General features: G+C 45.6%; 1 long non-coding RNA gene and 1 pseudogene across 1 annotated transcript, besides 2 other annotated features; one reads left to right on the forward strand and one right to left on the reverse strand.

Moving 5' to 3' along the window:
* Positions 1–2,558: 2,558 nt before the first annotated feature.
* LINC02613 (long intergenic non-protein coding RNA 2613) lies at positions 2,559–59,662 on the reverse strand. The gene is made up of 5 exons (NR_110259.1): positions 59,369–59,662; positions 40,197–40,400; positions 26,881–27,078; positions 13,166–13,363; positions 2,559–2,797 (listed from the first exon to the last, which is right to left on the reverse strand). It is a non-coding gene; the product is annotated as a long intergenic non-protein coding RNA 2613 (long non-coding RNA).
* Positions 20,415–20,916: an enhancer, noted in NCBI's record as "H3K4me1 hESC enhancer chr2:38703635-38704136 (GRCh37/hg19 assembly coordinates)". NCBI's record gives its function as "activates a minimal SCP1, AML or CMV promoter by ChIP-STARR-seq in naive H9 embryonic stem cells {active_cell/tissue: H9 hESC(naive)}" and the evidence as "EXISTENCE:reporter gene assay evidence [ECO:0000049][PMID:30033119]".
* RPLP0P6 (ribosomal protein lateral stalk subunit P0 pseudogene 6) lies at positions 25,697–26,797 on the forward strand (annotated as a pseudogene).
* Positions 29,780–29,949: a silencer, noted in NCBI's record as "silent region_11373". NCBI's record gives its function as "represses an Ori minimal core promoter by ATAC-STARR-seq in GM12878 lymphoblastoid cells {active_cell/tissue: GM12878}" and the evidence as "EXISTENCE:reporter gene assay evidence [ECO:0000049][PMID:35858748]".
* Positions 59,663–60,948: the final 1,286 nt, after the last annotated feature.

A 60,948-nucleotide genomic window follows, 5' to 3' on the forward strand; every position in this document is an offset into this window, starting at 1 on the left:
GCTGGAGGAAAGCCTGACCTTCTAGGCATGGGTGTGTAATGCACATGTTCCTCAGTGCTCCAGTGCTGGTGCCTGTATGCTTCACCCTTAGAAGACGTGGGCCTTCTCCCCACATATCCGTGAGTTCCAGCAGCTATTCTTTTCTGTCCTTACTTCTTGTATTAGTCCATATATTCACACTGCTATAAAGAAAACCTGAGACTGGGTAATTTAAAATGGAAAGAGGTTTAATGGACTCACCGTTCTGCATGGCTGGGAAGGCCTCAGGAAACTTACAATCCTGGTGGAAGGCAAAGGGAAAGCAAGGCACCTCTTCTCATAGTGGCAGGAGAGAGAAAGAGAGAGCAAAGTGGGAAACTGCTAAACACTTTTAAAGCATCGATCTTGTGAGCACTCACTATCACTAGAACAACATGGGGGAAATCTGCCCCCATGATCCAATCACCTCCCACCAGGTTCCTCCCCGGACACATGAGGATTACAATTCCAGATGAGATTTGGGTAGGGACACAGAGCCAAACCATATCACTTCTCTCCTCTGGGATTCCATCACCCCTGATTCCCTGACCACCTTGGCACCTCAGACCAACTGATTCCCACCCTACTGTCGCCTGCTTCACTCCACCCCTGTCCACCCTCTGGCCTCATACTTCACCCTTAGCTCTCCTAAGAGCTCTTCTCAAATAATATTGGCTCTAGGTGGATAAAGTTCCCTTCACCCCTAGAAAGAGGTGGTAGTTGCACAGTGTTACCAATGCACTCAATGTCAAAGAACTGTATACTTTAAAACGGTTATTTGTGGCCGGGTGCGGAGGCTCACGCCTGTAATCCCAGCACTTTGGGAGGCCAAGGCGGGTGGATCACTTGAGGTCAGGAGTTGGAGACCAGCCTGGCCAACATGGTGAAACCCCGTCTCTACTAAAAATACAAAAATCAGCCAGGCATGGTGGTGGGTGCCTGTAATCCCAGCTACTCAGGAGGCTGAGGCAGGAGAATCACTTGAACCCTGGAGGCAGAGGTTGCAGTGAGCCAAGATCATGCCATTGCACTCCAGCCTGGGCAACAGAGTGAGACTCCATCTCAAGAAAAAAATAGTAAAATAAAATAAAATAGCAACTTGTTCCTGGAGAGCTTCACAAATCTCCCTCTCTCCATAGCCGCCCCAGACCACCAAGGCCACATCTCATTGCTGACTCCTCCAATCCCCGGCAAGCAGTTCAGTGTCTCCATTCTGTTCACCCCCTGTGGCCCTGCTCAAATCCTTGTCAGCTACCCATGCCATGGGCAGCCCCTTGCTCCAATGTCTAGACTCATGTGTGCCTCACTCTTGTCCCTTGTCTTAGGCAAATGTCTGATCTGGGGTCTCTCTCTGCCTCTCATTCTCTAGTTTTTGCTCCCAGGCTAAAGAGATGGCCATAGAAAACCACAGAACCTAACTACATACGCATTCTTGCTTTGAATGATTACTTCGTTCTGCTCACAATGCCGTTTGCCTCTGCTGTTGGACTGGAGACTGCTGCCCAAGACATTTCATCTCCTGCAGCTTCCTGGAGCCCCTTCCTCGCCTTTTCCTGACCTCCTATCCTCAGCCTCCCTTCCAACTTTGTCAGGAAAGTCAAAGCCATTAGGCACACTCCAGGTTTTCCCTCTGCCCTGCTTTCCTCTTCCACACATCACTCGCCTTTCAAGCAATTCCCCTTTGCTTCTTGCTCTGAGGAGCAGAGTCTGCCCAGCGTCCAGGCCACATCATTCTCCACGACTCCTGATGCCTCAGCTCCTGCTCGCATCCCGGCCGGTGATCCTCAAGGGCTCTCCAGTGTCTCCAGCCTCTCACATTTTCCTCATTCTCTCCCCTTTGCCCAGAAACATACACAGATGTCCAACATAAAAATTCTTCACTGGACCTTGCTGCTCACATATTCTATTTACTTTTCACCTTGACAGAGAAACTTCTCAGAAAAGCACCTTCACTTTCTCAATCCACAGTCCCTCCTCAACCATCTGCTATGTGGCTGCCACTCTTGGCATTCTACAAAAATAGCTTTTCCAAAGGCCTCCAGTGACTTTGTAATTGCCACACCCCAAGGCCTTTCCTCAGTTTTGGGAACCTCCTGTCCCATGTTTTCTTCTCTTAACATGTCTGCCCCTGCTCTGTCATGGCCCATCCTGGCTTGTCTCTTGACTTTCTGAGAGACCCAGCTTTGACTCTTACTTGCTCCCCATCCTTCTCTCTACAAAGTTGCCCTTAGTGACCATCCCCTCTCAGCACACACAGTTTCCAAATCTATATCTCCAGCTTCTGTGTGACCATGGGCAAATGATCTCACTGAGACTCAGTTTCATCATTTATAAGTCAACCATTTGACACCCCCTGAGGTATTCAATGGCCACCTCAGAATTATTACATTTCACCCTGGATCATCCTTTTTTCCCCCAAAACAACTCTTCGTCCTGTTGCTGTTGCTGTTTCTTCTTCTTCTCCTGTTGCTGTTTCTTCTCAAGACACCTGTATTGGATAGTTAGGCTAAATTCATCTGCTGTGACAAAGAAGCCCCAAGTTTCAGTGGTTTGTAATAACAAAGGTTTATTTATCTTACATATGCCATGTAGATCAGCTCTCTTCATTCTGGAAGCCAGGCTAACAGAACAGCCCCAGTCTGGGACATTGCTTATGTCAGAGGGATAAGAAACAAGGTGATGGACCAGTCTGTGGTTCTTCAAACTTCTACTCACGTCCCCTTGGTCAAAGCAATCTTGTGGTGAAGCCTGATTTCATGAGGTGGGATATATCACCTTCCTAAGGGACCCATAGAGAAGGGGAGAAGATTTTTGAAACAAACTGTTTAAGCATGTGTTGTTGTTGCTGCGGTTCGACGGAGTCTCGCTCTGTCACCTGGGCTGGAGTGCAGTGGCATGATCTCGGCTCACTGAAACCTCTGCCTCCTGGGTTCAAGCAATTCCCTTGTCTCAGCCTCTGCAGTAGCTGGGACTACAGGTGCGTGCCACTATCACTGGCTAATTTTTGTATTTTTAGTAGACATGGTGTTTCGCTATGTTGGCCGGGCTTGTCTTGAACTCCTGACCTCAGGTGATGCACCCGCCTCAGCCTCCCAAAGCGCTGGGACTATAGGCATAAGCCACCACACTCAGCCTAAGCATGTTTTTTAAACAATGATAAAATCTTCTAGAATTAATCTCCCAATCACTGGGCTTCATACGCATCTCTGATCTCTACCTCTCCCTGATTCCACATCACTCACTTGCAAGGTATTATTATTATTATTATTATTATTATTATTGTTGTTGTTGCTGTTGTTGTTGTTGTTGTTATTGAGACAAGGATCTTTCTATGTGGCCCAGGCTGGCCTCGAACTCCTGGGCTCAACAAATCCTCCCTCCTCAGCCTCCCAAGTCACTGTGACTACAGGTGTGCACCACCACATGCAGGTGCCAGCTATTGTTAATTCTTTTCTCACAATGTCTCTTGAATTCAATACTTAATACATGGTATAATTTTAATCATGGTTCTTATTTTATTTTATTTCATTTCATTTTATGTTTTGAGACAGGGTCTCATTCTGTTGCCCAGGCTGGAGTGCAATGGCACAATCTCGGCTCACTGAAACCTCTGCCTCCTAGGTTCAAGCGATTCTCCTACCTCAGCCTCCCAAGTAGCTGGGATTACAAGTGCCCACCACCACGCCCAGCTAATTTTTGTATTTTTAGTACAGACAGCATTTCACCATGTTGGCCAGGCTGGTCTCGAACTCCTGACTTCAAGTGATCCACCTGCCTCAGCCTCTCAAAGTACTGGGATTACAGGAATAAGCCACTGTGCCCGGCCTATTTATTTTTTTGAGACAGGGTCTCACTCTGTCATCCAGGCTGGAGTGCAGTGGCATGATTGCAGCTCGCTGCAGCCTTGACCCCTGGGCTCAAGCGATCCTCCCATCTCATCCTCCGAAGTAGCTGAAACTACAAGTGCATGCCACCACACCTGGCTAATGTTCGTTTTTTCTGTAGAGACAGGGTTTTGCCATGTTGCCCAGGCTCATCTCGAACTGTCTGCCTTAGCCTGCCAAAGTATTGAGATTACAGATGTGAGCCACTTGATCATAGTTATAATTTTTATTGCTGATTTCCCCAACTCCAGTCTCTGTCATATTAGTTAGTGCTCAATATACTTGTGATTATGTTATTTTGCTACTCAGAAACTTTCAATAGTTCTTCATTGCCTTCGGAGCAAAACACAAATTCATGAGCCTGGTGTTCAAAGTATCTTCACGGTAGAGGTCCTATATATCTAGAATTATCTGTATGAACTCTCCACTGTGGTCAACTTAATCTACTTGCCACTCCCCAAACACACCTCTGCCACTCTCTCTCTCTGGAATTCTTCCCACCTTGTCAAAATGCTACCCATCTTATAAAGCCTATGTCAAATATTTGTGTATATTTTATGGTCTCTATTGGATTGTGTGTTCCCTGAAGACAAACAGAGTATCTTTCACATTTGTGTGTTCCATGGGCACCTTGCCCATGGTAGGGGAAGGGGAAAAATTAGCATTTACTGAACACCTCCCGTGTGCCAGAGATAGTGGAAATTGCTTTACATATGCTATCTCATTAAACCCTGAGAGCAACTCTATTCAATAGGGATTATTATTCTAATTCATTGATCATAAAACTGAGGTTCAATGGCGTGATTTTTCCAAGGTCACAAAGCTAGTTATTGCTAGAGTCAAAATTTGAAACTGAGAGCTATCTAACAATAAATACATTTGAGGAAGGAAGAAGCAAATAATTATGCTCACAAAGGATAAATCACAAAAGAAATACAAATGGCTAAAAAACACATTGAAAAATTCAGCCTCACTCATCAGCTTTCAAACAGTAATGTTTTTTACCAATCAAAAGTTATTAAATATACTGGCCAGGCATGGTGGCTCACACCCTGTAATCACGCCTCAGATGGATGGATCATTTGAGGTCAGGAGTTCAAGACCAGCTTGGCCAACATGGCGAGACCCTGTCTCAACTAAAAATACAAAAATTAGCCAGGCATGGTGAAGTGCACCTGTAATCCCAGCTACTTGGGGGTCTGAGGTAGGAGAATCGCTTGAACTGGTAGGCGGAGGTTGCAGTGAGCTGAGATCAAGCCACTGCACTCTAGCCTAGGTGACAGAGTGAGACTCCCTCTTATTAATATGCAATAATATGTTGGCAAGTGTTGGGGAACAGGGACATTTTGCACTATTGGTAGAAGCAAAAATTGGATCATCTCTGGAAGGCAATATGACCTTTAAAAATGTGCAGAGCCTTTGACCTAATTAACTCCACTTCTAGAAATGTAACCTGAGGAAGCAGCAAGAGATGCATAAAAGCATTTATAATTAATTTATAATTAAGGATGTTTATCTTGGCATGGAAAACCAGAAACAAGCTAAATATCCAACAAGCGGTGTTTACTAAATACACTGTGCTCACACTTATCATAGAACCCAGTATAGCAATAAAAAAATTATAAAAAGATACTTCATGACATGGGAATGTGCTCATAATGTATTAAGTAAAAACATAAACCAGGTGGCAAAGCAGCATTGCAACATGATGCAATATATTTAGAAAATTATGAATATAAAATGACTCAAAGGATATATTCTAAAATGTCTAATAGTGTTTATTTCTAGAGGTGGGTTTTATTTGCATTTTGCTTATTGATATTTTCAAACTTTCCACACTGAGTGTATATTACTTTTTAAAAATTGGGGCCTGGAGCAGTGGCTCATACCTATAATCCCAGCACTTTGGGAGGCTGACAAAAATTAGCCAGGCATGGTGGTGCGTGCCTGTAGTCCCAGCTACTCAGGAGGCTGAGGCAGGAGAATCGCTTGAACCTAGGAGGCAGAGGTTGCAGTGAGCCGAGATTGCACCACTGCACTCCAGCCTGGTGACAGAGTGAGACTCTGTCTCAAAAATAAAAAAAAAAAAAAAAAAAAAAAAATTGGAGCCAGGGCATGGCCAGGGGGAGGGGGAAGAATGTGTTGATATTAACTATGCTTCCTAGGATCAGAACAATCAAAACACATCAGATATGAGGCCTTCCGAAGGGAGTGTCATCCACTGCCCAGCACCTGCCACACCACACCCTTGGGCTGGGCAAACTTCTGGAACAGTGGGAAGTGCGGGGGCGAGAGCGCCTCACCTCAGTCTCCAGTTCTGTTGCTTGTCAGAAAAGCACCCAAGGGCCCGTTAGGAGGCATCATGGTGGTGCCTAGCTGATGGCCAAGGCCCCAAGAGAGGCTTCAGTGTAGGAAGCCATTGTAACTTAAAGCTGAGGAAGAAACACAGGTGCAGATTCCAGAGGAGTTCACATATTCACCTCCTAGAATGCTATATGGTTTGTGGTCAACCTCACCGCCTGAGGAGCAGAGCAGGCTTGAGGCCAAGTGAGAACACAGCCTGGGAGTGAGTCATGGGAGATGGGAAAAAAAGCGTAGCAACCAACAGAGACTTAAGCTGAAACCAAGTGTAGGAGTTGACAGAAATGAGGGTGGAGATACAGACTTGCAAGGACTGACTTTGAAAAAGAACCTGTTTTTCCAACCAGGGACCTGGATGTTTTTAAGGTCAGATTGCCTTCTAGAGTAGATCTAATTTTTGCTTTTACCAAAAGCAGGAATTTTTTAGGTCTTATGTAGCCCCTAGCTCACACAAAACCATTGGTGGTTGTTTTTTTAAAAACAAACAAATTTTGATTATAAAGAAAATGCTCAAATGAACAATATGCATATGATTCAGCCCTCATGGAAACTTTTTAATACCTGCAAAGCCCCTGACTTCATTCTTCACATCTGTCTTTCAAGGTAGACTAGCAATGGCATGGTCTCCATCTGGCAGATTAAAAACAAAAACAAAAACAAACAAACAAAAAACCTGAGAAATTAAAATCACGTTTCCATAGCTTGACCATGTTGAAAGGTGATACCACAAGAGTCTACCTCACTGGTTGATTTATTGCTCAAAAGCAGTTCTCAATCCCCAATTCTTTTTTTTTTTTTTTTTTTTTTTTGAGACGGAGTCTGGCTCTGTTGCCCAGGCTGGAGTGCAGTGGCGTGATCTCAGCTTACTCCAACCTCCGCCTCATGGGTTCAAGCAATTCTCCTGCCTCAGCCTCCCAAGTACCTGGGATTACAGGTGCACACCCCCACGCCTGGCTAAATTTTGTATTTTTAGTAGAGACGGGATTTCACCATGTTGGCCAGGCTGGTCTCGAACTCCTGACCTCAAGAGATTCACCTGCCTCGGCCTCCCAAAGTGCTGGGATTACAGGCATGAGTCACCACGCCCGGCCCCCAATTCTGTGAAATTCCATATGACAATATTTTTTTCTGGGAAGGCCAAAGCTGTGATTTGGTAGAAGGAGTGGAGGACTCGCAGCTGGAAGAGCTGCCAACCACTTCACTTTCCAAAGTATTGCAAACCATGAAAGTGTGAGTTCTAACTCCACATTTCAGAGAGCTGATTAACCTCCTGAGCTGTGGTCTCCTTGTATGTAAAGTGCAGTTCACACCTCCAACAAATATCTGCTGAGCACCTACTGTATGTCGGACATTGTGCTAGGCACTAGCAACACAACTATGAGCCCTTCCTGACCCTCAGGGATTGGTAAACTACGGCCAGGGACTGTCTCTGCACCCAACAAGTTAAAAATGTTTTTCATATTTTTGGATTTGTGAAAAAAATCAAAAAGAATGTTTTGTAATTTGTGAAAATGTATATAAAATTCCAGTGTCAGAGTCCATAAATCATCTGTTATTTGAATACAGTCACATTCGTTAGTCTATGCATTGTCAATGGCTGCTTCCAGACCACAGTGGCAGAGCTGAGCAGTTGTAACAGAGACCATATGGCCCCCAAGGCCAAAAGTACTTACTATCTGGCTCTTTACAGAAAAAAAAATTTTTAAAATTGGCTGACCCTTGGACCAAAGGAAAAAAAACAAGGTAATTGCAGATTCAGAAAAGTTCTATGACATTTAAAAGGTAGGGACCGGGTGCGGTGGTTCATGCCTGTAATCCTAGCACTTTGGGAGGCCGGGATGGGCGGATCACTTAAGGCCAGGAGTTCGAGACCAGCCCGGACAACATGGTGAAACTCCGTCTCTACTAAAAATATAAAAATTAGCCAGGCATGGTGGCACGTGCCTGTAGTCCCAGCTACTTGGGAGGCTGAGACAGGTGAATCGCTTGGACCCGGGAAGTGGAGGCTGCAGTGAGCTGAGATTGCACCACTGCACTTCAGCCTGGGCAACAGAGTGAGACTCCGTTTCAAAAGACAAAAAAGAAAAGAAAAGAAATTTAAAAGGTTGGGGGGCGGGTGGAATTTTTCAAGGCTGTTATGAAGGTGGCAATTAAAGCGCCTAGAGAGGACACTCTGTTAACTTCCACAACTGGAGTATTTGCAGGTCCTACTGGCCCAACCTGGTACCAACCAGTTGAAAATAATGGGTGTGTCCAGAACGTCACTGGTTCCTGACCTCCGATCCCACTCAAGTCCTGCGGATGCTCTGCGCTGCGCTCTCAGGCTGCCCTCTGGGGATACACCTGTGTGCACGCCAAGGGTGCTGCTTCCACTACACCAGTGGTGTAGGTGCCAACATGGAGTTACACCTCTGCTGCCCTCACACTCACAGAGATGCTTTGCTGCACAGCGGGGTGAGGACAATGACCCTCTCCTCCACTCAGTATCCCTGAAGTTACTTTGGAACCTAAGCAGATAGCTGTGGCCTCTGTCTCCCTGACGCCCTGCGGAAATGGCTCCTTTAGTCCTTCCCTGCTGCCACCTGCCACTGGACTGGAAGACAAGGTCAGGGATTGGCACTGCATTTTTTCTATGCAAAATTCTTCCCCCGCTTCCTCTCTTCCTATGTTGTCTTCCCCCTCTCCTTCTCCCATGTAAATGCCCCATGTAAATAGATGCCTGTATGGACTAACGAAGCAGTGTCCTCTGGCTGTGTAATCTGCTGTATAATTCATATGATATGACATTATCAGCATTTCCTAATCTCCCTCTTAGTTGGCCACCCAGCCCCTTATCTTTATCCTACCCCAACTCCCTCACCCAGAGATACACAGTCCAGTATTTGTTGATTTGAATTGACGGAACTTGGGGCCCGGCAGTTCAGGCAGTCAGTCCCAGTCTCCTTGGCCCCTTCGAGTCATCAGACGGGACCCAGGCAGATCTGTGAGTGCATCAGTCCTGGACCAGTCTCTAGGTGCTCAGCGTGCTGCGGGAGATCTGGGTGTCTGGGGAGGGACCACACAGCAGGATCAGAACCTTGAAGGAGGCTCCTGCCCCTGGTGGCCTGCAGGGCATGCTGGCCTGCCCTGAGCTTCTGCTTGTGGCCCCGACATCCTGCCACTTCTTGCCTGTCTCTCTGCATAGGCTCTGACTGGGGTATCATGCTGTGAAGGGTCCACCAGGCCCTGTGCCACCAACTAGGCCTTCTCACAACCATTACTTAAGCTTACCTGAACTTCACATGCCCCCTGGACCTTGCACCTGTGTGTCCAGGCTGGGTCAGCACCTTGCATTGTTCTCTCCTCACCCCTGCTTGAGCTTCCTACCCCTAACTTAAAAAAAAAAAAATCTTCAGCTACCTTCTTTAGCCCAGAAACTCTCCTCAGCTTGCATGAGAGAGGGGTTAGGCACAGAACAACCCTGTTGTTCTGATGGGTTAACTTCAGTCTTTCCCAGGCCAGCTTCCTCCCCTTACTCTGAGGGGCCTGTGCCACCAAGGTCCCAGCGTGGCTCAAGGCTCAAGCTCACTTAACCACCATAGCAGCTGGTATCACCGCTTGGCTCCCTCTACTGGAGCAGAACAAAAGTTAGGGAGACAGGTGGAAGGGGCAACTATTAACACACATTGCACTATCTCTCGGTGGGCTCAGAAACTGGGGTAGGCCCAAACTAATGGGACAAGGCATCCAGTTACCATTAGGTGGAAAGACAGGCGGTGGCAGTGGGAGGATGACAGGCCAGTCCAGCGCCCTTCAGCAGGGCAATGTCTATATTCTTCATTTATATACCATTTGTTCTTTTTTTGTTTTGTTTTGTTTTTGTTTGTTGTTTGTTTGTTTGTTTGTTTTTGAGACCAAGTCTCACTCTGTTGCCCAGGCTGGAGTGCAGTGGTGCGATCTCAGCTCACTGCAACCTCCACCTCCCAGGTTCAAGTGATTCTCCTGCCTCAGTCTCCTGAGTAGCTGGGATTACAGGCGCCCACCACCACGCCTGGCTAATTTTTGTATTTTTAGTAGAGACGGAGTTTCACCATGTTGGTCAGGCTGGCCTCGAACTCCTGGCCTCGTGATCCGCCCACCTCGGCCTCCCAAAATGCTGGGATTACAGGTGTGAGCCACCGCACCTGGCCATCTCTGTTCTTTTAAGGAGGCAAGAAAGTAAGAACAAAGGGACAGAAGAAAATGTACACACAGGACTGCCAAGCAATCCTTCTCTGCTTCTCCTTCCAAGCATGTGATGTGTCCAACTCCCTCATCTCTCTGTCCCTGCTAACCAGGATAGGATTATTTTAAGTAGGTGAAAAATGTCTTTGACCATGTAAGGCCTCCTGAAACTCTAAAACCTGTTTTGTAAGAGTCTGTGCTCATTTTAATTTAATTAGCAAACTTGGAATTGCTCACACTGCTTTCTGATTCTGCAAGATTCATGAAAATGTATGCAAAATGTTATGGGGAATTGGTAAACTATGGTACTCTGTGTCTGTACAGCAATGCCCTTAAAAAGCAAGCTATCTGAGGCTGGTGATCAGGCAAGCTTCAGAACAATTCTCCCACTGGGTGGGAAGTTGGATGGGTGGCTTCCAAGGTTGCTTCTAACTCCAAGATGTTACGACACTAAGGTTAATGGACACTGAAATGCAGGCCAAGAAAAACCATCTAACGTGAGGGGTTAAAAAAAGACTTGACAATGTTTTTTACCCAGAACACGGTGAGCTGAAACATTTCCAGCTAGGGCTGTCAACAAAGAATGTGTTTGCAAAACATTCAGAAATTAAAGTAAACTTCAGCAGGCAAATGATAAACCTTCCCTAAAAAGGTAATCACATGGTGAGTGACCAGATTTTGGATGTGGTCCAAAATGCTTTCACATTTTTAACTCCAAATGGGCTGGGGCACTTGCTTTGAGGGTCAAAAACATGAGAAGTTAGGATAATTGCCTCCTACTCAGCAGGCAGCCGTGGGAAAGCTGTGAGAAATAAAGTACCTGGTGGCGACTCCGAAAAGCCAGCCAACCCCTGAGGATTGTGGTGCAGGAAGAAAGGGGCATAGAGTGGGCACACAGCGGTCCCAGAGCCATAGGAAAAGGAGGTCCCGGGGATACCAGGGCACCCCTCAGTCCAGCTGCCGATGCCCTGGCCAGGGGGCAGTGTGGGTTGCTTTGCCATCCTCCTTTCTCCCGGATGCTATTCCAGCCAGTACAGCACCACATCTGGAAAAGTCCTCATTCCATTGAGGCTCAGACTCTTCAACCACATCAAACTCTACCTTTTATTGGGGTGTGGAGGAGCTTTGGTTTTGGCTATATCTGCTTTACAATTTTTTTTCATTGTGAAATAGATCATATTACAAAAGAATGTGCATAACGTATATGTCCAGCTTAAAGAATAATAATAAAAACCAGATACACATATCCACACCACCCAGCTTAAGGAATTGAACATTGCCAATACCATGAAGCTCACTCCATGCCCACCCTTCCCAATTGTCTTGCTCTCCCTTCCCAAACCCTGGGGCAAGCCACTGACCTGACACAGGTGTTACTCATTCCCTGGCTTTCCTTTATAGTTTTAATCCATTTGTTGTGGATCCCTAACCAATATACTGCTTAGTGGTGCCTTTTGTGAATTTCATGTGACAAAGCCATGCTAATTGTAACCTTCTTAACATGCTGTCTTTGCTCAACAGTATTTTTGAAATTTGTTCATGTTGATGAGTGTAGCTGTAGTTTATTTGGTTTCTTTGCTATATGGGATTTCATTATGCCAAAATTTCTTCGTTATTCTGTTACTTATGAATATCTGGGTTGTTTCCTTTTTTAGCTATTATAGACAATGCTACTATGCACATTCTTGTACACATCTCCCATAGAGTATGTGCAAGAATTCCCCTCGGGCACAGCTACTCACAGTGTAGCTGGCAGACTCACTGCTGGTGCCCAAACTTTTATTGTTTTACAACAAGGTCAGGAGCTTGAGCCAGGATGTAAAGCAGCTACATCATTCAATTCACCATTTAGTTCAACTGCTACTTTTTTTCATAGCAGGACTTCCTTTCAAAGGAGCAATTGGGCCGGGCCCGGTAGCTCACGCCTAAAATCCCAGCACTTTGGGAGGCCGAGGTGGGCTGATTACTTGAGTTCAGGAGTTCAAGATCAGCCTGGACAACATGGTGAAACCCCATCTCTACTAAAAATACAAAAATCAGCCAGGCATGGTGGTACGTGCCTGTAATACCAACTCCTCAGGAGGCTGAGGCAGGAAGACCACTTGAGCCAGGAGCCAAAGGTTGGTCACCAGTGAGCCGAGATCAACCACTGCACTCCAGCCTGGAGAACAGAGAAATACCCTGTCTCAAAAAATAAAAAATAAAAAAGTGCAACTGATTTCATTCCGGAAGAAGCTCCTCAATTCCTCCTACTTCTGCTGCTTGGCAGGGCCCTTGGTGTCCTCTACCTTTTCTCTTCACCTTCATCTGCCAATCTCTGGGCACCCTCTCCCTCATCAGTGAAGACTTTGGTCTCTCACTCAGCCTCTCAGTTTTGCTCAATAAAAATGTGCTGCATGAGCGAGCTGAGATCGCGCCACTGCACTCCAGCCTGGGTGACAGAGTGAAACTCCGTCAAAAAAAAAAAAAAGTGCCACATGAATGAATGAATGCTGTGTTCTTTCCAACCCAAACATCTGCCTCAGGAGCTGCCATGTTCTTCCATGAATTCCACCTCCCCAGTTGATTTTTCCAGGGGATGGGTAAGAGTCAAAGTCCTCCCCAGACTTTTTCATCCTGGAACCAAGAAAGGCGGTCAGTGTATCTCCAGTGTAAAAGCTAAGATGTCATTCACCAGGGCTGGCAGCAGCCCTACTTACCACCTTGGGAGGAAGCTGCCTGCAGTGACAGAGGACAGAGTTGAGGCACAGAGAAGACAGCAGCAACACGAGTCGGAGCAAGCATCTGGTAGCACCTGGTCCCTGACTCCTGGGTCCCTGGGCCTGCCTGCATTGGTTTCTCAGCCCCATCTTGGCTTCTCTCTTTTGTCCAAGCTGGTTGAAATGGTTGTTTCACATCTGGAAAGAAAATGAATAATACACCCAATTTTAGGCTTAGTGAGCTGCAGAAAGCTGGAATCAAGGCTGCCCTTTGGACTGCAAAGCTGGTTATTACGAACATTTTTGAAGAATGTTGCTAATTCTTCAGATTGGTGTTACTGCAAATACCAAACTGAAACCAAAATCAAACCAAACAAAAACTCGCAAGCAAATAGGAGATCTGAGGTTGCCATATTGTAGGGCATTGCCATCTTTCCTGCCGCAGCTCAGGTATCAGCTGGACAGTTCTGCTTGGCGTGCACCACACGACCACCCGTGCCTGAACTCTGATCTCGGCTCGGGTCTTCCCAGGTCCTCTTTCCAGGGGTTCCCACTGTGGTCCATCACTCCATGTCACTTTACACCACTGGGAAGGCTATTTCACCACATCCACATGTAAGGACGGGAAAACAGCCAAACGGCACACAACTCCATGAAGAATTGTTAACACCAGCAGGGACAGCTAGGGATCTAACTCATACAGGAAAAAGGAGTACATGAGAAGCTCTGAGAAACAGCAGGACTCTCCCAAGGAATACTTAGTCCAGAAATAATTCTTTAAAACTGGGTGGAGCTTTAAAACCATTTTGCCACAGAAATCAAAAGCCCTTTATGGGCATTTCATCTGTCCCAGTCCCACCTAAAGTGGACATAAAGCACAATTCCAGTCCCTATCATCACGCCTATATAGGACAGAACAGATCAGCAGTTCCTCCTCTTCCCCATCCCTAGAAGAAAACAGCAATTATTCTTGGGTCACCTGATCACAGAGTGTACAGGAGAGGGGCACCTGGATATGTCATTCATTCCCATGTTTGAAGGTAGCTAAGGCTCAGAGAGGTTAAGTGAATTATCCAAAGTCACACAGCCATATAGTAACAGAACCCAGACTAGAAGTCAAAACTCTTGTCTAGTGCTCTTTTCTCTTCACTGTGCTGCTTAGGAGCACTTCTCAGGCAATACCGAAGACATTTCAAAGAGTGTGAATCAGAACGTGAAACCAATAAAGTAACTACAATGTCCTCAGATATCCACATGACAGCCCTGGGATGTCTTGGGCATTTTTTACCCCCAGCAGACATGCAAAGAGGTCCATGAGGGGCAGATGGACTCCTGTGGAACTGTAGGGCTGTGCTTTTCAAACCCTGGATCATGAAATCAACTTGTGGACTGAATAGCTTTTCTGAATAGAATATAAAATATCAACACTGTATCATATGGTAAAGTTAAATATTATTTCACAAACCTTTGATACCATGTGTGTGTGTGTGTGTGATGTAAAAAGTTTGCTTTTTTTTTTTTTTAACGGCGATCACTGTCAAAATGTTTCGAAAACTCTGCTTTAAGGAATAACTTCTGGAGAAACCCCCAGCTGTTACAGTTCAATGCTTTTATATTCCCTGCAGGTAGAAATTAATGCAAAAATGCTTTTATTTTTTTAATGTAGTAAACAAGATTTAGAAGCTATTTTAGTAAGGATCCAATTAACCAGAACTCTCAGGGAATTTAACGTCCTGGTTAATGGAATCTCTTCATTAATGAGGACAAATTGAAAACCCTTGTCAAGATACAGAGTCATAGAACATTATGGGTGGAAGAGACCTTGGAAATTGGTTTTCACCAACTCCCTCACTATCTTGCTGGCAGAAGGTGAGGCTCAGAAGGGGAAAGTGGCTTGCCCTAGGCCCTAAGGCTAATTGAGGGTTCAAGCCAAGACCTCAGCCCATAAATCACCTGCCCAACTCTCTTGTGAGACTGGGTTGAATCTTAGTGAAATCACACATAATAACCCTTGGGCTTGCTTCTTAATATAAAAGCACAGCATTTAGCTTGTCTATTGCCATTTGCTTTTTCTTATAGCTCAGTAAATTTGGTTTTACAGAATTTAGAACAAACACCAAAGATCTACTGGTAGCATCAAAAGGTTGGTGTGGTGTGGTTGAGCATCTTTCTCTCTGTCTCTCTCTCCGTCTCTCCTCTTCTTTTTTTTTTTTTTCTTTGAGACAGTCTCACACTGTTGCCTAGGCTGGAGTGCAGTGGAGTGATCTCAGCTCACTGCAAGCTCCCAGGTTCACACCATTCTCCTGCCTTAGCCTCCCGAGTAGCTAGGACTACAGGTGCCTGCCGCCACACCCAGCTAATTTTTTTTTTTTTTTTTGTATTTTTAGTAGAGACGGGGTTTCACTGTGTTAGCCAGGATGGTCTCCATCTCCTGACCTCATGATCTAACCACCTTGGCCTCCCAAAGCGCTGGGATTACAGGTGTGAGCCACCACACCCAGCCCCTCTCCTTTTCTTTTTCTTTGTTTGCTCTGATCTTTTTTCTTCATGTACATTATTGGTTTTTCGAGACAGGGTGATAACCTTTTTTTAAAATATATTTTTTATATTGCTTGAGGCTGAGAGAAGCTATTTTCATTCTTGGAACTCCCTAAACCATTCCTGTGACCGGTTTCTGCCTATAAGCGACTACTTAATGAGTTTTATCATATGGAGAATAAACCCTGGGAAACCAAAATGCATAGTCTTGTCCTTTGGTGGCATGCACTGTTCTCTGGGCACATTTGTTCGTTGAACACATACACATAATGTATCAGGCACTAAGGATGCAGCAGGGAACAAAACAGAAAAATCCCTGCCCTTAGGGAGCTTATACTCTAATAGTAACAAATAAGCAGACAGTAAACAAATAAGCAAATAAGCACATAGTAGGTCAGATGGCAATAAAGTCGAAGGAGTGGGGAAAGGCAGGCTAGAGGAAAATAGGGATTGCTGAGGATGGGTGGTTACTATTTCATATGGAGTAGTCAAAGAAGGCTTGTGAATCAAGAAACAGACGTCTGAAGCAAGTAAGGGCATGAGGCAGCTCACAGTCTGGGAGAAGAGAGCTCCTGGCTGGGGAGAAACAGCATTGTGTCAGGCTACAAATAACTTCCACCAAGTACCAGTGATTTCTGACTCGTCAACTCCACCTTGCCGATGACACTGTCCTAGAGGTTAGTTTTTTTCGTTTGTTGTTTGTTTGTTTGTTTTAATTTTGAGATGGAGTTTCACTCTAGTTGCCCAGGCTGGAGTGCAATGGCATGATATCAGCTCACTACAACCTCTGCCTCCTGGGTTCAAGCAATTCTCCTGCCTCAACCTCCTGAGTAGCTGGGATTACAGGCACCTGCCACAATGCCCGGCTAATTTTTTGTATTTTTAGTAGAGATGGGGCTTCACCATGTTGGCCAAGCTGGTCTCTAACTCCTGACCTTAGGTGATCCACCTGCCTCGGCCTCCGAAAGTGTTGGGATTACAGGCATGAGCCACCGCGCCTGGCCCCTAGACGTTATCAGACACTGATTTAGGGAGAAGACATTGCGCTGTTTCGTTCCATGAGCAAGCACATGTGCTAAGGATTCTGTGCTGAAAGACACAGATGATCCCTGCCCACCTGATATTAGTGACAAATCAAAAAATGACTGTCCACGCTGGTCAGGCTACGATTGCAGTAAGAATGCTGCAAAGAAGGGAGGTACAACATGCAAGTCTTCCGGAATAGGAAGAAGGATAATTTCAGGCAGAGGAAATAGCAGGCATAAAGGCACAGAGGTAGAGAGGATGGTGCATTCAGGGATCCTCTAGCTGTTTGGTCTGGTTGGGAGGTGAGTGTCAAGAAATGAGGATAGAAGCAAGCAAAAAGTAGAAGTAGAAGGTTGGGCATAGTTGCTCATGCCCATAATCCCAGCATTTTGGGAGGCCGAGGCGGGCAGATCACTTGAGGCCAGGAGTTCAAGACCAGCCTGGCCAATATGGTAAAACCCTGTCTCTACTAAGAGTATGAAAATTAGCCGGACGAGGTGGCATAGGCCTGTAATCCCAGCTACCTGGGAGGCTGAGGCACGAGAATTGTTTGAACCCAGGAGGTAGAGGTTGCAATGAGACTGCACTCCAGCCTGGGCAACAGAGTAAGACACTGTCTCAAAAAAGAAAAAAGAAAGAAATGATGATAGAATTGGGCAGAAATGTGGGTGTCACTGTACTGTCTGTACATTATGAAAATGCTCTCTGTAGCACTATTAAAATCCTTCCTAGTTGAAATGAAAGAAGTGGGCTGGGGTGTGGTACTGTCATGGGGAGGCTCTAGAGAGGAAGACAGGAGCACACATAAAATCATAAATTTTAATTTACAGCAGAAAAATAAACTGATCAGACTCGCCTTTTATAAAGATTTCCTTGATACACAAGGGATGAAAAGAGGGAGAGCGTGGAAACAGGTGAATCAGTGAAGAGGCTGACAGATCCATGGTAATCCAGCTGAGAAATTCCCTGGGCCCACCCAGAGGGACTGACAGAAGACAGGAAAGAGTGGGTTGAAACTGACGGCTATTGTGAAGACAGGATTGACACCAGCCGAGGGGGGTTAGATATTGGGCACAAGAAACAAGAGTAGGGGAAAGGGAGTTGTTCTCTCATAGAAGACAGATGTTGGCTTTAACACAGTAGTTGTAGAACTGGCCAATGAATTTGGGTTAGTAGATTCCAACTACAGAATATCACAAAATACAAGATAAGATATGAAATGTCATTAATTCTTCAAAAAAAAAAATGCCAGGATTTACATATTTCAATATCCCTTCCTTGAAGGCTAAGCATTTCCTCCTACAGTGACGTCACTTCTAAGAATTACTCAGGGCTTCTGAAGGGGACTTCCCTTCGTAACCGTATCCCAAGAGCTAGAAAATTCTCATCCTTTTAGGAAAAGTTTGATTTTCAGAAGAGATGCAATGTCATTTGCAGCAAGCAGATATGTGGTTGCCTGGGACAGGGAGGTGGGGTCATGGAGCAGGAGGGATGGAATACAGAAGGGTCACAAGAAAGCTTTGAAAGGTGTTGGACATGTTTCTTATCTTGATTGTGGTGATGGTTGCATGAATGAATACATGTGTCAAAACTCATCAAACTGTACACTTACATATGTGCAGTTCATTGTAGGTCAATTCTACCTTGAGAAAGCTATTTTTAAAAAGTTATTTGCTGCAAAAAGTAGTGACTAAGGTCCATCACCAAGCTGAGGAATCCCCCTTCCTTTATTTTTTAGTGAAAATGTAAGAGAATACTTTTCTCCTGTGTCTTCCAAGTTGACTTGGAGCCAATTCTCAATTGTAGGTGGTTGTTTTTTTGTTAAAAAAAATTTTTTTATAGAATCACTGAAACAAGTGATCTTTCTCCACTATAGGACAGTCCTCGTGTGGGCATGTAAGTTCTAGAACATATGTTTTTAAGCTTTACAGGCATGTTCTGTCATCTAAATTGGAATCCAGTGACTTGGCATCTTTTGGTTCTTCTACTCAGGCTCCATGAGGGACAGCTCTCCAGGTCTCAGATTTCCTCATCTGGAAATGTATTTTTCCCTTTGCTTAGCTCATTCGGATAAAGGTTTGGATGAGAAGTGTCATTGCTTCCCCTAGCTAGGATTTGGGTTTCAGACATCCAGGGCCAGCCTCACAGAGCTGGAATCCCAGAAAGCTTTCTTTGCACATGCACGAACATACACACATGCACACCCAACCCCCTGCCAAGAAAAAATTGTCCTCTGACCAGTTTGCCAATGTCTGGCATTACAGCATTTCTTCCTCCTTCCTTTTAGGATAAACATTTCATTCTCTCAGAATCCTGTTTGAAAATAGAATCCTGGAGGTCAGGCCTGGATGCTGTGCCAACGGGGAGAGCTAAAGGTATCCAGCGGCACCATGAGGACACTGGTGTCCAAGAGAAGAGGCCACCAGAGGAGGGCAGGGAATGCAGAGGGGCAAAGTACCACTGGGGGCCTGAACTATAGCTACTTCACCATTGTCTTATTCATTTATTTATTTATTCAAAAGGCATTTATGTTGCATCAACATACCCACCTTAATTCAACATCTGGGCTTAGTACAGAGTACAGTTATACAAAACAACAAGTTTAGCGAAGTTGATTAGCAAGCTAAAACTGCACTTTGACACCTATCAATAGCAAGAGAGTTGGCCGATGAGTCAGCAGTTGGTCCCACAATAACTCAGAGGGCAGACCACATGTTCATATCAACCTTTAACAGCAGTTTGGAATTAAATGAGACAGAATATTGATAAATGGAAATTTCAGGGAAGTAGTAAAATATGAATGCAAAACAGGTGGGGACAATATTTAAATCGTTCATCTAAAAATAGTCTAATTCCATGCAGTAGCCAAACCCTATTAGGTTTCAAGTTCATTTGGGTTCACGGTTTGTCTGCCGCCTTCTTTGACTTTACCAGGCCAAGATTGGGAGGAAAGAGGGTCCCCTTCACCATCTTTTGTTTGTATTTTTTGTGAGACAGGGTCTCTCTGTGTTGCCCAGGCTGGTCTCAAATTCCTGGGCTCAAGTGATCTGCCTCAGCTTCCCAAGGTGCTGGGATTACAGATGTGAGCCACCATGCCCAGCCCCCTCCACCATCTTTATACTCATCCATGCACTGGCATCATCTGAGGCCGAGGTCAAGAACTTAGGGTTTCAGGAACCAGGAAGAAATGTTGAACAGGAGCTGCTGAGAGTTGGAAAGGACTTGGGAGTGAATTACAAGGAAAATTCATCTCTTAAATCTCCCTTTGGATTTGACTCCTTTCGGACAAACAAAAGTAGAACCATAGTGGGGTCAGGCATAAAATTTCCAAACACTTGGCTGGGCATGGTGGCTCCCACCTGTAATCCCAGCACTTTGGGAGGCCAAGGTGGGCAGATCACTTGAAGTCAGGAGTTCGAGACCAGCCTGGCCAACATTGCAAAACCCTATCTCTACTAAAAATACAAAACTTAGCCCCGCATGGTGGTGGGTGCCTGCAACCCCAGCTACTTGGGAGACTGAGTCAGGAGAATCACTTGAACCCAGGAGGTGGAGGTTGCAGTGAGCCGACATCGCGCAACTGCACTCTAGCCGGGGCGACAGAGTGAGACTCCGTCTCAAAAAAAAAAAAAAAAATTCCTGAACACTTACTTGGCATCTCCTGTGTGCTAGGTGCTTGCTAGGCCCAGGAGACATACAGGAGAGGGAAGCAAGGCCCCAGATGTGCCGCAGTTCACATCTACTCAGCTGTAACCCGGGGCAACAGTCTCAAGAACCAAGCTTCCTCCTCAAAGCTCATCCATGAGACTAGCAAAGACACAGCTGCCCAGGAAGTTCCACTGTTGAGGGAGAGAGTGGAAATCAGGGCCCAGGCTGGGGATTGAGGGGAGTTTCATGGTGCCTTCCATCTGCCACCCTCCTACAGGAACTGCCCCCTGATAAAGGGCTGAGCCCAGGATCCCAGGATGTGTGCCATGTGACCGTGCGCTCTTGCCATCCCCTCCCTCTCCACACTGACTTGAGGAGGGCTGGGAGGGGCCATCTGCCGAGCTGGTGGCCCAGGCCCTCAGGCCCTGTATGGACGCGGGCTAGGGCCACTTGTCTTCTCTCTCATGGCAATGAGAGCAGCCTCACTCCACTGGCTATGGCCGGAGACAGTATTGTTTTACATCTATTGCTATTTGCATGCTGCTCTGTTGAATGTGCCTTTCTCCTGGTGATGTGGAGTAAGCCAGACAGGGCACGAATAGCAAAATGCAAGAGGGAGTCAGGGAAGAAGCTGGTGGCAGGATGGGATGGAGCAGGCCCAGAGCTTGCCAAGGCACCTGGAGGGGCCTGGGATGAAGGTGACCAATGCCACTGCAGGGTCTTTAGAGCCAGCCAGACAGGCTCCAGAGCCACCTGCTGTCCTCCCTGCTGCATGGCCCCCGGAAGGCTTGACCCCATCTGGCTCCTGTCTTAGATACATGTGTTAGGTATCTGTGGATATCTGTGGGAAGCTCCACATCACTCCACTTGGGGCACCATCAAACTCACCCCCAAGCCCCCCTTATTTGAGTGTGCTTGAGAAAGTTTCTGTTCTGGCAAACAAATGAGCCAAATGGCAGTTGTGCCAGAAGCCTCCCGCCTCTGCTGAGCGCAAAGGGTGGAAACCATGATGTGGTCCCAAGGAGACCAGGGTGGTCTTTCCTAGAGCCCTTTGCCCGTTTTGGAACAAAGAGGGTGAACCCACAGCTCTGTTTACCTGCTAGGCGCTTAATATGGTTTTTGTTTTTTTTCTGTTACAAATCAGTTTGCCAAAGTTTAGAGTCAGCAATGGGGTCCAGCAGAAATTAAACTAGAGCAGGGTCACACACCTGTAGCTCCCTTAATTAGCTGTGTGAGACTGGCCAAGTAATTTAAGTCTATGTCCTAGTTCTCTCATCAGAAATACAGGACAAATAATATTTGCGTTGAAGATTTCATATGAAGATCACGTGGGAAAACAGGCACAAGAAGCCTTGGAAATGCATGAGCAAGAGCAACACTGTTTCATGAAGTGGGAATGAAAATGGGAGGAATGAGGGTGGTATCACTCATGTCAACCAGCCGAGAAGTCCCTACCATCCCCCTCCACCAAGCTCAACGGCCTCAACTAAAGAAGCCAAAAGATCAATCTCTGAATCCCTCCCAAACAACCCAAAGGCTGTGGCTACCTGCCTACACCAAAGTTGCTAATTCCACAAGGAATGTTAGCAGAATTGGAGTTTGTTCCCCTCCTCCACCCCCTCCATCTCCATCCTCAGATACAGATATAGATATATAGATTAGACATATAGATAAGTACAGGTATATACATAGATATAGATATAAATAGACATAGACATAGATATAGTTAGAAACAGAAATAGATAGATATAGATAAGTATAAATATCAGTATAGGTGAAACCGCTTTTACAAAAATTATAACTAAGGAAATCATGAGAGTGAAAGAAATCAGACCTAACCAACTCCATCTTGCTTCTAACCTATAAGCTGTGCTTGTTCATTCCTGGGCATAGGCTGAACTAACTTTGGGAAGGAATTCAGTTCATGGTTTGACTCTGAAACAGAATTGATAATAGCCCTTTCCCAAAAAGACCTCCTTCTTGCTTGGGGGCCAGTCTGCCTTTACAGGACTAACAAATTAGCTACAAGATTAGAAATTACAGTTTAGGGGCCAGGTGCAGTGGCTCACACCTATAATCCCAGCACTTTGGGAGGCAGAGGTGGGCAGATCACTTGAGGCCAGGAGTTCGAGACCAGCCTGGCCAACATAATGAAACTCCATCTCTACTAAAAATACAAACATTAGCTGGGCATGGTGGCACACGCCTGTAATCCCAGCTGTTCTGGAGGCTGAGGCAGGAGAATCACTTGAACCCGGGAGGAGGCGGTTGCAATGAGCTGAGATCATACCACTGCACTCCAGCCTGGGTGACAGAGGCGAGACTCCGTCTCAAAAGAAACAACAAGAAAAAGAAATTACAGATTAGGGGTCATGCAGCCTCTTGTTCCAAGACTCTGAGCCTCCCCAAATTGTTCCTGGGGATAACATCACTATTGTAAAACCTGGGATCGGTGCTTGAGATATTTTGCAGACCCTGCACTTGATGGATCAGCTAATACCACCCAGACTGGTAATCTGGCTCAACCAGTTCTGCCATCCCACCCAGGAACAGAAGACAGCAAGAAAAACTCACTTCGACCCCCTATGATTCCATCTTCAACCTGATCAATCTGTGCTCCCCACTTCCCAAGCCCCTACTCACCAGATTATCTTTAAAAACTCTGATCCCTGAATGCTTGGGAGACTGATTTGAGTAACAATAAAAGTCCAGTCTCCCGCACAGCCAGCTCTACATGAATTACTCGTTCTCCATTGTAATTCCCCTGTCTCGATAAATCAGCTCTGTCTAGGCAGCAGGCAAGGTGAACCCGTTGGGTGGATACATAGGTATAGATAGTTAGAGGTATAGGTATAGAGATAAAAAGATGTAGACATCAAGATGCTTCCAGCTGCAGGTAGCCACACAACCCAGTTGAAAGTGGCTTAAACAGAGCCAGGCACGGTGGCTCACGCTTGTAATCCGAGCACTTTGGGAGGCCAAGGCAGGCAGATCATGAGATCAGGAGATCGAGACCATCCTGGCTAACATGGTGAAACCCCATCTCCACTAAAAATACAAAAAAATTGGCCAGGCGTGGTGGTGGGCGCCTGTAGTCCCAGCTACTCAGGAGGCTGAGGCAGGAGAATGGTGTGAACCCGGGAGGTGTAACTTGCAGTGAGCCGAGATTGTGCCACTGCACTCCAGCCTGGGCGGCAGAGCAAGATTCCGTAAAAAAAAAAAAAAAAAAAAAAAAAAAAAAAGAAAAGAAAAGAAAAGAAAGAAAGAAAGAAAGAAAGAAAGAAAGAAAGAAAGAAAGAAAAGAAAGAAAGATGCTTAAACAAAATTCTCATAACTAGTTCCAGTTCCAAGCCTGGGCGGCAGAGCAAGATTCCGAAAAAAAAAAAAAAAAAAAAAAAAAAAGAAAAGAAAAGAAAAGAAAGAAAGAAAGAAAGAAAGAAAGAAAGAAAGAAAGAAAGAAAGAAAAGAAAGAAAGATGCTTAAACAAAATTCTCATAACTAGTTCCAGTTCCAAGATGTGTTAATTTAGTGGCACCTCAGTGCCATGAAGGACTCAGAACTTCCCATTTCCTTTCTACATTGGCTGATGTCCTCAGGCTTATTGCCACAGGGTGTCACAAAGGCTGCTTTAGTGCCACACAGTGCATTCTCCCCGAGACACATCCAAAAGCAGGAGGGGAGATTTTTCTCCAATGTCTCTTTTTATTAGGGCAGAAAATATTCAGGAACGTTCTCCTTCTCATACACACCCACTCCATATAGACCCAGCCTCTCTGGAGGGAGTGGGCCCTGCCAGCAAGGAAGAAGGACAGGGTGAGGGGGTGGCATGGAGGAGACAGCTGAAGCGATGGGGAGAGGGTTCGAGTGCACGGAATGGCTCAGGTGCAAGAATTCAGTTCATTCTTGCTAAGCAAAGCAAGAGGAATTTGTTTCTGAGTCTTAATTGGCCCACAAAATTGCTGTGGAAGCTGAAGAAATCTTAATGGTCACCCTGCAGACCTGGACCACCAACCAAGCTGCTACTTGGTCTGTGCTCAGAAAGCCAAGGGCTCCATAGCCAGACTTCCACGGCCAAACTCAGGAAGCCCCCAGGAGTGTTGCCAGCTCAATGACTACACGGTGCCCACCATAGGGCACACCACCCAAAAGGTGACTCAGCCTGCCTCTTAACACCCACAAGGCCAGGGACCAGACACTGAGATGTCCACTTTGGCTACTGCAGAGAAACTAAACACTTCCCCAACCAAATTGTCTAAGAGAATCTTGCCCACCCCCCAACTTCAGCCATTTAAATGTCACAGGAGAGCATCCAATGGGCAGAATCAAGTTACAGCAGAAATTATAGCTGCAAGAGAGTCTGGGAAATGTGATTGTGAGCTCTCAATCCCCTGCAATTACAGGAAGGCACCACAGAAGAAGGGTGGAAGACACTGAGCTCCAGTCCCCCAAAATCTACCACAGCAGTTAGCTGTGTCTGCCACCCCCTTCTCTCCACAGTTTCTAACTTTGATTTGGGTCATTCCATATGTTGAAGGGGAGAAGGGAGGAACTCTATCCCAGAATCCAGGGTTGCAATGCATGACAATTAACATAGCTCATTCTCCTGGCCACGGTAATTGGCTGAGGCAGTCACATGACTGTGGGCTGCTGAAGCTGATAAAACCTCAGGACTTTTGCTCAAGCTCCTGGAAAATGGGTTTGCTCTTTCCAGCTGAACATAAAAAACTCTGGAGCTGCAACATCCACCTTCCACTGGGAGCAAAGAGCCTTCTGAAAAATGGAGGAACTGAGATGAGGCAAAGCCAATATGATATTTTGAACCCTTGGATTCAGCCCTTCCTGAGGCCACCTAGGCTTTTGAGGAACATGAACCAATATCTTTTCTTTTTGTTTAAGTCAATTTGAGTTGTTATCTGCAAGAAAAACAGATAGAGGAAGGTTATCAAAGACTCACTTTGATTATTTTCTTGAACATGCAGGCGGTGGTCACTGGCTTACTGAGATCAGTCCTCCAGCTCCTTAAAAGTTAACTACTCACGGGCTGGACACGATGGCTCATGCCTGTAATCCCAGCACGTTGGGAGGCTGAAGCGGGAGGATCACGAGGTCAGGAGATCGAGACCATCCTGGCTAACACAGTGAAACCCTGTCTCTACTAAAAATACAAAAAATCAGCTGGGCATGGTGGCGGGCGCCTATAGTCCCAGCTACTCGGGAGAATGGTGTGAACCCGGGAGGCGGAGCTTGCAGTGAGCCGAGATTGCGCCACTGCACTCCAGCCTGGGTGACAGAGCGGGACTCCATCTCAAAAATAAATAGCTTCTCTCGCCAGGCATCCTCGTGGAAGTGACATCGTCTTTAAACCCTGCGTGGCAATCCCTGACGCACCGCCGTGATGCCCAGGGAAGACAGGGCGACCTGGAAGTCCAACTACTTCCTTAAGATCATCCAACTATTGGATGATTATCCAAAATGTTTCATCGTGGGAGCAGACAATGTGGGCTCCAAGCAGATGCAGCAGATCCGCATGTCCCTTCGCGGGAAGGTCGTGGTGCTGATGGGCAAGAACACCATGATGCGCAAGGCCATCCGAGGGCACCTGGAAAACAACCCAGCTCTGGAGAAACTGCTGCCTCATATCTGGGGGAATGTGGGCTTTGTGTTCACCAAGGAGGACCTCACTGAGATCAGGGACATGTTGCTGGCCAATAAGGTGCCAGCTGCTGCCCGTGCTGGTGCCATTGCCCCATGTGAAGTCACTGTGCCAGCCCAGAACACTGGTCTCGGGCCCGAGAAGACCTCCTTTTTCCAGGCTTTAGGTATCACCACTAAAATCTCCAGGGGCACCATTGAAATCCTGAGTGATGTGCAGCTGATCAAGACTGGAGACAAAGTGGGAGCCAGCGAAGCCACGCTGCTGAACATGCTCAACATCTCCCCCTTCTCCTTTGGGCTGGTCATCCAGCAGGTATTCGACAATGGCAGCATCTACAACCCTGAAGTGCTTGATAAAACAGAGGAAACTCTGCATTCTCGCTTCCTGGAGGGTGTCCGCAATGTTGCCAGTGTCTGTCTGCAGACTGGCTACCCAACTGTTGCATCAGTACCCCATTCTATCATCAACGGGTACAAACGAGTCCTGGCCTTGTCTGTGGAGACGGATTACACCTTCCCACTTGCTGAAAATGTCAAGGCCTTCTTGGCTGATCCATCTGCCTTTGTGGCTGCTGCCCCTGTGGCTGCTGACACCACAGCTGCTCCTGCTGCTGCTGCAGCCCCAGCTAAGGTTGAAGCCAAGGAAGAGTCGGAGGAGTCGGACGAGGATATGGGATTTGGTCTCTTTGACTAATCACCAAAAAGCAACCAACTTAGCCAGCTTTATTTGCAAAACAAGGAAATAAAGGCTTACTTCTTTAAAAAATAAATAAATAAATAAATAAATAAATAATAAATAAATAAATAAATAAATAAATAGATAAATAAATAAAAAGTTTTCTACTCACACTGAAGTGACGAAGTCCAGAGAAGGTGGAGAGCTGTGAGCAGCCAGAGCGAGGGCTGCAGGATGGTCAGCGGCAGCCTCTGCTTTCCTCCACTCCACAGACACTACTCCTGTCTCTTAACTTGCCCATGGGCTGGAGCTGTGCTAATTTTGCTCTTAAATATTATTAGAGGTCTTAACATCTTCCTCGGGGATCCCACTGAAAAGTAATAACATCAGAACACATTATTACAGTTTCAGATACATCTTAAAATATATACTGTATCTAAAATTTTACATTTTGGATGAATAAACACTCTCATTAATCAAATAAACCAATTAATAAGAACTAATATATATTTCTTTTTTCTTTTTCTTTTTCTTTTTCTTTTTTTTTGAGATGGAGTCTCGCTCTGTTGCCCAGGCTGAAGTGCAGTGGCATGATCTCGGCTCACTGCAACCTCCGACTCCCAGGTTCAAGCGATTCTCCTGCTTCAGCCTCCCAAGTAGCTGGGATTATAGGCACCCACCACCGCACCTGACTAATTTTTGTATTTTTAGTAGAGATGGGGTTTCGCCATTTTGGCCAGGCAGATCTCAAACTCCTGACTTCAAGTGATCTGCCCGCCTCGGCCTCCAAAGTGCTGGGATTACAGGCATGAGCCACCACACCCGGCCTACCCCATTTTACATAATGTGATTATTATGCATTGCATGTCTGTATCAAAACATCTCATGTACCCCACATACACCTACAACATACCCACAAAAATTAAAATAGAAAAAATGGTTTTAAGTATAAGGAATATTAAAAATATCCACAAAAGAAACACAAATGATCAATAAACATTCTAAAATTTAAAATATATATATATTTTTCTTCCTTTCTAATATCAAAGATGTTGCACTTATGAACTACTCAACACATTTAAGCTGATTTTTTTTTTAAGCCACAGCCTGGATGAGGAGAGACAGAGGCCCAGGGAGCCTGACTGTCCTCAGCCTTGAGTGAAGAGCAGGGCAGGGAGAACCCCAGTGAGTCAGTGCCCAGTGGGCTCTGTGTTGTGCGGCCCAGATCTCCCTTTAGGAAAGGAAAGCTGATTGCCCCAGATGCTGGAGGGGTTGTCAGCTGATAGGTCTCAGCTATCAATTCTCTTGGGGAATTATTGTGGCTGAAGATAACTGCCTCACCCAAGATCATGCCTCCTTTCAAGGGCAGCCAGTATCCCCGATGCACGGAGAAAGGTCAGGCTCCCTCACCTCAACTGGGATAAGTGAAGGGCCTGCCCAACTCCAGAGCTCCCTGGTGCCTGGCTGAGGCCTTCATGGGGCCTGAATTGCAGTCCAGCTTCCTTCCCTTCCTTTCCCTTCCCTTCCTCAGGCGCTGATCCTAAAGGCACTCCCTAGTAAACATCCTGCTCTCTAATTTCCATTGGAGTCGGCTTTCCAGGAAACCCCCTGCACCACTGTAGTACAGGCAGGAGTTCCTGGACTCCAGGATTTAACCAGGTAGAAGAGAAAAGAATTCCAAACCCATTTACAGCATCTATTCCTGCTGCCCCTCTCCCCGCTCCATCTTCTTGTGGAAATAAAATTACCCTTCATGGTCCAGCTGCATGGCCCGCCTTCTCCTCAAAACTCCCCTGAACCACGAAGCAGCGGTGTCCCTCCCTGTCCTGAATTCCCACAGCATTTCATGTGTCCCCTTTTCAGGAAGCATCATCTGCTGGTATTTCCTCATTTCTGCATTTTCAGTGTCAGCCACTGAGTTCTTGAGTCTGTGAGACACCTTCTCAGAGCCATTTTTCTCATCTATAAAATGGGAGCAATGATACTCCTGGGGGTTTAATGAGCAACCAGATAATCTCCTGCTCCAGTGCCTGCCCCACAGGAAAAGCTCACTAGGCTAATTCCCTCTCTCCTTCCTCCTGAAGGGACCACTCTCCTCAGCCACAATGGGAGGTTTTCCCTCTTTCTGCTCTGGGGAGGAGGGGAGCAGCAGGAACCCCCCTGAGGACATTTCTGCCTCGTGGGCATCTGCCTTTTCCACACGCTGCCCTCCATGGCAGACTGGCTACTTGCAAAGAAAAATGGCATCATTTGGGCTTTGAAGAGACAAAGGACTCACACAGGTACTCCTAAGTGGTCAAACCGCAGTCAGCTTGTCCTAGAACATCTAAATCTCCAACTATTTTTAGGATCAGAGTTAATTTTCTGGCTTGGTGTGAGCTGCCAGGATGGGGGAGGTAGTTGAAAGGAGATGGTGTTTCACTCCTAGGTCTCTACCCAAAGGAACTGAAAACAGGGACTAGGGCAAGTGCTTGTACACCCATGTTCACTGCAGCACTATTCACAATAGCCGAGAGGTAGAAGCAACCGCAGTGTCTATCAACAGATGAATGGATGAATTGTGCCATACACAGACAACGAAATATGCTTCAGCCTTAAAAAGAAATAAAGTTCTGGCTGGGCACGGTGGCTCACTCCTGTAATTCCAGCACTTGAGGGGGGCCTGTAATCCCAGCACTTGAGGGGATGAGGCAGGCAGATCATGTAAGGCCAGGAGTTTGAGACCAGCCTGGCCAACATGGTGAAACCCCATCTCTACTGAAAATACAAAAATTAGCCAGGCATGGTGGCAGGCACCTGTAATCTCAGCTACTCAGGAGGCTGAGGCACAAGAATTGCTTGAATCCGGGAGGTGGAGGTTGCAGTGAGCCAAGATCGTGCCATTGCACTGCAGCCTGGGCGACAGAGCAAGACTCCATCTCAAAAAAGAAAACAAAAAAAAAAAAGAAAAGAAAAGAGAAATGAAGTTCTGACACATGCTACAATGTGGATGAACCTTGAAAACATTATGTTCAGTGAAATAAACTGAGACACAAAAGGACAACTATTACATGATTCTACTCATATGAAATATTTAGAATACTGAAAGTCATAGAGATAGAGAGTAGACTGGCAGCCACTAGGGGATGGGAGGGAAGTGAGAATAAGGGGTTATTGCTCAACGCGTGCAGAGTTTCTGTTGGGGACTATGTCAGCTAGACATGGTGAAACTAGACAGTGGGGATGGCTGCATACTAAATGTGAATGTATTTCATGCCCTGAATTGTCCACTTAAAAATGGCTAAAATAGCAAATTTTATGTTACATACATATTTTAGCACAATATTAAAAAATATTGTAATATCTCGGAAACCATTGCACTATAAGTGGGTGAATTGTATGATATGTGAATTATATCTCAGAAAAATATGTTATAAAAATAGATTACTATTCTGGGTCAAATTCAAAGAGCTGTGTAAATTTGAAGACGAGAAAAGAAAACAAAAAAGAAAAAGAAAACCCCATAATTGGACAAGTGGAATGGCATTATTTTCAGCCACGGTCTCCCTCCAGACTTCCTTCTTCCTGGCACCCAGAGCCATTTTAGGGCCACACAGTCTCCAGCAGAGTTTCCTGGAATTCATTGCAGGCAGATGCAATCTCCCAGGACCTCGGTCGTTTCATCTGGCAGCTAAAGACTCCCCAGGGTCGGGCAGGCCTTGAACAGATGCTAATGGTGTTCCTTCATCTCTCTGTACCTTTGGAGCTGGTTCTGGATATAGGGTAGTGGGAGTAGGGACCTCAAGAAGCAAAGAAGTGCTCTCTTCCGTCAGGACTCAGAGCCGACCAGGCTGGCTGCAGAGCACTAAGATGCAAGAGGCCACATGTTTTAATGTGTCCATATTCCCTCCCTCAACTCCCCACTGTGGTCCCCAGTCCCTACCACCACCACACACATAGCCTTGGACCCCAGGCCCTGGGACACAAGTGTGCGTGGAGTGCGCTGAATCTAACATGATAATTAATTAGGTAACCCACTTTGCATCATAGAGGAGTCAAGGACTCAGAGGCCTACACGGGGCAGATCTGAAACCCAGGTGAATGAAGCCAGTCCCAGCAGGCCAGGCAGAGCAGACAGCAAATGGGGTTAGCTGTTGCCACAAGGCTCCAGCCACTTGCTGCCATGCGGGAAAGTGGCCTTGTGTTGCCAGTGCTTCTGGATTTTAAAAAGGAGCCAAAACAAGGTTTTTTAGGTGAAATCTCTTAGTGTTCATTTCATTGCTGGCAACTATTTCAATTTTTTTTAAAAAAAGGAAATTAAAGCCAACTTCCAGGCCTAACAACATATTATTGGTAATATATCTGCAAGCCCAATATGAATTGTGACCTGCTGGTTTTTAACATCTGTTTAAACATAATCAGGCTGGGAGCAGTGGCTCACGCCTGTAATCCCAGTACCTTGGGAAGCCAAGGCAGGTGAATCACATGAGGCCAGGAGTTTGAGACCAGCCTGGCCGACATGGTGAAATCCTGTCTCTTCTAAAAATACAAAAATTAGCCAAGGGTAGTGGCAGGTGCCTGTAATCACAGCTACTCGGGAGGCTGAGGTGGGAGAATTGTTTAAACTCAGGAGGCAAAGGTTGTAGTGAGCTGAGATCGCGCCACTGCACCACTCCCGCCTGGGCATCAGAGTGCGACTCGGGAGGCTGAGGTGGGAGAATTGTTTAAACTCAGGAGGCAAAGGTTGTAGTGAGCTGAGATCGCGCCACTGCACCACTCCCGCCTGGGCATCAGAGTGCGACTCTGTCTCAAAAAATAAATAAACAAACAAATATAAACATAATCATTGTGATCAGGAACTGGTGCTGAGCTGATAGTGAGGAAGCTGATCCTGTCCTTGAACACGGGCCAAAGGAGAGCCCGGCACTCTCGGAGGCTGCTTGCTTTAATTTACTACAAACAGAAAAAAATTGGGCTGCAATTTATTTTAATTTCATGGGATTTTTAAACAATCTTATTTCCATTTGATGTTGATCATCCTAATGATGATTATAATGAGGATGGTCAAAGAACTCACTGGTTTGGGTTGAAGAGCACATGGGGTTCTTGGGGGAGCAGCAAGTACAGCGGGGCAGAGCGTGTGCTCCTTTAAAATTACACCCAGGACCACGGGTCCTCCTGCCTATGCCCAGCATGTGTCTCGGGGCCAGGTCAGAGGCTTCATTGTCAGATAGATATGGTCTATGCCACAGCTTCCTGAGCTGCGACATGGAAACACTAATACCTCACAGCGTCCTTGGGAGTTAAATGAGACACCTACAGGCTGGGTGCGGTGGCTCACATCTGTTATCCCGGCACTTTGGGAGGCCGAGGCTGGTGGATCACTGAGATCAGGAGTTCAAGACCAGCCTGGCCAACATGGTGAAATCCTGTCTCTACTAAAAATTAAAAAATTAGCCAGGCATGGCGGCAGGCACCTGTAATCCCAGCTGCTTGGGAGGCTGAGGCATGAGAATACTTAAACCTGGGAGGCAGAGGTTGCAGTGAGCCAAGATCGCACCCCTGCACTCCAGCCTGGGCGACAGGGAGAGACTCCACCTCAAAAAAAAATTTTTATATAAATGAGACACCTACAGGTCTCAGGTCTGTAAAATATCAGGCCACTTCCCAACAAATGCTTTACCTGTCCCACCCCCTACACATCTTGAGCATACCTCATCCTTGCTTACCAGGTCCAGTTTTAAAAAAAAATTACCTAGATCAGAGATAGACTTTGGCCCATGCCAAACCTCAGTGCTCTCTCTCTTTCTCTCTCTCTCTCTCTCTCTCTCTCTCTCTCTCTGTGTGTGTATATATATATATATATATATATATATATATATATATATATATACATATATATATATTTTTAGGCAGGGTCTCGCTCTGTCACCCAGGCTGGAGTGCAGTGGTCTGATCGTGGCTCACTGCAGCCTCAACCTCCTGGGCTCAAGTGATCCTCCTGCCTCAGCCTCCCGAGTAGCTGGGACTACAGGCACACACCACCACGTTCAGCTAATTTTTAAAAAAAAAACTTTGTGGAGGCAGGGTCTCACTATGTTTTCCAGGGTGTTCTTGAACTCCTGGGCTCAAGTGATCCTCCTGCCTCAGCCTCCCAAAGTGCTGGGATTACAGGCGTGAGCCACTGCGCCTGGCCAGCTCCATTTTTAATAGTTGACTGTCTTCTTCTTGACAGATTCTTTTTTTTAGGTAACTTTCATAAAGTTCCAAAATAATAATAGTTATTGGCATCCATCCTTTCTCTTTTAAAAAGGAGGGCAAGGGTGTATTTCGGGGACCAACGCAAACAGGTATGGACAGGTGGGCAGAGGTGGGGTTCAGCCAAGCCAGGTGAAAGGGCTCAGGGGGATGTCCAGCACCCAAGGAATGAAGCCAGCATCCTGGCCTTGAAACACTAGCTGGTCAGCTCTTTCCCCAGAGAGGCCCCTCTGGCTCTTGGGTACCTTTGTCTGCTGGGGGGAAGGAAAGGAACAAAAGTGGTATGTATCGAGCACATTTGCTTCTCCTTTTCACTCCCCACATCATGTAATGGTCACAGAATCCTATTCATCCTTCTGAAGGACGCTTCTCATCAACCCCACATTCAGTGCTCCACTGGGGACCTCATCACGATTTGCCTTCAAATCTCCAACTGCTCCACACTCCCCCAGACCACCTTCTGGGGACCTGGGGCTGGGGCCAGGGGAGACTCCACCTGTCTTTCCCAAGCTGAGAGTGGGGATGCAGACACTCAGTGGCTCTCAAGGGAAAAATGATTCCTTAGCCCCAGTCCCTCTGCAGCCTCAGGGCCCAACCCCACCATGCACCCAGCACCGAAGCCACACTGCGTTTATCATCATTTTCTGAATAGGCCAGGCCCAGGCACAACTCAGTGCCATTATTGACAGTATTGCCTTTGTGCCTGGCTTGCTTTTTTTTTTTTTTTTTTTTTTTTTTTCACAAGCCTTTAAGATGTTGTAACCCCATTCCTGCAAACAAGGTATCATGAAAGTTGGGTCCTTATTCCAGGGTTCAAGACAAATTTCATGATGACACAAGGCATGTGTTAAGGAATATGCTTGACTAGGGGAAGGGCAAATTTACCAAGCCAGGGCCTGCAAAATAAATGAAGGCAGAGGTCCCTGAACCCACCCATCTTCCCACAGCTGCTGGACCACACTGTGGGTCTATTTAGCAATGGAGGCCCCCACTGCACCTGTCATTCTTTTTTCATATCCTACAAGTAAAAACAAATTCAACAAGGCACTCTGGTGCAATGCAGTCTGGATTTGCCAGCTGTTTATAGAAGTTGTCTGAAAGTGCCAACTGCCTGGCCCTTGGAGCCCACAGGACAGAAGAGACCTTCTTGTCAGGGGAAGAACTGCTAAGGCCATGGGCTAGGTTCAGATGCAGCTTCTCCAATAGAGAGGAGATAGGAATCTCCCATCCAGCCCAAGCAACCTAGGGAAAGCCCCTGGGGTCACTTTAGACAATTCTGCTCCTTCCACCAAGCGAGCAAACTGAGGCTCGGAGCTTAAGGCAGGTGGGAAAGATCACATACCTCAGAGGTGGTGGAGTCCAGATTCTAGATCAGGCTCTTCCTACCATGCTGTATGTCACAATCACCCTCATTATCCAATCCAGGGTCCTCTGCAGCTGTGTGCAGGCCTCATTCTCTCATGGAGGGGCCCCCCGGAGTCAGCCCACCCATAGGTATCTCGAGTTTATGGGAGGTGAGGGTCCTGCCCTCCTGGGTTCTCCAGGATGACTGGAACCAAGAAGAAGTCTTGAGGATACCAACAATACAAGTTCAATTGTGCTGCCTTATCACCCGAGATTTCTAGATGGCAGGGTCACTTTTTCTAAGTTTGGTTGCCCAATTTTCAGTGCCTCCGCCAAAAAAAACCCGTGCATGCTCAAGTAAGTGCAGATATTATTAACATCTCATCTCCCTTTCCCAACACAGCAGAAACAGGGGCTCAACATAGATAATAGTGAAGTCCTATAGTGGGGCGTGTGTGTGTGTGTGTGTGTGTGTGTGTGTGTGTGTGTATGGATCCCTATGTGGGGTTCTGGGTTGAAAAACCTGGCAGGGGAGTTTGATAAACTGTCCTTACCTTTCACAGGATTCTGTGCAGTTTTGTGATAGCCAACCCATATGGGTCAAAGACTGCCATAAACTATGGACCTCTAATAGACAGCAGATAGAATACATAGCAATTTATACCCTATACTTGCTGTAATGTCAAAGTTTCAGATAATTTAATATAGAGGAATTCCAAAAGTAGTTTAAACACACACACACCATCATAAAATGGTGTTAAACCTGTCCTTCCCTGGCCCAGGTCAGGATATTTCAAGACGTACTTATATCCCCCACGTCTCCTCCTCCCCAGTCCTGAGCAGTCTTCTACTGCCCCATTTGGTCATGGTACTACCCTTGACCCTGATCAGAATTATTTAAAACAATGCAACTAGCCTTGCCCGTAAGGATTCATGTGTCCACTGATTGGCCTCCATATGGAAGACACTCCTTGGTTTCTGCTGTTTGCTGGAATTATTTTGCTGTGTCTGAGAAGTTGTTGAAGGGATGGCTTCATGCATCTATAGGCTCTATCTCCTCTGCACAGCTGTGGCAATGTCAGCCCTCAAGGTAAATGCAGTGAACGCCATGCGAGAAATCCCCGGTTGGAGACAAGATGCTGTGAGATGAGGATGACATTCCAAATAGTGCAGCAGGCATTTGGAGATACAGCCCAAGAAATTCCAGAGGGCATGCAAATTACTGCCAGCTACAGTAGATACTGGGACATGTGGACGGATGGTCTGAGGGTGGATGATTCCAGAGGGAGTCATTTCGGGAATGCACAATGACCCTCTCAGAAAGCAGTCAGCCAGAAGAAGGCCCAATGAGGATCCAAGAGTGACCTTGTGGTCCTCAACCTTACTGCCTTAGTAATGGGTGGAAAACAATCTAAATATAAAGGCATTTCTTTTTCTCCACTGTGCTTGCCTTGCTCAATTTGCAAGTCCAGGGACAAGGCCTACTATCTGGGATGTCAGAGAGCTAAGACTCCATTCTTTAATCATCCTTATTTTTAGTCATGGGAACAAGGGATTTGAATTACTATGCTATCATCTCCTTGGGCTAAAATGCATCTTCTACTAAGAATCTTCATGGAAACATTAGGTCTGATTTTTTTTTTCTTCCATAACCTTTATTGTTGGGGGCATAGGTATTCTCCAAAAACTACTGTTAAATAATCCAGATTTGCTAACCCATCTATAATCTTGTTCTGATTCCCTCTTTAGTTTCATCTTCTCCGTCATCATCATTACTCCACAGATCACTTAAATCCCCCTACTTGCACACCTACTACCTAGAGAATGTTGTTTTCAAAAGTCATCTTTCCTTTAATAGATAACTGCACAGAACAGCAAGCGTTATGCTCGTCATGGAATTTGGAGAGCAGGCTTGCATTTGGGAATTCAGCAGTCAGCAAAGGTGCTGGTCCTTTTTTTGGAGACCTGTCAGTCTTCAGTTGAATATCAGAGTACACTCCTGACCTGCTGCAGTTTGCATTCAGTGATTTTGACCTTTCCAGTAGGGTGTGTTGCAATGGTGAACTTCCTATTGGCTCAATGAGCCTCATTTGGAATCAGTTGGGTAATTATGTCTTTTCTGGCTTCCCACCCTTTCTTTTTTTTTTTTTTTTTTTTTTAACTTGCTATTAAAATTCATTTTTATTTTTATTTTTTGGAGTTGCTTGAATATATTTTAATAATTTTTAGATACTTTTTTTCTTTTTTTTTTTAATTATACTTTAAGTTTTAGGGTACATGTGCACATTGTGCAGGTTAGTTACATATGTATACACGTGCCATGCTGGTGCGCTGCACCCACTAACTCGTATCTAGCATTAGGTATATCTCCCAATGCTATCCCTCCCCCCTCCCCCCTCCCCACCACAGTCCCCAGAGTGTGATATTCCCCTTCCTGTGTCCATGCGATCTCATTGTTCAATTCCCACCTATGAGTGAGAATATGCGGTGTTTGGTTTTTTGTTCTTGCGATAGTTTACTGAGAATGATGGTTTCCAATTTCATCCATGTCCCTACAAAGGACATGAACTCATCATTTTTTATGGCTGCATAGTACTCCATGGTGTATATGTGCCACATTTTCTTAATCCAGTCTATCATTGTTGGACATTTGGGTTGGTTCCAAGTCTTTGCTATTGTGAATAATGCCGCAATAAACATACGTGTGCATGTGTCTTTATAGCAGCATGATTTATAGTCATTTGGGTATATACCCAGTAATGGGATGGCTGGGTCAAATGGTATTTCTAGTTCTAGATCCCTGAGGAATCGCCACACTGACTTCCACAATGGTTGAACTAGTTTACAGTCCCACCAACAGTGTAAAAGTGTTCCTATTTCTCCACATCCTCTCTAGCACCTGTTGTTTCCTGACTTTTTTATGATTGCCACTTACCACCCTTTCTAATTAGTGTGCTTTACCTAACCTGAGCCAGCAGCAACTGTCTCAAACTCTCTGCATCCCTTTCTACTTAATCTAAGCAGCTTGCTTGACTAGACAGTAAATATCAATGGCTAAAAGACTCAGAATTCTTCCTCCCCCTCTCTGTCCTCTCCCATTTTTCTTCTTCCTTGTCAACTTATGTGATAATAGTACCTTGATTTTTTTTTGTTTTTGTTTTTGTTTTTGTTTTGTTTTGAGATGGAGTTTCTCTCTTGTTGCCCATGCTGGAGTGCAATGGCATGATCTTGGCTCACCACAACCTCCGCCTCCCAGGTTCAAGTGATTCTCTTGCCTCAGCCTCCCGAGTAGCTGGGATTACAGGCATGCGCCACCACGCCCAGCTAATTTTGTATTTTTAGCAGAGACGGGGTTTCTCCATGTTACTCAGGCTGGTCTCGAACTCCCGACCTCAGGTGATCTGCCCGCCTCAGCCTCCCAAAAGTGCTGAGATTACAGGCGTGAGCCACCACACCTGGCCAATACCTTGATTTTTAATCATCCTTTTTATCTTTCCAGTTAGTGTCACACCTTTGAGTTCATCTGGGATAGGAGGGGAGAGGGGGCGGGTTGGAGGGCTGGTCTGAGTGCCCTCAAGATGAAAGCATTTCCAAGGCAGGGTCACCTGCTTAGACAGTTGCCCTGACCCCCTTCCCGTGTGGGAAGACAGGACAGAGCCCACGCAAATCTTCCTTGCAGTGGAGATGACCGAAGTCTGGCTCTTGGGATGCGTAGCTTTGATGAAGGTCACTCAGAAGCTGTTGGCAGGTATGAGCTCAAAACCTTGCTTGCTCTCATCCTACACATCTCCATGAGTTCAATGCTTCTCAGAAAGTTCTAGTCACAGAACCTTCACTTGAAACGAAATTCAAGCAGAATTGCACTGTTTGGAGCAGATAGCAGCTGAGTAGCTGAGAGCCAGGGATGTGGGGGTGCCAGGAATAGCCTTCCCCTCAGTCTCCCCTTGCCCCACCCTCTGTCCCTGCAGTACCCCCACCAAACATCCCAAGAACCACTGCCCCCCAGACCACGCAGCCTCCTTTAGCCAAAGGGTGTTGTAAGCTGAGCCTTCCCTATCCCCTATTCCTCTTTTCCCCAACCAGAGAGGACAGATGCTCCCAAGTAAATGAGCTGAAATTCAAGTCAGAGACATTCCTAGGGGCTGTTTACTTGGTGTTCCATGCCTAACGGGTTCGGATGTGTCCTCTGGCTGAATCATGCCTCTGATGGTCCAGCAGATGCTGCCAAGAAGCAGGGTTGGCGTTGGGCAGCAGGGTCGCCACTGCAGACATGTGGCATCTGATACCTCCCCACCTGCTTGACCCTTCCAGCATCTCTCCCTTCCGCAGACAGATTCCTGGCTCTGTTGTTTGGGGTTTCCTCATGCCTTCTCATCCTTTCTGTACTGTGTCTGCACTGAGTCTGAGATCAGGGAAGCATCTCAAATTACAGAGCAGGGATTTGGGAAAGGAGAGAAGATATGGAAATGTTGATACCCAAGAAAGTCCTGCTTTTAAAAAAAATTATTGGGTAGTACTCAGCAAGCTTCCAGCGGAGCGGATAGTAGACTCCACATCCCTTTGTACTTAATCTAAGAGGCTTGTTTGACTAGGCAATCTAGACATCTCCTGCGAGCAGCAGTAGTGTGCCGGACCTGGAGTCAGAAGCCTGGTTCTGCTTCCAGCTCAGCAGTGAACAGTTCCAGTGACGCTTTAAACTTGGCCTATATTGTTAATAAAATAAAATGTCATTTCCAAGGCCTCTTCTAAGCTCTATCTTTGTGTTTAACAGGCCACTGATAGCTTACTGCCTGGCAGTAAGTCCTCAGCCCCCTTCAGAGCAAAGGGGTCCAGGAGGCTCTTTCAGTGAAGTTGTTCTGGACAGTGTCCTGCACCTTGAATGAAATCAGCCTTGTAACCTGGCTCAGGCCAAAAGCATCCATACACTGGACCAAGGGAAGCTAGTCACTAGTCAGGTGGCCCATAGCCACTCTATCCAAAGGGGACCCTCCTTATTGATGGTGACCAGACCTGAGATTCTCTCATGCCAGGAAGATGACTGAAGTTCTTACAGAGAACATGCTGGAGCAACCCAGGAAGACAGGGTAATCTGAACAAGGACTGCCATTGCTCTACTTCTTCAGGGCACACCCATAGGCCAGTTCCGGGAGCACTGTGACCTAGCACTCAGTTTCTCATGTGGCCTTATGGTCAACACCCATCACCAGAGGAAGGTCAGGCCCATCTTGTCCTGGCAACCTAGTATCACCTGGAGGCGATGATTCCATTCTATTTTGCAAGGAGGTCATGATGTGTAGGAGGTAAGTCCTGGGTCTTAAATCAACTGAGATTGCAAATCGGGTGTTGAGCATTACTCCTTGTTTCTAACCCTACACATAGGATTAACTCCACGTGGGTCAATGGAGCAAAGATTTCTTCAAAATCAGGAGCCTGAGTAGTTTATTACTAATAAGGTGACCTTGAAAAAGATGCTTGACCTCTGTCTTAGTTTCCTCACCGCCTGATAGGGACAATGTTGTTCAATCTACCTACGTCCTAGGGCTGCTGTAGAAAGAAATCAAATGGAATCACGTACATGAACATACTCAGTCATACAATGGACTAAGTAAATAACTGTCCTTAAAACCCAGAGAGTGAGGGGCATGAGACAGGAGAGCATGGAACTAACAGCACTGGCTCTGGAATCAGACTTGATTGAGTTCAGATCATGGCTCTGCCAATTCCTACAAGAGTGACCTTGGACAAATTACTTAGCCTTTCTGGGCCTCAGTTTTCTCATCTGTAAAATAGCAATAATATAGCACTTACTTTATAGGGTTTCTTAATTAAGTTAATGTATGTCAAGAGAAGTGCCTAGCACATAGTAAATGCTCCCAAATGTCCATTATTATAAAGAATGCCACATACCTCTGGCCAGAAGCACATTCTGTGGGCTCCCACAGCCCTCCTGTGCCCATAGAAGGGAAGCACTTGCTCTGGACCTTGGCATTCTTGAAGGGATGCGTGGTGGGTCTTCCTCCAGCAGAGATGGTTCCTGGCCTCCTATTCTGGCACAGTTGACTGTGAGACCACGTGCAACTTCCACCTTCCCAAGAGCTTCAGTTTCCTGCCCTAGAAAAGAAAGGCATTCGTAATGACCTGTCCCACAAATGGTCACTTGGATTGCCTCATTTGTGGTGTCCTGGACAAAACCCCTACTCCACGATTTCCTGGATGTACACCCTACTGCAGAGGGGCGCATGAGCCCACGCATGCCACCAAATCAGCAAGAGAAGTCGAGTAAACAACCCTGGGCCTAAAGAGCTCCCTCGGGAAGGCATGGAGAATTATTTTTGCTTTAAATATCTCTAAAGAAGGTTTAGAAAAGGGACTCTCCAGCTTTTCCTTTGCCTTTACGTTTTCTGGTTAGGAACATTGAAATTTCCTATCTTGAGTCCAGGATGAAGTGGACATTTTTAAAGGGGGTTTTATTTCCAGAACACAGTCTGTTCTTCTCAGCAAAGCCCTTAATTGGAAACAGTTGTCACTGACCCCATTGGCATGCCCCAGGGTGGGGAGGGCATGCACCCAGCCTGCAGTGATTTTGCTCTGCCATTTCCAAGGAGGCAGCCTGAAGAACTGAGCCCCATATGCTGGGGGCCTCGCTGGGCTGACCAGTCTGCTTGGTAAAGGGCCGGGGCAGAGGGTGGTTTCAGCTGTGCACACTTGGTTTCTGCAGTGGTTCTAATTCAGGCTGTCCAGAGACGATCATCTGGATGACCCCTAGAAAGTTCCCCTCTGGAGCAGGAGAACAGGAGAGGAAGAGGGTGGCCATTGCACTTAGAGTGACTCTTCTGTGTTGGGTTAGCTGCTGGCTGGATTTCTGCACTTGGCTGCAGCCTCTTGTAGCTGATACATTCATACCCAGCCAGAATGACAGCCTTGGCTGCAGGTTTGGATTTCCTAACACCCAGATGTGAGCTGTGAGTGGCACACAGCAGTGACCAGTTCCTAATATTTGCTCAGATGACACAAAAGTCTTTGTCCTTGAAGCAGATCCCAAGCTAAACCTTGGACTCTGTCACCCCGGCTTCCACAGATGCTTGCTTCATAAGTCCTAAGGTAAGAAATAGCACAGCTCCATCCTCCAGCCTTACCACGAACGGATGCCAATGTGCAATCTCAGGAAGCTTCTGTGTTAGGAAGATGCTGCCGGAGCACTTGCAGTGAGTGACCCGGATCATGCAGGCCCTGTCAGATGACTTATGTCACTTTCCTCAAGGAGAAAATTACACTCTTTATACTTGGCTGAGGGGAGGAGGCATTGAGGTTTTCTTTGTGGAGGTAAAAAAAAAAAAAAAAAAAAAAGTTTTGCAGATTTTGCCTTTTTTAACCTCAAAAATATTTTTAAATGTAAGATGTTTTCTGAGGTAGAGTCTACGTGAGGTGTGACACTGTAATTGTGAATCCCACCATCCAGCTAAGCTAAGGCCTATGGAGCATAATTCACTCTTTCCTTCAGCAAATATTTGAACAGTGTAAAACTAAAACAGCCCATTCATTAAGCAATGTGCAAGGTTCTCCCGCTGAAATATCCTGGAGTCATAAGATTTGATCGCTGGGCTGCAGCAGTCAGTCTGATTAAGACCTTCAGAGACCATGAAGACAGGACCCATTAAGGAACCTCACCCCAAATTAAAGACAACACCAAATTGCATTTTTTTTAAGCATAAAGGAAGGAAATCAAGGATCTGATTTTTCCTAAAATGAATGTTTCAGTAACAAATAATCTCCACCTCTCCCATCTTCCACCCCCACTTATTCCCATCCCTCCACCCTCTCTCCACCACAATGCTCATCCACCAGAGGAAAGTGGGGGTGGGGCAGGGGTTGCACTTGAGTGACAGATGTGAGGTTATGGCTAGAAAGTGAGAGCTTAACCCCAGGGGAGAGAGTGACTTCCTCTCACAGCAAAGTGGTCTAAAGTAGGCCAAGGCAGCTGGTTGGGCGAGGAATGAGAATTCTCAAGAGGAGATGAAATTGATGCTGTAATCTCAGAGTGGGGAAGACGTAGCGGACTTTAACTCAGGAAGTTTCCATGAAAGAATTGAGAGCCTATGAGAGAGAAATACTGGAGTGAAATCAAAAGAGTTGACATGAAGGCCATGCAGAAAATTATCTTGATTCTTCCAGGAAACTAAGGACAAAAGCAATAATTCAGTTTCCGCAGAGAAATGTGTGTTCTTGGGGAAGAGTGGAGGAAATCACTCAAGGAGAAATATTGGCTTTTAAAGTCACTAGACTTAAAGACAGGGTTGGGGTCATGGAAGGGAACAGAAAACTAGAAAGGCTTGGAAATAACTTGGTGATATTTTTGGTTGATACAAGCTGAACTTTCTTTTTCTTTTTTTTTTTTTTGAGATCGAGTTTCATTCTGTTGCCCGGGCTGGAGTGCAGTGGCGTGACTTTGGCTCACTGCAACCTCCATCTCCCGGGTTCAATCAGTTCTCCTGTCTCAGCCTCCTAAGTAGCTGGGACTACAGGCACACACCACCATGCCTGGCTAATTTTTTTTTTTTTTTTTTTTTTTTGTATTTTTAGTAGAGACAGGGTTTCACCATATTGGTCAGGCTGGTCTCGAACTCCTGGCCTCAGGTGATCCACCCGCCTCAGCCTCCCAAAGTGCTGGGATTACAGGCGTGAGCCACCCCCGCCCCAGCCTATACAAGCTGAACTTTCTAAACTCTAAATCCCATAGTCTTTGGTGGACTGCATCCTAGATTCACCTTTCCTTAGCTGTGTACCAAGAGTTTGGATGCAGTAGGCACTGTGGGGAAGGGGCACTGTAGGAGCCACAAAGCGGAAAGGGTGTGAATCCCAGGGTACCCTTTGGAAAAGCCGTTGGGAGAGGGTGACCTACCCTACCACACAAGGGACAATGTAAAGTATCTGCAGGCTTCTGCTTGTGACTGCCCTGAGGCCCGGTTTTCACATAGCAGCTTTTCTGTCTATTTGTTTTACGTATTTCTCTCTAAATAAGTTTCTTTAGCTGTTTAAAAAAAAAAAAAAAAAAAAAAAAAGACAGTTCTCAAAGCAAGGTTCCCTGGACCAACAACATCAGCATCACTGGGGATCTCAGAACCTGACCCAGTGGTCTGCCCGGCCCAGACCTACAGAAGCAGAATCTGTAGGGGTAGGGCCAGCAATCTGTATTTTAATAAGCCCTTCTTGCGATCTCGTTTGAGAACCACTTGTTTAGCAAAACGGCAGGCCCATTGAGCTATCAGAGTCTTAAATATTTCACCCTTGTGCTATTTATGGGTCTATTTTTGGCTTTTGTATTTAAACTGCCTTTGCAGAAATGCACAAGGTTTCTGTGCCATAGAACTCAATGTTTCCGGGGTTATTATGCATATTACTGAATCCACAATTTTAACCTTGGGGGTGAGGAGGAGGTACAGCAGGGCCAGCATGTAATTTGATCAACTCAGTCTTCCTTCTTTTTCTAGGTTGAGGGGAGTGCAAAACAGTACACAGAGATGTGGGGAGGGGGGCTCCGGCTGCATTTGACTTCCCCTGAGCTGTGTGTCTGAGGCAACTGAGAAGTACCCTTAAGACCTACACCAGCTGGCTCTTGCCTTTGGAAACAAGTGCTCAGAGGCCGGCATGTGATCCGCCAGCAGCAGCTAGGTTGCTCACATGCTTTCCATCTCCTTTTCCTTTCCAAATTCAATTATCTTGCATTTCTCAACCCTGAGTCTCCTCCCTAACCCCAGGAAAAATGGGATTTTAGAGCCCTGGAGACTCAGTTATGCAGTTATCCCTTAGCCTCCTCGCTCCTCCCAGCCAAACATTCCAACTAGCACTCTCCCTAACTGGATTCCAGACCTGCCAAGACATTCCAGGACAGAGGCGATTCCTTCCTGCTGGCTGCCTGGCTCAGGTTGTCGAGCCAGATATGTGAGGCCAAGCACAGGTATCTGTTAGAGAGGCCAAGAGATGCGTGATCCCTGCAACCTCTGGTGCAGAGGAGCAGGCAACCGGGGCTTGTGCAAAGCTTGGAGACAGCGAGGAGCAGGAGAAGACTGCGTGTTATGTAAGGGAAGCATGTGGGTTGCGTGCTGCTATTCACCTGTTGCTAATTAGTACACTGCCTGTCAGGACTCAGGCGAGGAAAACATCTTCCTCCGACGCACGCTCACCTCGCTGTCAGAGTGAAGACATAATGATCCAGTCTAGAAGGGTTCTGTCCAACAGAAAAATTTATTGAACCACGTGGTATGTTAGGTGCTGAAGATACGAGATGAATAAACCAGGGTCCCTGCTCACAAGGAATTTGTGATCAAGAAGAGAGACGAAAACAAGTAAACAGTTGTGTACAATCCATGTGATAGAGAAAGCAAAACTACCTTTGGTGTACAAAAATCCTACACTGCTTTGAAAGTTGAGTCAGGCCAACTCAGAGGTCCCTTCTAGAAGTGCGTTCTAGGCAGGGAGAACAGTAAGTGCAAAAGTTGGGGAGTGGGCCTGGGGTTCTCAAATCCTGAAATGGCAAAATTAAGCTAAGGTTGCTATGCCAGGTACAGAGTCAGGAAGGCTGCTTCCTCTGGACGGGGCCAGCAACAAGACTCAAAATGTGAGTAGGAGAACCCAAGGAAAAAGTAGGTAGGAACAGGTCAAGACATGGACAGAGAAGGGTGGGGAGAAGTGGCGTGCAGGGAGATTGCTGGGATCATGAGCTAGCACTGAGGCTTGTCTTTGTGAGCCTCTGCAGAGGACGCTTGGGAGCAGGAGCCTAGCATAGAAGGCAGGGTCAGGTGCTGGGCACAGTGGCTCATGACTGTAATCCCAGCACTTTGGGAGGCTGAGGTGGGTGGATCACAAGGTCAGGAGTTCGAGACCAGCCTGGCCAATATGGTGAAACCCCGTCTCTACTGAAACTACAGAAATTAGCCAGGAGTGGTGGCATGCACCTGTAATCCCAGCTACTTGGGAGGCTGAGGCAGGAGAATCACTTGAACCTGGGAGGCAGAGGAGGTTGCAGTGAGCCGAGATCATGCCACTGCACTCCAGCCTGGGCAACAGAGCAAGACTCCGTCTCAAAAAAAAAAAAAAAAAAAAAAGAAAGAAAGAAAGAAAGCAGGGTCACAAGAGAGGCAACTGGAGTCCAGAAACAGTTTAAATCCCCCCCTCAATGGCGTTCTGTATTCGGGAAGGCACTAGCAGGAATGAGAGGGATAGTCCAGGAGTGGAGAACCGAAATCTGCCCATTTGTACACAAGATAAAGTTTTGAAAAAACACCAGGGAGCAAAGAATATACAAGGGTTGAAAAGTTTACAAAGCAAAAAACAATCCCGCAGAGGCATGTTTTGCTCTATTTCCCGACCTACAAAGAGATCTTCCCTCAAATGTCAGGCTCTGGCCCCAGCTCTCTTTTCCTCTCAATGTCACTCTCATGGCCCCACCACCTGGGCTGTGACTTCAATGACCATGAACACCCTCAGCCTCCAGACCAGCCCCTGTCCCAACAGACAAGTGCTTACTGGACACCTTCACCTTGAACTCCCATGGACACTGCAACCCCAACATGTCCAAAAGTGAATATGCCATCACCAGCCCTCCCCGCCATCCCCTCGCCATTGGGCCCTAGCTCAGGGAATGGTACCTCAATTCACCTTAATGCCTGACCCAGAAATCCAAGGAGGCCTTTCTCTCATCTCCTCCTTCTAATCAAATTATTTCCTAAACCACTCTGGAGCCTATTCACCTCGTATAGTTTGCTATTGCTGCTGTAACAAACTGCCACAAACTTAGTGCATTAAAACAACACAAGTTTATTATCTTATAGTTCTGAAGGTCAAAACTCCTACAATCAAGATGTCAGCAGGGCTGTGGTCCTTCTGGAGGCTTTAGAAAAGGATCTGCTTCCTTGCCTTCCCTAGCTTCCAGAGGCCACCTGCATTCCTTGGCTTGTGGCCCCTTCCTCCAGCTTCAAAGAAAACAGCAGAGCATTGTTGGGGCCCAGAAAATAATATCCCAAAATGAAGGTCTCAGAAGCAGCCTCAGAAGCAAAAGTCACAAGATTTGTAACCTCTTCAATTGCTCCTATAGATAACATAACTATTGTAAAACCTAAAATTGGTGTTTGAGGGTATCTTTCAGACCTTTCATTTTGATGAACCAGCTGGTGCCATCCAGACCAGTTAACCCATTACCAAGAAACTGTCTCAATTGGTCTTGTGACCCCCTACCCAGGAACTGACTCAGCACAAGAAGACAGCTTCAACCCTCTGTGATTTCCTTCCCAACCCAACCAATCAGCATACCCATTCCGTAGCTCTGCCTCTACCAAACTACCCTTAAAAAACCCTAGCCTCTGAGTTCTCAGGGAGGTGGACTTGAGAATTATCTTCCGTCCTTCTGCTTGACTGGCCCTGTGATTAGTGAACTCTTTCTTTGCTGCAACACCTGCTGTTCTCAGTGAACTGGCTTTTCTGGGCAGCAGGCAAGAAGAACCCATGAGGAAATTACATTAGCATTAGATCATAATCTTTTTGTCCAATCATATTTCTACATGGCTGTCCATACTTTTCTGAACCTAAGCATAAACATGGACAATTTCCCCTGTATCTTTGGGTCTTCATTCTGAAGGCTCTTGTGTTATACATAGAGCCTTAAATAAATAAGCCTTAAATATGTTTATATGCCTTTTCTCCAAGTAATCTGCCATTTGTGAGTTGATTTTTCAGCAAACCTTCAGAGAGTGAAGGGGAATTTTCCCGTGGCCCCTACAGTTTCAACAAAGTTCTCTCTTCTTCCATCTTTTAAGGATTCTTGTGATTACCTTGGGCCCACCCAGATAATCAAGGATAACCTCCCCATCTCAAGATCCTTAACTTAATCCAAGTCTTATAAAGTAACATTTTCACATGTTCTGGGGATTAGGAAATGAACGCCTTTAGGGGGGCCATTATTCTACCTACCACACACCACTTCCTACCCCAATACCACTGCCACCATCTCCTTCATTTGGAGTCACCAACACACTCCTAAATGCATAGAAGAATCACAAAGTATTTAATGAGGGGGAAAACAAAAGAGAGAGAAGGAGAAAATAAAGAGAAGGGGAGAGAGAAGAAGAAAGCCTCTTCCCATAGACTCCCTGAAGCAAAGGATGCCTTTCATTCCCAATCTCTTACCTAGTTTCCTTGACTCCAGTATTTCCCCCTCCAAATCATTCTTGGCCTTGCTCTTTCCTTTTGCCCTTGCTATTTGCTCTGTCTATAATTTCAATCTCTATTTCCTAACAGTCACCCCCACTCTGCCTCAACCCCTACACAGAGCACCTGGCTAAGTCCTGTTCCTTCAGGTCTCAGTTGAGATGTCATTTCCCCAGGAAGCTTTCCCCAGCTCTCAGGTTTAGGTCTCCTGGGGTCTCCAGTAGGTGCCATTGTACCTTGCTCTTACCTGTCCTAGCCCTTATCTCATCCAAAAGTCATCATCCATTCTCTTGTCTATCTTCTGCTCTGAGCTTTCAACACTGAGAACAAGGTATGAATCTTTTTCCATGTTTCCCCCCAAGTACATTGTACGGTTCAATAAATATTTTCTGAATAAGATTTAAAAAATAAAATAACACTTCGTTTCATTCAACCTCTTTGGAAGCCAGATCTGATCTAGTTGCTTGTGTTCAATGCCAGCCCCAGGTCTTGCTCTTTATTGATGCTTATTACCTGTTGCTGGCTTGATGGGAGGGTGTGGTGACAGTCAATAGATGCATTCCAGGGGGAAAGGAGGGGGCAGTAAACAGTTCAGGGCTTCTCAGTTGGTCCCAGATCAGGAAGACAACTGAGGACAAGGCCCTGGCAGAGAGGCCTGGAAGATTTTCCAAAACTGGGATCCAGAAGAGAGGTTTCCCCTCTCAGGTCACATAGGCAAGGCTGGACTCTGCTGTCTGTAATTTCATCACTGGCCAGAGCAGGATTTCTGAGATGTAATAAGAATTCCAGGACAGCACACATGAGGCAGCAGGTGGCTGGCAGCCTTATGCTAGATGAAGCCTGGGTGGCGAGGCAGTTCCCCAGCAGGGACACACACTAGGGGGGCCCACATTCCTTCCTGCTCCACCCGCCGTAACCCACCTCCCCTTCCCCCTTCTCATCTGTATTTCTGAATGCCAGGCCCACTCAGGCCAGACATTTAAGACAGCACCACCAAACTTCTAGCACCTTCAACAGTTGTCAAGACTGATGAGAAAAAAAAGAAAGAAAGAAAGAAAAGAAAATAAATTGTTAGCAAACGACTCTTCCCCATCTGTTTTGATAGATGAAGGATTGACAAGATCATAGTTTGTCTCCTTCAGGAGTTAGTGTGGCCAATACAAATCATATCAAAAGTACTTGTTAATTTAGTTTCTGTAGACTAGAAGATAAACAAGTATCTCTTTCTCTCTCTTCCTCTCTTTTTACTTTAAAAAAAAATTTAAAAAATATTATAGGACTTTCACAGCCAAAGTCAACTTTTCACTTCCTTTTCAAAAATTTCCTGGAAATTTTTGTTTTGGTTTCTTTTCACAGTTATGTGATATTTACTTATTTGTTTTTCTCTTAGTGAATATTTAGGTTGTTCTGGGTTTTTTCTTCTTTCACATAATTCTATAATATATTCTTCTGCATATCTTATGTACACATGGGAGAATCTCTTAAGTGGAATTGATGGTTAAGTACTTCCACATCTTTACTAGATAAGTAATTACTAAATTACTATCCAAAATGGTTGCATCAATTTATACTTCCGCCCACAGTGTACATGTTGCTCTGTATCTTCTCAAATACTTTGGCAAATGGTTGTTTTTTTACCAATCTTAGAGATATAAAATGGTACCTTGCTTTGCTTTAATTTACATTTCCCCGGCTACTACTGAGATTGGCATCTTTTCATGTATTTATTGGCCTTTTAGATTTCATCTTCTGTGAATTGTCTGTTCATATCTTTTGCCTAATTTCTTATTGAGCCATTTATCTTTTTCTAATCAATATACAGTTTGGATTGTATATAAATTTGTCTATATGATTTGAATCCTATAGAATGCATATGATTCCAAATCATATACATTCTGAATAATAGTCCTTTTTTTGTTTTGTAGAGATGAGGTGTTGCTATTTGGCCCAGGCTGGTCTCAAACTCCTGGCCTTAAGCAATCCTCCCACCTCAGCCTCCCAAAGCTCTAGGATTACGGCGTGAGCCACCATGCCCAGCTTGGATACTAGTCTTTTGTTCTTTATAGGCTATATTAATTCAAGTCTTCCAAGAAGCAGAAATCAAAACAAAATTGGAAGTGCAAGACAATAATGGGGGGTAATACCTGCGCAGGATAATGGGGAAAAGAGCAGGCATGGTTGGGGAGAGTTTTCAGACCCCAGTGCAGGTCTTTATGCCTGTGAAAGGGAAGAAGAGGAAAGAGAATTGGGTGGGAAAAGCCTCCATCTGCAGGGCAGCTCTGAGAAAGTCAGCCAGGCTAATGGGGAGCCTCAGAAGAAAGTTTGCCTTTTAAAGAAGTCCCACACTGAGCAGGAATGACTCAACTCTGGTACTCCCTCCGTACTCAGACATTGGCTAGGATCGGTCAGAGCTAGCAGAGCCTCTGCTAGAACACAGTGGTGGATCCTGAAGATGAGGCAACTCCAGGCTGTCAGCCAATCACACCTCATAAGTGTGTCTCTGTTGAAAGGAGCCGAACAGCACACTCCCCTGACTGCCACATTGCAAATATCTTTTCCCAGTTTGTGTTTGTCTGTTTTTTATTTTACTTTATGGCATATTTTGAGGAAAAGAAGCTTTACCTTTTTTTGTTTGTTTGTTTGTTTGAGACAGGGTCTCTGTCACCCAGGCTGGAGTGCAGTGGCATGATTACAGATCACTGCTGCCTCAACCTCCCTGGCTCAAGCAATCCTCCCACCTCAGTCTCCTAAGAAGCTGGGACTACAGGGGCACACCACCATGCCTGATATGGTTTGGCTCTGTGTCCCCACCAAAATCTCATGTTGATTGTAATCCCCATGTGTTGGAGGAGGGGCCTGGTGGAAGGTGATTGGCTCATGGGGGTGGTTTCTAATGGTTTAGCACCATCTCCCTAGTGCTGTTTCATGATGGACTTCTCACAAGATCTGGTTGTTTAAAAGTGTGTAGCACTTCCCCCTTCTCTCTCTCTCTCTCCTGCCACCATGTGAAGATGTGCTTGCTTCCCCTTTACCTTCCATCATGATTGTAAATTTCCTAAGGCCTCCCCAGCCATACCTCCTGTACAGTCTGCAGAACTGTGTGTCAATTAAATCTCTTTTCTTTATAAATTCCCCAGTCTCAGATAGTTCTTTATAGCAGTATGAGAATGGACTAACACAATGCTCGACTATTTTTTCCTATCTTTTGTAGAGATGGGGTCTCACTAGGTTTCCTAGACTGGTCTTAAACTCCTGGGCTCAAGTGACCCTCCCACCTTGGCCTGCCAAAGTGCTGAGATTATAGGCATGAACCACCATGCCCAGCCAAAGCTTTACATTTTAATGCACATAAATTTACGAATGTTTTTCTTTAGTGCTTGTACTTATTTCTGTTTTATGATATTATTGCCTACACTGTGATCTTGGAAGTTTTTCTGTATTTTCTCCTAGAAGTCTGAAAGTTTTACTTAAAATTTTTTTCACCTAAAATTTCATATTGTTGGGTTCGTTTTCAATATGGGCTATCAAATTCCCAGTACCACTAATTGAATAATTTATTCTTTCTCTACTCATCTGCATGTCACCTCTGTCATATATCAAGTCTTCATAAGTACAGAGATCTGTTTTGCGAGTCTCTATTCTGTTCTATTGGTCTGTTTGTCTCTTTCTTGGCTAAAGCCACACAGTCTTAATTTAACAGGTCTTATAGTCTTATAGGGTGAGTCGCTCATCTTGTGTTTTTCAAAATTTCTTAACTATTTTTGGTCCTTTTTCAGAACAATGTTAGAATCATCCTGTCTAGACCCATAAAAAAAATCCTATGTGAATTTGGTTGGAGTCACAAAGAATTTATAATTTGGGAAGAATTGAAATTTATGACACCAAGGCTGGGTGCAGTGGCTCACACCTGTAATCCCAGCACTTTGGGAGGCCAAGGCAGGCAGATCACGAGATCACGAGATCGAGACTATCCTGGCTAACACAGTGAAACCCTGTCTCTATTAAAAAATACAAAAAATTAGCCGGGCGTGCCGGTGGGCACCTGTAGTCCCAGCTACTCGGGAGGCTGAGGCAGGAGAATGGCATGAATCCAGGAGGCAGAGCTTGCAGTAAGCCGAGATCATGCCACTACACTCCAGCCTGGGCAACAGAGTGAGACTCCATCTCAAAAAAAAAAAAAAAAAGAAATTTATGACACTGTATCTTCATATCATAAATACATCTTATCTATCTATTAAAGAATACCTAGGCCAGGCACAGTGGTTCACATCTGTAATCACAGCACTTTGGGAGGCCAAGGCAGGAGGATCACTTGAGGCCAGAAGTTCGAGACCAGGCTGGGCAACATAGTGAGATCCTATTTTACAAAAAAAAAAAAAAAATTAGCCAGGTGTGGTGTCATCCACCTGTAGTCCCAGTTACTTGGGAATCTGAAGCAGGAGGATTGCTTGAGTCCAAGAATTCAAGGCTGCAGTGAGCTATGATGGTGCCAACTGCACCCTAGCCTGGGCAACAGAGAGAGACCTTGTCTCTAAAAAACCCTAAGAACAAAAACAAAACAAAACAAAAAGAATACCTAAACAAGTAAAGTTTTATAATTTTCTTCATAAAGATCATGTATATATTTCTGGTACCTTATAGCTTTTGTTTCTTTTATAGGTGTTAGCTTTAAATTTTTTTATTTTCTAACTGTGGTTGGTACCTTAAAATGCAAGTTAATTTTTGTATAATGACCTTCTATCTAGTAACTTTGATGTGTTCTCCTAAATTTTATAAGGCTCTCTTTTACACATCTCTGGAAAGTTTAGATACTTCTGTACCGGAGCAAAAGTCATCAGCAAGCACTTACCCTTGGTGACAAAAGCAGTCCGAGCAAAGGACTAACTCGCAACCTCCCTTGCCTAAACGACTGCAGCTTGTTCCTAAATCTTACTATCCTATTGACACATGCAACAGCAACGCCCCCTTCTGGAGACCTGCCAACAAGACAGAAGTCTCCAGAGAGAAAGCCCTCGTGCTTGTTTAGATCAAAGATCCAGACCAAGTGGCCTCGCTTGAGGTCAGCCTTGCTGTTACAAAACAGAATGATCCCCAGGCAAAGGGCTCAGAGCCAGCTGGGTTAGATGAGGGGCTGCCTGGGTGACCTGATTAGAGGATGCTGTTTCTTGATTGGCCACATCCACTCTGTCCTTCCACTCCTACTTGAAAAGGCCTTGGGGACATCAGAAAGCAGGCCAGAAGGAGGAAGCAGCACTGCATGGAGAAAGAGTTAGCGTGAAGCCTGCCCCTTGCCCACTGAACACCCCTGCTCAGCCCGCAAGCTGTTTCCCAGCTAGGCTTCCACCCAAAACATCCATCTGGCTTGATTGCTGGGGGCAGCCGGCAGCTTCAAGAGACCTGTGAGGCCAGGAAGATGCATTCCATAGCTGTTGGCTTTGAGGTCATCCTATGTGATGCTAGAGAAAGAGAGACAGAGAGAGGAGGATGAAGAGCTGGTGCCCATTTGTTGGGCACTGGCATCTCACTGGACCCCAGCTGTCTCCATGCAATGGCCCAGAAGCAAGGTGACTTTTCCAGAGATCCCATTTCCCCTTAGAGAAAGGCCATTTCTCCATGGCCTACTTGGGTGTATAGGATAATGGCCTGATGTGAAGGGCTAGGTTTTATTTCCATATCTATCAAAGCTGAAAGCCAATGGGGCAGAGTAAAAAGTAAATGAACCTGAAGTCAGACAGATCTGAGTTCAAATCCCTAGGTGAATTCAGGCAGGGTGTAATCAACTCTTCTGAACTTTGATTTCATCCTCTGTCTAAGGGGGAAGAAAATACCTTCCTTGTAGGGTTGTTGAGATGATTAAATTGAATTAAATCATGTACATCGCAGCAGAGTGGCTGCCTGATAAAGCTGTTTTTAATCCTTAGAAGGATAATCGCTGAGTCACCTCTCTAATGGATGTGGGATACTTGCCAATCTCAACCTTTTCCCAGTGAACTAAGAAATGTGAGTTCTCCTGAAATGAGAGGCAGCCACTAAGTCCTGTGTTGTGTGCTGAGGATGGAGTTTATGTATATATGGTAACTCATTCTATTCTTACGAGAACCCTGTGAGGTGGATAGTATGGATATTATAGCCATGCTGCAAATGAAGAGACTGAGGTTCAGAAAAGCACCATGACGTCTTGAAGTCATGAGCAGGATATAGAGAGCAGAGATAAGAAGCTGTGTGTGTCCTTTCCAGAAGCCTTTGCTGTGCTGCCCAGGTCATTACCCTTCTCCTGTCTTGACAATCTAGTCCTAGACCTCAGGTAGTCCCACAGGTTTTTTGTTTTGTTTTATTCTGTTTTTAGAGACAGAGTCTCACTCTGTCGTCCAGGCTGGAGTACAGTGACACAGTCATGTCTCACTATGTTGCCCAGGCTGGTCTCTAACTCCTGGCCTCAGACACTCCTCCTGCCTCAGCCTTCCAAAGCACAGATATTACAGGCATTACTGTGCCCTGCCTTAACCCCACAGTTTTTAACTTAGCTCTGGGGCAGTCCTGATCTCTCTTTTTCAGAGGATAAATTATTTCAATTGCCAGGAGCAACAGTTCATTGACCTACATGACCCTTCCGGGCTCTAGTGTTAACAAGAATTGACTGAAAAGCTATGGTTTTTTTTCTATTCTCGCTTTTCCTAGGAACTGCCATTTTGTGTAATGTCCATGAGCTGGAAAGTACAATCAGATAACATTGAAGAGGCAAGAAAGGCTCATGGGAAGAAAAAAAGGGCAAAAGAAGCATTTTTATAGGAATCAGCAAATCAATATTTAAACAAAAAATGATTTCTCTTATTATATATTGTCTTTACTAGAATGATCTGTGCAGCTACTGGTCCCTTCATTCATTTCTAAGGTTCTGGAGGGAAAAGGTCTGTGTCTGTGTTTAATCTTCTTGTTGCTGTTTTTTGGGATTTTTGTTTGTTTGTTTTTTTGTTTTTGAGATGGAGTCTCACTCTGTCACCCCGGCTGGAGGTACAGTGGTGTGATCTTGGCTCACTGCAAGCTCCGCCTCCCGGGTTCAAGCCATTCTCTCACCTCAGCCTCCCGAGTAGCTGGTACTACAGGCGCCCACCACCATGCCTGGCTAATTTTTTGTGTTTTTAGTAGAGACGGGGTTTCACTGTGTTAACCAGGATGGTCTCGATCTCCTGACCTCGTGACCCGCCCGCCTCAGCCTCCCAAAGTGCTAGGATTACAGGCATGAGCCACCACGCCCGGCCCTGTGTTTAATCTTCTACTACACCTGGCCTGGTCTCTAGCATGTACACAAGTGACTCAAGTGGCCCATAGAAGGAAGGAATCGGTGGCCCATCCTCCAGAAATGCCTTCAACTCTGGCTTTTAGTTATGTCTGACATTCTTGCCATGAGAGTTTCCGTCTCTTGGAGGCTGTTCCTTTCCACCAAGTTAACCAGATCCCACACACTGTCCCCAGAGCAGAGCAGGACACCATGGGAAGAGGCCTTGGAAGAAGAAAGTCGAGGGAAAAGCTGACACATGGGACATGGTCAGTCCTATGAGGGACCCAAATGAGAATATGTGCTAGGACATGGAGCATGGTTCCAGCCTCCATAGGAAGGAAGAAAAATCAGGGTCCCCGAGAAGGCAGACATTGCTCACACCATCATTCTGGCAGGACTAGTTTGGTTCCATGATGCAATCTGGGCTGCAAGGCTGAGCAACTCCAAGTGGTTCCTGTGTGAATTGAGATGATGGCCTTGGTCTCATTCCTCTGGTCTCCAACAAAATTGGGATGGACTACTACAGACCTCTGGGGAGCCCAGAATGCTCTTCAGAGCAGGAGATGCCCAGAGCCTCATTCCACCAAGGCAGGTCAAGAGGCTACTGATGTATTATTTCCTATTTGTTTCACTTACTGTTTTGATCATTGACTTATTTAGTCATTCATTCATTAACATACTTATCCCTGTTTTGTTACAAAATGGATTTAAGGTGAAACTAATTTATCCAGAAGATGATTTTTTTTTTTTTTTCAAGAGACGGGGGTTTTGCCATGTTGCCCAGGCTGGTCTCAAACTTCTGAGCTCAAGCAATCCCCCCGCCTCAGCCTCTCAAAGTGCTGGGATTACGGGTGTGAGCCACCACACCTGGCCTAGAAGATAATATTTTTAAAAGTTAACTCATTTCTATCGTCAACTGCATTCAATAATTTAATTCAACAAATAATTTTTAAATGCCTAACTCTATAAACAGTGAGACATCAGTGAAAAGACAAAGATGGACCCCACCTGAATGTACCTTATAGTCTAGCTATGGACAAGTAACAGACAATTGCAATATAATTGCACACTAGTTACTTCATAATTCTAGTAATTTTTTTTTTTGAGACAGAGTCTTGCGCTGTAGCCTAGGCTGGGGTGCAGTGGCATGATTTTGGCTCACTGCAGTCTTCACCTTATAGGCTGAAGCCATCCTCCCACCTCAGCCTCCCAAATAGCTGGGACTACAGGCACACATCACCACATCTGGCTAATTAAAAAAAAAAAAAGTTTGTAGAGACAGGGCCTCACTATGTTGCCCAGGTGGCCTCAAACTCCTGGAATTAAGTGATCCTCCTGTCTCAGCCTTCAAAGTGCTAGGATTACGACCATGAGCCACTGTGCCTGGCAAATCTTACTATCATTCAGTCCCTAACTACTGCAAAAATTAGTGTTCATAGCCATTTATATTTTATATACTCTAATGACATCTCACTAATTGTCATACCATTTCTCAACAACCAACAGTTGCTCTCCAGAGCAAGGCTGGTGCAATAGCAGCCCGCTGGGCCCCACCCCCAGCCTTTGCTGCCCAACAGCCTACTGCTACCACCCAGGCAGCGGCCTTCAGTGAGCTCTCCTCTTAAAATGAAAGAACTTACATACAAACATGTAAGTGAGAATGGATGTTACAGCAATCAGTAGACAATTTTTAATGCAACTTGCCAGCTACAAGCAAGCATGGGGAAGTAGCTAAATTTGTAGAGACCCATTCTCAAACAAGGTCTAGTCCTGTTTAGCTCAGATCATTCAGCTTACTTCAGAATTCCATTTAACAAACTCCCCCCAGGGACTGACTAGGACTCATGAGTTATTTGTGCCTCAGGACATCCATGGGAGCCAGGCCTTCTCTAGTACAGGATCCTCTGTGCTGGCTCCAGGTGAGAGTCCTTTGTTTCACCTTCCTCCACCCCATGTGCAAGCTAGGGCTTCTTCTTCACTGAGGGGATGCTGGTGATTCAGGTCCTTCCTGGGTTTATGCAGAAAGAGACCCTGGTTCTCTTGACCTGCCAAGCTATGTGAAAAAACACTGAACTCAAGCCAGATATTTTACAGTCCTATCTAGAGGACTATAGGAAATTCATTTGACCTCTAAGAGCCAGAGTTTTCTTCCTAGGGAAATAGAGATTCTGCTACCAGCCCTGCTTTTCCCCCTGGCTGGCTGCAAGGTTCAGGGCCTTGTGAAGCGTACATCCCTGTGTAGAGAGAGGGAGGGATTCATGCTCACACACTCATCTTCTGCTGGGATGCCTAGTTCCCCTGGCTGTGTGTTCACCTGCATCCTAGAGGCTCCACTGTGGTCAGGATCAGCTCTAAGTCAGGATACAGTTATATAAGTTATAATTATATAAGTTTAAGCTGGTCTCAAACTCCTGACCTCAGGCGATCCACCCACCTCGGCCTCCCAAAGTGTGGGGATTACAGGTGTGAGCCACAGCACCCAGCCCTAGATGTTTTAAATGGAATATTTGGTGTCCCAAACCTAGATTACAATCTGAAGAAGAGTAGAAACAGACCTCTGTATAAACCAACGTAAAACTGAAGCCAATCTCAGTTGCTGGGTCAGGGTTGAAATGTCATGATCTCCCAGCTGTGAGCAATGTTTGAGATAGTCCAGGTTAATCCCTGCCTTTTAGAAAGGAAGAAAGGAAAGCCTGGCCACTAGCTCCACATCACCCCTAAAGGTAATAACAAACCAGGACCCAGGGCTAATATTTGTTTCTTGAGATTTAAACTTTTTCTGAGTGTGTTTGGATTTTTTATATAAGTTATAATTATAAATATCCTGACATAGATTCTTTCCTTCACACTCAGCCTCTGTCTTTTACTCGCTTGGGTGATCCCCAAGTCAGAAACTGAGGGTAATGGCTAATATTTGTTTCTTGAGCTTTAGACTTTTTCTAGTGTGTTTGGATTTTTTACATAAGTTATAATTATAAATATCCTGACGTAGATTCTTTCCTTCACAAAAGCAGAGAACAGCTAAGATCACCCAGTGAGTAAGAGACAGAGGCTGAGTTACTACACAGTGTGAGGGTGATAGCAAGAGTTGGAAAAAAAAAAGATGGATTTTTTTTTAAACTTCCTTGAAAATAGTGGTAGGATACACAATATTGAAGGAGGAGAACAAAGTTAGAGGACCGACACTATCTGACTGCAGGAGTTACTATAAAGTTGCAGCAACCAAGACAGTGTGGCATTGGCAAAACAATAAACGAAGAGCTGGGCGCGGTGGCTCACGCCTGTAATCCCAGCACTTTGGGAGGCCAAGACGGGTGGATCACTTGAGGTCAGGAGTTCGAGACCAGCCTGGCCAACATGGTGAAACCCTGTCTCTACTAAAAATACAAAAATTAGCTTGGCCTGGTGGTACACACCTGTAATCCCAGCTACTCAGGAGGCTGAGGCAGGAGAACTGCTTGAACCCAGGATGTGGAGGTTGCAGGGAGCCGAGATTGCACCACTGCACTCCAGCCTGGGTGACACAGCGAGACTCCATCTCAAAAAAAAAGAAAAAAAAAAAAGGATAAACAAAGAGATCAATGAAACAGAATAGAGATCTCAGAAACAGACCCATATAAATATAGTCAATTGATGTTTGACCAAAAAAACAAAGGCAATACAATGGGGAAAAGAAAATCTTTTCAAAAAATGGTACTGGGACGAGACATTTATATTCAAAAAAAAGGAATGAAGACATAGATCTCATACCCTTCACAAAAAAATTAACTCTAAATAGATCACAGACCTAAATGTAAAACACAAAATGGTAAGACTCTTAGAAAATAACATAGGAGAAAATCTAGATAACCTTGGCTTTGGTAGTGACTTTTTGTTTTGGTTTGGTTTTTTATTATTATTATTTTTTTGAGACAAGGTCTCTGTCACCCGGGCTGGAGTGCAGTGGCGCAACCACAGCTCACTGCAGCCTTGACCTCCCAGGCTCAAGTAATCCTCCCACCTTAGCTTCCTGTGTAGCTGGAACTACAGGCACATGCCACTATGCCTGGCTAATTTTTCTGAAATTATCTGTAGAGATACAGTCTCTCTATATTGCCAGGCTGTCTTGAACTCCTGGGCTCAAGTCATCCTCCCGCCTTGGCCTTCCAAAGTGCTGGGATTACAAGTGTGAGTCACTGCACCCAGCCAGGTTATGACTTTTTTGACATGACACCAAAGGCATGATCTATGAAAGAAAACACTGATAAGCTAGACTTCATTAAAATTAGAAACTTCTGTTCTGTAAAAAATACTTATGATAATATAAAGAAAAGCCACACACTGGGAGAAAATATTTGCCAAAGATGTATTTGATATGGGGCTATTATCCAAAACATAAATAAAACTCTTAAAACTCAACAGTAAGGAAACAAACAACCAATTAAAAATGGGCCAAGACATTAAGAGAGAGTTCACCGCAAAAGACATACAGGTGGCAAATAAGCATACGAAAGATGCCCCACGACGTATGTCATCAGGAAAATGCAAATTAAATCAACAATGAGATACCACCTACACACCCTTTAGAACAGCCAAAATCCGGAACACTGATGTAAGGTACCTGGAAGTGCTTCGGTCAAGGAATAGTCTGAGGCGGGTATCCAGGCCTGCACGAGTCAGCAAGTTTGGCACGCAGGCGCACACCTCCACTTGTTATATAAACTGTTTGTGTAAGTTCATACTTGACTTGGAGCCACAGTTGTCTGTAAAAGGTATAACTGCCCTGTTAACACTGCGCACCAGACACATGGCTCTGGGGCTCGGCTCGCCTGAAATGGCTTGTCATGGTAGGCGCGCAGGCGCCCAGAGAAAGAGCGAGCGAGTCAGAGCTGTCCGTCTGAGCCAGGACACAGCTCAGCTCACTCACTCCCAGAGAGAGAAAGAGTTAAGCTGCTCACCCTGAAGGCAAGGGAGAGCCGGCCACGCAGCTGTGTGTGGGAGCCGCCAGACTAAGCAGCCGAGACAGGGCGGACAGTGTGAGAGAAAGCTGTTGATAAGAGCTGCTGCTGAATAAAGTCATCTTTCAACTGCCTACAGCCCCCCGAGTGTTCTTTCTGCTCATCCAGCCACTCCCTTCGGACTCAACATAACATGTGGTGTAGTCATGAACCTGACAACTGACAACATCACATGCTGGCAAGGATGTGGAGCAAAAGGAACTCTCATTCATTGCTAATAGGAATGCAAAGCAGTACGGCCACTTTAAGGATAGATTGGCAATTTCTTACAAAACTAAACATGCTGTTACCATACGATGTAGTAATCATACTCTTTGGTTTTAACCCAAAGAAGTCAAAAATGTATGTCCACACAAAAACCTGCACATGGGTGTTTATAGCAGCTTTATTCAAAATTGCCAAAACTTAGAAGCAACCAAGATTTCCTTCAGTAGGAGAACGGATAAATGAAACTGTGGTACTTTTAGTCAATGGAATATTACTCAGCACTGAAAAGAAATGAGCTATCAAGCCATGAAAATACATGGAGGAAACTTAAATGCATATCACTAAGTGAAAGAAGCCAATTTGAAAAGGCTACATACTGTATGATTCCAACTATATGACAACATGGAAAAGGCAAAACGATGGAAATGGTAGAAAGATCAGTAGTTGCTAGGGGTTAGGGTGGAGGGAGGTATGAATAGGCAGAGCACAGAAGATTCTTAGGCCAGTGAAAATACTCTGTATGATGGTTTAATGGAAGATACATGCCATTATAAATTTGTCCAAACTAACAGAAGGTACAACACCAAGAATAAACCCTAATGTAAACTATGGACTTTGGGTGATAATGATGTGTCAATGTGGGTTATCAATTGTGACAAATGTACCACTCTGGTGGAAGGGACGTTGATAAGAGGGTGGCTATGTATGTGGGGGGCAGGGAGGATGTGAGATATTTCTGTATCTTCTGGTTAATTTTTCTGTGGACTAAAACTACTTATAAAAATAATGTCAGCCAGGCGCAGTGGCTCACGTCTGTAATCCCAGCACTTTGGGAGGCCGAGGAGGGCGGATCTCGAGGTCAGGAGATTGAGACCATCCTGGCTAATGCGGTGAAACCCCATCTCTATTAAAAATACATAAGTTTTTAGGCATGGTGGCAGGTGCCTGTAGTCCCAGCTACTTGGGAGGCTGAGGC

Source organism: Homo sapiens, chromosome 2 (genome assembly GCF_000001405.40).
Source record: "Homo sapiens chromosome 2, GRCh38.p14 Primary Assembly".
NCBI classification, from domain to species: Eukaryota; Metazoa; Chordata; class Mammalia; order Primates; family Hominidae; genus Homo; species Homo sapiens.